This window comes from Telopea speciosissima, chromosome 8, assembly GCF_018873765.1.
Source record: "Telopea speciosissima isolate NSW1024214 ecotype Mountain lineage chromosome 8, Tspe_v1, whole genome shotgun sequence".
Lineage (NCBI taxonomy): Eukaryota > Viridiplantae > Streptophyta > Magnoliopsida > Proteales > Proteaceae > Telopea > Telopea speciosissima.
The window spans coordinates 54,990,719-55,043,548 of NC_057923.1; the positions used below are offsets into that span (position 1 = coordinate 54,990,719).

Genomic DNA, 52,830 nt, shown 5'->3' on the forward strand with positions numbered 1-52,830 from the left:
TAACTTATAAGTATCTTGTTATCTGTATATAGGACCGAGTTTCCCTCTAGCCACGGTGAATGAGATCCCATTCAAGCATTCACCGAGGGGTGGGGAGAGAGCGGGAATGGGTATCGAAAGGATATTTTGGAACATATTAAAATCCTAGGAGGGGTTTGTGAACCCTAGGATGATGGGTGAACCGTCCTTTATGGATAGATGAAATTTTGTCTATATATATGATACGGATTTAAGGTGTTATACTTCTAATTTGTAGATCCAAGCAGACTCATTGCAACATATTTTGTAGTTTGTGACATTTGCAATGTATTTTATTTTATAGTTTATGGTATTGGCTTATCATATGTATTTGGAAAGGCTTATGCAATTCATATATTTTTTTTTCTGTAAAAATATAATTCGTGCCAAGATCCACTATTTAAAGAAAAGAGTCCTCTAGCAAGGTTTTGGTGGGGATGATCAATTTAGATGGAAGAAATCAATCTCAAGGCTTCCTTTAATAAGCTTAAGAAATCAGCTCATCCTTATTGTGACACATGGAACAATAATTGTGGCAATTTTAATTGATGGATTGATAGTAAATGGTATGGATTAGTTACAAAGTTTTTTTTATTTTTTTTTGGTAAGAACAAAGTTTTTCTTATTGACGCCTCTTAAGGTGTTAAATAATTCATAATCTTATTTTTTACTCATTTAGTATAATATATTTCTTTTCCTCCAATGAGGAAAAATAAATATTGTTATTTCACATGTGCATTCGAAAAATGTGCAAAGCAATGACAATTTCTGATAATGACATAATGACAAGTCACTTTCAAATAAATTTTGAAAACCATTTTATACTCTTTGCTTAAAGAGCTTTTGGAATATGACAAGGGGCAATTAAAAGAAGGTGCCATGTTCTGAAAAGCCATTTTGACAATCCAAAGACATATATATATATACCTTATCTGCTTCTTGTGGGTGGAGGGTCATAGTAGACCGAAAAGCGTGAGCATCGTTCAGTCAGATCTTAAGTTTGATACAAAATCAGGTAATGAGCTAAAGGTACCTTGTCTCGCTCTCCTCACTAAAAAATGCCTGACCAAGATAGTCATCGAGTCTAGCCAAAGAAATAGCCTTATGGGTTGGGACACAGACTTCCATTGTTGAAGAGAATAGTTTCATCTGTGTAAAGTAGGTGGCTGATTGATTGACAAGCACGAGGGCTTCTTTGGAAGGGTTTCATTTTGCCTTTAAGCATAAGTTTAGACCTAGACTAAGAACCATATATATATATATAAAACTATTTGCTCAGTTGGTTGGTGCCTTGTTAGTAGAGTGCAAGCTCCCATAAGGCTATGGGTTCAACTATCATGTTTTCACATTGTGTCATAAGGCACTCCCTTTCCCCACCCCCATCCCCCCTCCCCCCGTGGTAAAAAAAAAATGTAGTTGTACTTAAGAGTCCCATTGGGCAGTTAGATAAGACAAACCCAAAAAAAATAGACAGTCCTTAAGCTATATATTAAATTTCAGATCTTAATTCAATCAACGTCCCTCCTGTGTATTGCCATATATTCCCATGTATGTTCATGTATGCTTAAAGTACTCTAATCACTATTGTGCACTCTCCTATTGTTTTGAATTTTCAGGGCTCTATATAGACTGTAAATTTATGTGAGCAAGAGACTTGGGATCCACCTATCCACAAAGTTTAGGTCCCATGCTATTTCCCACTTAACCAATATTTCGGCTGATTTATTATGTATCGAGGTGACCTATTTTGAAAAGTTTTAGACAATTTAGATATTTAAAATAAATTAATTTTTTAATGACAAACAACTTCACTTAGCGAAGATACTTAAAAAATGTAACCATTATTAGTTCATCGAATGGTGGCGCTAAAAAAGGAAAAAACAAAAAAGTATGGATCAATCAAGTGGGTGATTTCCCTAAGTCGCACTTCACAGAAAATACCCATAATTCTAAGATGATGTGGCGATTCCAACAATTGGATTGACAAGTCAAGGTTCTGACTTCTGACTCACCATATGTTAAGTTCATAGCCTCCCATGTATGTCCATACACCCCCTCAAAAGTCCTGTGCACCCATTTGGTAGTCCCAAATTTTCAGTTGTTTGTTTGCCACTAGCTGTTGTGGATTCAACTGAAACTTAATGTGTACGTGGGCAAGAGATCTTGGGATGAATCTATCCATAAAATTTAGAACCTATGTAACTCCTTATAGAAGATTTTTTTTAAAAAAAAATTATGATAAAAGAAATACAAAGTTAAAATCTATATACGAATTTTAGTAGCCAAATTTCCTAAATCTCATTATTCATCTATTATGAGTGGATAATTGGATGCAATGTACCTAATTATCACTTAAGTCTGAAAAGTTGTTTTGACACTGCATAGAAAAGATGAAGGGCCTCCATTAGATTGGGTCCCAGCCAAAGATTCTCTATATATGCAAAACCTTAGAAGCCAGAGATTAATTTACTAGGCTAAAAAACCAGCCTTGCATAAGATAATAGCCCAGTTCCAATTAGGGGTGTAAATGAATAGCCGAAATTCATTTCTGTATCTGTGTCCGTATCCGTTTAGCACTATCTGAATCCGTCTGAAAGCTAAACGGATGCGGATACGGATAGGCTATAGCTATCTGAAAAGCTATATTAATTTACATGTAAACGGATAAAATATTCGATCTGTATCCATGTCCATATCCGTTTAACACTATCCGAATCTGTCCAATAACTAATCGGATGCAGATGCGGATATAGCACTATTCGAGCCGAATCCGATCCATTTACAGTCCTAGTTCCAATTGGTTCAGGGAACTTCCCTTGTTGGTATTTTGATCGATATTACATTAATAAGCCCATGCTGTATAATTATACCATGCCCAAGCCAGCCCAAGGTGGTACAGATCAACCCTAATATCTTCAAATTTTGCCTCACGGCTTGTGGGCAAGATTTGAGGATATTAGGGTTGGCCCCACTGCTCAGGCTAACTCACTCTACTGAAAAGTCCCCTTTTGTGCTGTTATGGAGCAAAAATGAGGTGCCAGATAAAAAATAAGAGGGAAATAATAAGAACCACAAAACAAGAATCCCTCCCCCTATAATTATAATGCACTCAATCTTGAAGGATATATATTGTTAATTAAGAATTAATAATGCAGCAGAACAACGACAGCAAAAGAAAAACGAAAGAGAATCACACACATACAAAACACAATTATTTATGTGGTTTATCTAAAATGGGTTATGTCTATGGTCGAGAGATAAACCACAATTTCGACTATTTTGATGAAGAAATTACAAAACATGTATACCTTCCTCCTTGTGAGTTGTGAGATCACCTATATATATTGACACATTATAATATAGAGAAACCTGAATCCCCAATAGTACAAAATTGCCCCTAATATAAACGATTCTCAAAAAATTGGCTCGGGAACAATGAACAATATATACCTCATGAATTTGACTCTAATTGTTGAGAGTTTAGTTTCACGTCAGCTACTAATTAGCCTACAGCCCCTTTATACACCTGAGGGTCCTTCCACCTACTTCACATGATATTAGAGCAAATTTTCACCGTATCCACGTGTACACATGTGGAGGAGTGTTGGGAGTTTAGTCCCACATCGGCTATTAATTAGCCTACCGTCCTTAGATACCTGGGAGTCCAATGAAATTTTCAAAATCCCCTAGATATCACATGATTTCTCTCAATATATATAGTTTACATAAAGGGGTGTACTCTCTCTCTCTCTCTCTCTCTCTCTCTCTATTTTCTCCCTTTTAGGGAACTAATTTAATGTATTCAATACTGTGGATGCTTATTGTTGCATCGAGAAATCGCTCAGTGGTCCTTCGAGTGTCGTAACCTACAAAAGACCCTGGATGACAAAGGAGAATCGGTGTGGTTCCTGGCTAGGACTCTCCGATGCCTAAGTTAGATCTCTCTGAGCAAACAGATGAGTGAATAGAATTCAAGCTGGCTGATGAGATAGAATACCTTCCCTTTTATAACAGGGGGTGGCGATGTGGAGAGTCCCAGTTGATGTGAGATGTCTTTGATAGCTGATAGAGTCCCTGAATAGTAGGGTTTGCTCTTGGTAGGTCATCTTCCGATTAGACGTTGTATCCTGATAGACTTGGTGTCTTGGATGGATAGACTGTGGATAGGTTCTGGGTGTTTAAGTTCATTGTGGGTATGTTGACTGATAGGCGGTGGCCTAGAGTCCTGGAGGTAGTGCACGTCTTGCAGTTGGAAGCGGTGGTGCTCTGATCTTGTCCACGGTGCTTCAGCGCAAGTCTGTCCATGTGCACACATGTCCGCGCCAAAGGGGGAGTTTGCCCAAGGGGGAGCTCGCCCAAGGGAGAGCTCGCTCAAGGGGGTGTTCACCCTGCCATGTTTGGTCTCACCACGTGGCGGTCTCCGATTAGTCAGCTTTATTTGGGGTTCATCAACGCCCATAGAGGGTCGAGTGGTTGGTCTTTCGCTGGCCCGGCATTGGTCCACCTCCTTGGGCCGGGGACATGTGGCAACCTCTGATTGGTAGGTGTGATTTCAGGTTTATCATTTGCCCCCACTCTCTTGGGTCAGATTGTCCAAGAGAGTAAAGTTTGCATTTCTTGCTTCGAAGCTTTGTCTCCCTTCTGGGTGTTGTCGTTCCTCGTCCTTCGTATGTGGCAGATAAGCCTTAGTAGTCGTTCAACCTTAGTGGTCAACGGGCCTTGGGTGGTCTACGGACCTTGGTGGTCTACGAACCTTAGTGGTCGACGGACCTTGGATGGTCTACAGACCTTGGATGATCTACGAACCTCAGGTGGTCTACGGACCTTGGGTGGTCTACGGACCTTGGTGGTCTACGGACCTTAGGTGGTCGACGGACCTTGAATGGTCTACGGACCTTGGGTGGTCTTCGGACCTTGGTGGCCAACGGGCCTTGGTGGTCGACGGACCTTGGTTGGTCTACGGACCTCGGGTGGTCTTCGGACCTTGGTGGCCAATGGGCCTTGGTTGTCTATGGACCTTGGGTGGTCTTCGGATCTTGGTGGTCGACGGACCTTAGTGGTCTTTGAACCTTGATGGCCAGTGGGCCTTGGTGGTCTACGGACCTTGGTGGCCAACGAGCCTTGGTGGTCTTCGAGCCTTGGTGGCCAATGGGCCTTGGTGTTCGAACCATCTCGAACTCCATGAACTTCTCGAACCCAAACTCGCGACAAATATGACGTCTCGTACTTCCCTTTTATTTTTTCTTTTTCTTTTCTTTCTTTTTTTTCTTTGTTGATATTGACTCGAATTGGTCTTTGGCCATAGACACACTTTTGTTCGAACCTCGACCTCAAACCTTCGATCCTCGACCTCGGACCTCATCCTCGTACTTCGACTTCGGACCTCGAACCTTCACAAACTCCGACCTCAGACCTCGAACCTCCTTGAACCTCGTGCATGGCCTGTCGCCTGCAGTCCTTGGCTGTGGATTTTTTTTTTTTTAATTTGATTTGATTTTTGGCCATGAACACATCTTTGCTCAAAACTTGACTTCGAACCTCGATCCTCGACCTCGGATCTTATCCTCATTCCTCGACTTTGGACCTCGATCTGTGTCTGGTGACGCTCATTCGACTCGATCTGCATCTGTTTGCAAATTCTTCCTGTTGGAGGTTGTGTTCGCAGATTTCTTGGTGTAGGGGGAGAGGTTGTGGGTTCAAACCTCTCCTCTCACTTCTTTTTGCCTTCTCTCTCTTGTCCTTTAGTTTTGGGCGGCGATCAATAATGGGACTTTTTTTTTATCACTCCCTTTCTTCAATCGGTGTCCCTTTCTTCATTCCACGATCGGGTGCCCCTGCTTGATTCAGTTGATGTTCCTTGGTCCGACGGTCAACGTCCTTGCTTGCTTCGGTGGACGATCTCCCTCCATCAGGTGTCCCTGCTTGATCGATAGATGCCCCTCTTGATAAGGTACCCCTGCTCGATCCGATCGATGCCTTTCTCGAGCGGGTGCCCCTGCTCGATCTGGTTGATGCCTCTCTCGATCGGGTGTCCGTGCTCGACCTGGCTGATGCCTCTCTCAATCGGGTGTCCGTGTTTGTCTTCTCTGGTATGTCTTTGGCCATAGACACATCTTTACTCGAACCTTGATCTCGACCCCTCGCGAACTTCGACCTCGGACCTCGGACCTTGAACCTCGCCTTCGGACCTCGATCTCGATCCAAGCTTCACCCATGTCCATGGCCTGTCGTCTACGGCCCTTGTCCATGCACTTTGGATTGTGCATATTGTGACTTCTTTCCCTTGCTATTTAAGGTTAAATTTTCATCTTCTTCGAGTACTGTTCCTTGTGGTTGATGTGTATGGTCTATCCTCAGTAGTCATTTAATCTTTATTACTTTAATGGTTCCCAAACCTCGGTACTCCAGGTGGTCTACCGACCTCGGTGGCCCACGGGCCTTGGTGGTCTACGGACCTTGGTGGCCAACGGGCCTTGGTGGCATTGATGAGTAGTAGGAGTAGACGAATATATCCAAAATTAACTATTTACTTCAAATAAAATTTCAAATTATCCTTGAAAACTATAATGCGATCTACTGTGTACCATGGCCGACGTCTGACTACACTACTACCACTGCTGCTACTGCTATTGCTACTACTGTTACTACTGGTGACTTTGCTGCTACTACTGGCGGTACTACTGCTGCCATTCTTACTGGTTGTGTTCAGAGGTGTAAACTCTGGGCTACTTGCTCGTTCACTCCTTTCGGGGCGACGGTCTCCCCTTCTTAAGGTGCGGTCACCCTTGTCTTGCCGATGCTCGATCTTCGACCTCTTGCTCTCCTTGCGGTCGTCCGTCGTTGACCTCTTGTTGTCTTGGGGCTTGGCTTCAATCGCCTTCTTCCGTGCTTGCGCTATCTCTGCCATATTGGTGAATTGGTTGCATCGCTCTAGGAGTTCCTTCATGGTCTTAGTTTCATGGAGTGCCAAGTCTTTGATCAGTTCAAGGTCCCTAATAGCCCCAGCCAAGGCTGCATGCTAGGTTTGATCATCTAGGTCCCGAACCTCCAAGGATTCCTTGGTGAACTTGCTGACATACTCCCTGAGGGATTCTCCAGGGTTTTGGATCACGTTTAGCAGGTTGACTGTAGTCTTCTTCTGCTTGACGCTGCTTTGGAAGCGGGTCACGAACTGCTCGCATAGCTCTGCGAAGGACCCTATCGACCTAGGTCGCAGTCTGGAGAACCATGAAGTGGCTGCACCTTTGAGGGATGTAGGGAATGCTCAACAGGAGACCACGTCTGACCCACCATTTAGGGTCATCATCCCATTGAAGTAGTTGATATGGTCATTGGGGTCTGTGGTTCCACTGTAAAGTTTGAAGGCGGGTAACCTGAACCTGGATGGGAGCGTGGTTGACATGATCTCCTCTGTGAATGGATGTTATCCAGGGATCGAGTGTGTCTCGCCCTTGGTCTGCTTCTTCAGCCCTTCCAGCTTCTCATTAAACTCCCGGAGTCTCTTATCCAGCTCCTCGTCTCGCGATGGTCTCTCCCGCCTGGGTGGTCGCTCACTGTTAAGGGTGTCAATATCTAACCGAAATCGAAAATCAAATTCAAAATAGAGCCGAATTAACCGAGCCGAGCCGAACCAAATTAATTTGGTCTGGTTTCTGTTCAAATATTGGATATATTAATTCGGTTCGGTTCGGTTTTGGTTCCATGTCCAAAACCGTCGGTTTGAACCGAAACCGAACCGAATACCCATTTAATCCCCAAACCCTATTTCTTTTAATTGGGTAAAAGATATTTAATAAGATAATTAAGTAATTAAAGATTTAAAGTAAGTAAGTAATCAAAACCGTATTTGTTTTTTGGTAATTGTTTATCACTATAACTCTAATTCTCTAACCGATTGGCTTTTCATATTCCCTTTCCTATTTTATTGCTTTTATTTTAGTCTTACTCTTTTACTTCAAGTTAATCTTATAATTCTTTCAAATTTAAACGTTTCATTTTCTCCTAAGTCCGAACGATCCAAATATCTAATCGACAAGGCATTTTGAAACTTACTAAAAACAAAGTAGTATTGTCAATTTGAAGGTTTGATGGTGTTGTCATTCCATAAAAAAAAAAGGAACCATATACAAGAACAGAATTATATTGCAGTAAAAACCAAATGAGACCCGAATGAAAACTATTTTATCTAATCGGATTCGGTTGCAAGTACAAAACCGAGTTGGGTATCGGTTCGGTTTCAGGTCACACCTACAATGTATGGAACCGAACCGAAACCGGACGAATACCCGAAATCGAACCGATTGACACCCTTACTCACTGTGACCTTGTTCTCTTCCTCTCCTTGAAGTCTCCTCCCGCCTTGAGTGTTGGTGGGATGGTGAAGGATCACGTCGTGACGAGCCTTGACGTGAACCTTGAGGGGCTATCATCCCCATCGGAGTGGCTCTTCCTTGGTGCGTAACTCCCCCCTAGCCGACCTTGGAATACTGATCTCCTAATCGAGCCCTCTGGACTTGGTGCCACAGTTCGGTGTGAAGGTGTTCTCCCACGATCTGACTGCACTGGGAGGTCTGTTGTCCTCCTTGGAAGTTGGGATGGCTCTCCCTGCTATCTAGTGTGCCTTTAGGACCTATCACCCCTGGGAGGTGACCTCCCGGGGTTCTCCTCCCGTCTACGACGGTGGTTCACCGCTCTCTACCTTTGGTACTCGCGGAAGAGTCGTTGGTCGTCGAGGATCTGATGCTGCAGGTCATTGATCTGACCCACAGTTGCTGGTGCATTAGGGTCAGGTACTACCTCCACCACCACTTCGTTGTTGGGTTCGACTGCTACAACTTGATCGTCGACTGGGATCTCCCTCTCCAGAGAGACATGGTCTATGGCCCTACGACGTGAACTCTCTGGAGGAGGCGATCCATTCCCCTCCCTCGCAGTGTTGGCGGAGGGAGCGGCCTTCTTGCCTCGCGGTGCCACGATTGAACACGTATGGAAATAAGCTAGTAGAGGTGATGGCTAGCGTCGTTCCCACAGACGGCGCCAATCTGTTGCTTCGAGAAATCACTCAGCGGTCCTTCGAGTGTCGTAACCTGCAAAAGACCCTACATGACAAAGGAGAACCGGTGTGGTTCCGACCTAGGACTCTCCGATGCCTAAGTTAGATCTCTCTAAGCAAACAGATGAGTGAATAGAATTCAAGTTGGTTGATGAGATAAAATACCTTCCCTTTTATAGCAGGGGGTGGCGATGTGGAGAGTCCCAGTTGATGTGAGATGTCTTTGATAGCTGATAGAGTCCCTGAATTGCAGGGTTTGCTCTTGGTAGGTCATCTTCCAGTTAGACGTTGTATCCTGATAGACTTGGTGTCTTGGATGGATAGACTGTGGATAGGTTCTGCCAGTTCTGGGTTTTTGAGTCCGTTGTGGGTACGTTGACTGATAGGTTGATAGGCGGTGGCCTAGAGTCCTGGAGGTAGTGCACGTCTTGCAGTTGGAGGCGGCGGTGCTCTGATCTTGTCCACGGTGCTTCAGTGCACGTCTGTCCACGTGCACAGGGGTCCGCGCCAAAGGGGGAGTTCGCCCAAGGGAGAGCTCGCTCAAGGGGGTGTTCACCCTGCCATGTCTGATCTCACCATGTGGCGGTCTCCGATTGGTCAGCTTTATTTGGGGTTCATCAGCGCCCATAGAGGGCCGTGTGGTTGGTCTTTCGCTAGCCCGGTCTTGGTCCACCTCCTTGGGCCAGGGACACGTGGCGACCTCTGATTGGTTGGTGTGATTTCGGGTCTATCACTTATGCAATATTACAGACCTATCTTACATGTTAAAGGCAACTCATTGGACCTAAAAAACTCCACATGAGGAACACAACAAAGATAGGGAATCGATTGGGTGTCCATCTATCAGCTACCAAATGGCCATAATAATTTACTTAATTAAGGGTTTAATTTTTATTTTAAAAAGAAATTAAGTTCTTCTGTGGCATCATAATGATCAAACCATGTGATTATACAACATCATTATGTCAGTAATCATATTTTTAACTCTTTTAAAGTACAATCCAAACCGTACTTAAAGCTCATTTCTTACATTTCTCTTCATTTCTATTAGTGTTAATTAATTAATTAAAAGCTTGAAAACCCTTACATGTGTGAACCAATAATATAGTATTTGCATCTAACTTTATCGAACTTAGGCTCTAATTATGCTGTCCCCTTTTGTAACTTTTAATGTGTTTAACCATTATAATGACCATTGGCATTAGCCGCAATTGGTTTTATAGCTATATATGTCAATAATGGCTCAGCTTACTGTAACTATAAAAGGAAACCTCAAAGGTTTCTGGATTCATTGAAGCATTAGTTTAATTAAGTTTAGTGCTTAGATAATGGCTGTTTGTGGTGCTTTTGTATTGCTTTACCATCTTCTTTAATTTATGTTTTCACTTACTTTTTTTGTATCCTAATTAGCATCAATTCCTTCCACCTATCAAGGGTGTGTGTGCCTTTTGAAGCCATTTAAGGAACAACAAAGAACAAGTTAGAAATGATAACAAAGTATATGTTAAGAAATAACAATGCAACAGAATGACGATTTGTAAAAAAAGAAGAGAAAGAGAAAGAACACACACAAGATAACGATTTACGTGGTTTACCTTCAAGAAGGTAGGCTACATCCATGGCAGAGCAATAGATCTAGATCCACTATTTCTGTGGAGACAATACAAAGTTTCTCTCACACCCTCACGTTTCTCAAAGAGATAACAACTATATATAGTTACAATATAGAGAAAACCCTAACCCATGAACCAGAAGCCCACCCGATCTGGTCCGGGTTCGGAACCAACATAGGGCAAATAATATATCAAATCAAAGATCTCGACGAGCTATTCAAGGGTGAATGTCTTTGACGCTGATGTATGCGTTTTTTAGCCTTTCTGGAGCGTTTCGAAGGCGAAATAGCCCGCAGAAGAATCACAATACTTTCTGGATTAAAACTGAGATCAAGCTTCACCAATAACAATATACCTGTCTCCATGACAGTTATATGTTAGGTACTTGACTAATACATCAAAAGCTCCAAAACTGATGGAACATGTTAAATTAATCCCTTTAAACGATACCATACTAGACTAATCCAATCTAGCGCAGATACACAAAAGTTGGCCCCATTAGACACATAACATTGCACGTGGTAGTCACAATTGAAGAACGTGGGACTTAGCAGATTGGAAGTTGAAAAACTGATCATGTTGGAACTTAACTAGCTCCAGAGGTCAAGAAAGCAGGTTTAGGGTTTTCAGGAAGAAATCGTTGTTTGCTTATTATATTTGTTATCTAATGTGGACTGCAATATAAAAGCTTCTTTTTTAAAGGCATAACAGCTGCAAAGTCAGCAATGATTGATTTCCTCCTATTTTGTTTGAATTTCCAAAGTGTTGGAGAATCTATTTGGTTTTGTCCATTCTTGAGTGGAATGAGGGAGGGACCAACATAGCAAAAGCTGATTCAGTGAACTCAGAGAGACAGAGAGCATACATGGATGGAAAAAGCTCAACACTTAAAAGGAAAGGTTTTATTGCATTCCATAATGCACCACCACCAACATCAATGTTTCATGTGGGCCGGCCCACAGGCAGCTGATCGATCTACGGCTTTTTGTTTGCTAAAACGTGTAATGAGAAGACCACAAGACAAGAGCCAAACCAGTAGAACCTCTCTAAAGTAAAAGGGATCGATGCAGCGCCCGACATGGCATTAAGTCGAACAGATGGTGGCCTATCACTCGGACGAGAAGATCGATGGGCTCACTTCTGTGGATATAAGATGGAGTTCCCCTTTCTTACTTTTCTCATAAAAAAAACAAAAGATGGAGTTCCCCTTCGTAATGCATGTCATTGAGAAAAGGAAAGATCAGTACACAGCATCCAATGGGTAGTTGGTCTTTGGAATATGTGTTTATAAATGTGTCACTAACTCAGACAGACCCTGATCCTCTACGGCCTGCTGCCCGTAGCGGTCATAGCAGCGCACTAATGAGGCGCAGTGCAATGACTGTCTTACCTTCAATCGAGCAAGGTGTCGGGCAGGGGTAAGACGGTCATTGTGCTGTGCCTCATCAGGGCACTGCTCTGGCCGCTACGGGCAGGCAGGCTGTAAACGATCTGGATTGAACTCAGACTCTTATTGGCTTTAATTAGGGTATTAAAACCTAACTCGGCCCGAATCAAACCAATCTTATTGGATCGGATTTGGGCTGGGCCGCTGGGGTATTGCACAGCTGAAACCAAACCAAACCAAACCAACACCAGCTTAATTGGAATCCTAAATCGAAACCAAGTGAAAAACCAAATCAAATCGAAACCAAACTTTTTTTGGAGGGGTAGTGAACCAAACTGATATAAAGCAGCCCGAAATTCGTTAAAAAACAATTTGTTTGTAATTTTACATACATATATATGCCAATCGAACTTAAATCAAATCGAAACTTAACAATAAGAGAAACCAATAAGAATTCAAAATCGATCAAAATCAAAGCTTTCTTTTTTGGTTTGGTTTTAGATTCTCTTTTACTGTACCAAAATCCACCCGAATCAACCCATTGACACCCCTCCAGGGCTTTTCTAGTTTCTTGACCTAACTCATAACCAGAGGAGGGGCTATATCTATAGGCTATGGCTCCATAGGTCTCCTAATGGGAGACAATGCTATTGACCTAAACTAATTATTCTTCCATGAAGAAATTATTTGTCTCCCCCGTCCCCTCTACCCCCAACATGAGCACTTCACTTTCCATGTTATATTGTGAAGTACATCATATGCTGCAGTCAGTACCACTCTTTTATATCCCTGAAAAATTCCCCCAGGGTAATGGAGTCATGGATAATAATTGCAATCCCTCTGGGGTGGTTGGCCCACATTGGAGCATGGTTCTAAGTATTAGTATCGTATCGTTTGTATCGGACAATATGTATTGATTTTGTTAGTTGTCGATATCGTATTGATAATACGATACGGATAAGGGATAAAATGGTCAAAAAACTTATTTTTTAAGAAAATTCAGGGATATTTTTGTTCGATACAATCGATCCAAGCCGATACCATATCCATATCATATCTATTTTACAAATCGATACCCATTCCAATCCCGTGCACTAAAACCATGCATTGGAGCCAGAGAGAGACTCATGAGAGGCCACATAAGAGACCCTCTCCCACTACATTTGGTAGATATAATTAGGTGTTATTCTAAGGTTGTTGATGTGACCATTCATTGGTTCCAAAAAAAAAAGGATTAATTAATTTCTTAGTTAATTATTAAGTACTAAAAAAGGGGAAGAAAATTAATGATTCAAAGTTCAATAGCATCACATGTTTCTTTTCCATATATTCTCTTCCTCTTTTATTTTCAATTTAAAAAATAAGAACCCCACTTGGCCCCAAGTAGGGCTGTCAATGGAGCGGATTATAAAATACATTCAATCATTTTCCGGTCTGTTAAAGCAAATATGAATCTTGTCCTTTTAAAATCCAATCCATTTGGACTAATAATAGGACAGATATGGATTTAGCTATATATATCTGGTCTGATTAAGATCCATTCAATTATTATTTTTCATTTATATAAAAATATATGTATAGTATGTATATTATATATGAGTTACCTATGACATATGATACATCAAGTAGTCCTCTATATATGTTTGTATTGGGGATTAACAACCAGGGAAATGGTTGATGGATTGATTATGGAAGTTGTATCTTAGAACTTGTTTTTGTGATGTTAATGTTAGATTCTATAAATCAGTCCCTTGGGATTTCACATTGGAATACCCTGAAATCATGTTGCTCATATGAACCTTAGAACACAATTTTCATTGGAAATAAAAGGAAAAAGAGATCGTAGTACCTTGCATCTTAGTATGCTGGTGAAGAACACTAAAACTCTTGTTAGCTCTACCCTTGGCTAAACACACTTTGAAGAGATCTTTTGCAATCTCTCGTTTTTCATCGTGAGCACCCTTTTCTTATGGGAGAAATAGAGAAGTGAAACTAATGTGATTGCAGGGAGGGGACCCTCTTAATTAGCATTTATAATAATACTGTCTCAAAACCTTAACCCACTTCCACAATGGGTTTGGACTAATCCACCTCAATTAGAACCCAATGACATGCTTGAACAAGCTCCAGTACTAGGATCCCCACCAATTGAACCGGGCCAAGTAATTAATCAAACCCATTAAATTTACTTTGGAAATTTCTTATAGTTAAAATAAGCTTTAACTTCTAATATAGTTGGTATCATGGTTAATCTTATTCTACCAAAGAAAAAACATCTCCTGGGATGAGATCTTATTCTACCATAAAAATTTTCTACTAGTAACTAGGTTAGCTGAAGTCTAATGTATTTTGTGATGTTGGGTTAGACAGGTTAGCTAAAGTCTCTTCAATTTTGAGGGATAGTCTTTGGGATCATGGGCCTTGTACATCCCCTGTCCTTTCTAAAGCTTGGGTTGACTTTCACCTTATTCCCCGAAGATCCTGAGGTGGGGAGCTACTAACTAAGTGGACTGTTTGCTCCTTGGTAGATTTAGTATGGTCTTTGCCTAGGATTTGATTAGATCTAGGCAACCCAAGGTTCTATAGTACAGCCTAATTTAGGGAAGGGTTTCATTCCTAGACATAGTTTCATTGCTTGGAGTGCCCACAACTCTACTTTCCAAACGCAAAGCTTCCTTCTTCATAAGCCCATTAGAATCCCCAATTGTTATTTCTGTTGGAGTGCCAAAGAAGACACCAACCTCCTCTTCTTCATTTGCCCTTTTTCGAAAGCCATCTAGGAGAATATTCTTGCCAATTGCTTGCCTTCCTCTTAGCTGATATAGTCGTTCTCCAGAGAGTTGGTATGTGTGCTTTCTCATTTTAGAGGGAAGTTCGTTTGCAATATTATTGGCAAAATGACGTTTTGTGTTGTCATTTATTATCATATTTGGTGGGAAAGGAACTCGAGGAATTGTCAAATTCTTTGCATTCCTATCAGCAAATTTGGTCCTCTATCAGCTTCAAATTTTGGCAGAAGGCTTTCACGACTGTTTCCCCTTGCAAAGAGAGAGAGAAACATACTAATTGCTTCCGCTTGGGATGTCCCCTACAATTTATTCCCCTGCCCCTAACCATCCTTTTTCTTTGGCGGTTCTTCCATTCGCATAATTTTGTTGCTTCTTAGGTCGTCCTTGTTTTGTTTTGGGCCCTTGTAGTTTGCTTGGTCCCTTTTTGTTGCTGATTTTTCAATTGGGTTGTAGTTCCTTTTTTTCATTTGAGTTTAATAAATTTTTTTATCCACCCCGGCCACCCCTCCCCAAAAAAACAAAAATCTCTTTCCTTTCTTGTTTTTGCTAGCTTAAAAGGCGGTTTACATAAACTTGTTACATTAATATATATGAAACCTTAAGTGTGTAATTTGCGAATTTTTCTCCTCTCAGGTTCCTTGACCGGTCAGGTTTGTAGGTTCCTCTCATAGGGGGGTAGAAATGACGACTTCACCCCATCCGGGCAGTGTGTTTGGCAGGGGGTGAGGTCATCATTTTCGCCCCCCTTTTAGAGAAACCTGCGAACGTGACCGGACAGAAAACCTGAGAGGAGCACGATCCGTAATTTGCTAGACAAAGAAGAGGAGATATTCTTTGTTTTATTTCAATGATTTGGTTTCTTTGAGTAGGTTCGTTCAACAAGGACTTATACTCCATACACAATAGAAGAAAACACTCAACTAAAGCACTTCTATGAAACTCTTAGCGGCGGTTTCGTTTTCCCGTCGCTAAAGGAGATCTTTAGAGGTGGTAAAATATTATTGTCACTAATTATATAAGTACGTGTAAAATCTTTCAATAGCAATTAAAAAACAAGTATCTAAAAATAAACTTTTAGTAACGGGAAAAAAATAATTGCCTTTGTAACTAAACTTTTAGCTTCATTTTTTTTAATTACTGTCACCATAAGTTTACAATATTTTATTAAATCAACTCTAAATCTGTTTTTTTTTATTAAAACAGAGAAGGCATTACATATACTTTAGTGTTAGTACAAATTACCACCGCTAAAGGTAATATACATTGGTGTTTCATTAACACCGCCCCCGGCCACTATATATGTTGTTTTTTTCCCCCTTTTGGTGGTGTATAGTATGGTTCCATAGGGTTGCAGTTTGGGGGAGTGAAGGATCTAGCGGCGGTGTTGGAGGTGAACTTGGTGGTGGTAGTGTTGTAATGAAATTCGAAAGAGTACTCATCTGATGATGATGATGACTACCATTGTTAAACAAAGTTGATGAAGCACTGTCTTGTCCTTGTCCTTCACTATTGTAAATATCACGTTGGCCACTATACTCACATGATTTATTTTTTACACTGTTAGGAGATCGGTGGGGCTAAATAGTGCCACCAGTCACTTTCCTTAAGACCATAGTTCCCCCGTACTAGTGCAACCAGCTTGGGTGAACTGGTTAATTTCCCAGGATAAAACAGCCCATGTTGGCTCTCTAGTCCATGTGCATTTGTTGACTAGGCCCTGTCAATAAGCCCTTAGGTTATGTTGCGTCAAGAAATCGTCGAGCGGTCCTGCGAGTGCCGTCACCTGCAAGTGGACCAAAGGGGTCAATCAGAGAGAACCGGTGTGGTCCCGGCCTAGGGCTCTCCGATGCCAAAGTTAGATCTCCTGGCGCAAACAGATGAATAGTGAGTATTCAGTATGAGTTTTGATGTCCCCTATGGGGTTGTGTACCTTTGCCTTTTATAGTAGCATATGGCGGTATGGAGAGTCCCCGTTTGATTGACGATTGTGCCGTTGAGTGGATAGAGGCCCTGGGTAGCGGGCTCTATCCTCGATTGGCCATCTCCCGCGGGAGGGAGTGTCTGGTGGCATCGAGGATCCTTGGTGGATAGATATCCGCGTGTGGTGATAACGTCCTTGGTGCTTGAATCCGCCTGGATGACGTGACCTCTAAGGGTCTAGAGTCTGGCAGTGACATGAGTCTTAGCGATACGATTGGGGTTGTAGATGGGTGGCCCCCACCTCGGTGCCCATGATCTGCGCCCGGGTGAGGCCGCGCCTTGGTGAGGAGGCCGCGCCTAGGTGAGGCCGCGCCGGTGAGGAGGCCGCGCTGGGTGAGGCCGCGCTGTGAGGAGGCGCGCTGGTGAGGCCGCGCCTAGGTGAGGCCGTGAGGAGGGCGCGCTGGGTGAGGCCGCGCCCGGATGTGTGGCCGCGCCGAGTAGTGGCCGCCCGAATGGTGCTGGGACTCGGTTCGTTCCCCTTGGCTATGGGGCGGGTCGTCTATGACACGTGGCGGTCGTTGATTGGCCCTGTGAATATTGGATGTATCAGGTTATGCTCAACTTCCGATAATAAAAAGCAACTTCAAAGCAATGCAATACGGTATGTGCATTCTAGGCACTCCTATTTATAGAGGTAACGGTGCCCTTTGAAGGGGTATGCCCCTTGAAGGGATGGACATCAATAGTGTGGATTAAATCATATGGAATCTTAGAAAAGATTTCAAATCAATCCCTTAGAGCACTCCTGTATATATATATATGTTCATGTCTCTATGTAAAGATATCTCCATACCAAAAAGATACATGTGTCTCTTTTAATTAACTTATCATTTAAATAAGCCCAAGCCCACGAAACAATTAAGTCACATAAGGTAGCCCAAGTCCAGCCTGCAACAAAAATGTCAACAAAAAAACAGCCCCAACCCATATAACCCTCTCATCCACAGTTGGCTTGGCGCACGAACATGAAAAAGCACCGTGGACCTCCAACACATGGTTGAAGGGAGAGTCTCTACTCTAAGGGGTTTACACCCCTACAGAATCTCATTCTATATATACCTCTTCTCTTGCCCATCTCCTTGCAATATGGGACTAAACTCCCAAAGCAAGGAGAAAAAACAATGCATTTTTGAAACTTGATTTTTATGAAACTTTCCAACAGGTAGTTATGATGGTGGAGGTTTTATGAAACAATTGCGGCTAAATGATTAGTGGCGTTAATAAACCGCTGCTAAAATGAAACGGATTGTACCAAACAGAAACCGAATCCTACATAGCAAAAGGGGTAGGGACATGGTTTAAAAAAAACAAAGAAGGCAATTCACAGCAAACACAAACATCTCTCGAACTCCAAAATGGACAACAGAAACTGGAAGGAATAGGACGAAGAAACAAGAACAAAAGTGCTCACAGGAAATAGAAAGAGTATAGAAAATAATTGGGATTAGAGAGTATACCTGAGGTCTTCTTGGAGCTCCCTAGTGCAGCCAGCAGTGTGCTCGAAAGATGTAGAAATTATTACAAATGGGGAATCAAAATGGGGAAAGGATTTAATTACAAACCGGGAGCTAAATTGGGGGAAGGATCGAATTGCAATCCATCTCAAAGAGAATTAGACATGATAAGAAGCATAGAAGTGAAATCTAAAAAGAAAAAGAAGAAGAAGGGAGATGATCAAACGATTTCCCTAAGGCTCAGAGGAGTTCCACAAGCTCTGTCTCTGCTATTGCTCTCCTTCCCTCTCTGTTCGCCCTGTTCTATCCTCCGCTTTTCCCTCATTTCTCTCTTGGTCTCTGCTCCATTTCTCCCTTTGTCTCTTTTGCTCTCAGTTTTTCACTCCCTCTTTTCTCTCCCTTGAATGACGAAGAGTCCTCCCCTGGCCCTCTCTGTCTTTTTCCTTTCTTTCCTCGTTTTGCTCCTTTTGGAAAAAATTCCCTCCTCCTCCTCCTCTCCTCTCTCTTTTCTCCCTCTCCTCACTTAGAGAGTGACGGCTGTCCCTTTCTTTTTTAATCTTTTTCTTTTTATATCTATCTCACCACCACCTTTATTTTAGGGTTTTTATGTTTTTTTCCCATTTTACCCCTTCCCTCTTTAGATTTAAGTATCTTTTTTAAAGAGTATTCTTTTCCATTTTACCCCTTTCCTCTTTAGGGTTCTAGACATTTTTCCTATTTTATCCTCTCAAACAATATCTCATTCTTTTTTAATCCTCCCCCATCCTCTTTAGGGTTTAGAACTTTACTATTTTACTCATTCCCTTTAGGGTTTACTTCTTCTTTTCTATTCTGCTTTTGTGGTTTCCTATTTTGCCCCTGCCAGGCCACAACCTCAATGGGCCTGAACCAATAAACCTTCATGGGCCGGGGCATTCAATTTTTATTTTCTTATTACCATTATTATTATTTATATTTTTTGGTATCCGAGACAAAGATTGCCGACACTCCGTGTATCGTCATCGCCAGGAAGGGTGACAAAAATTAGGTGTCTACAAAATGCCTCTCTTTGACCGAGACCTGTGTACCAGTCGAGAGGCAAAGACAAGAATCACCATATTTGTCACCCAGAGCATGTATTGTCGACATCTTGCTCAGGGATGGCGGAGGTGCAAATGCAAACGCAAATCCAGCGATAAAACCAAAATCGAAAAAAATCGATCGACAATTCATGCAAAATCAAGTAGTACGTGTGTGCTACTGTGATTGGCAATCTGCCATGGCCAGCCAATACTCACTAATATTGACTGAACAAAGAATGCGCATGCAAAATGAATTGCTAAAAAATGAGATGCTTCCGAAAATCTGAGGGAGTACTCTGGCTTTAAGGGACTTACAGGAGGAATTCCTGTTCTGACTTAGAATTTCAAGAATAAATAACTAAATTCCAAGAAACAAAAATAAATAACTAATTTCTTCTGAGACTTTCTGAAAATCCTTTGAAGTTTTACGGGCTCCCAAGAATTTCCAAGGGACAAAAATAAATAACTTTTCTTTCTGAGATTTTCTGAAAATCCGTGAAAGTTTTACCGGCTTCCAAGAATTTCCAAGAGACAAAAATAAATAACTTTTCTTTCTGAGATTTTTTGAAAATCCGTGAAAGTTTTACCGGCTTCCAAAAATTTCCAAGGGACAAAAATATATAATTTTTCTTTCTGAGACTTTCTGAAAATTCATGGAAGTTTTACCAGCTTTCAAGAATTTCCAAGGGGCAAAAATAAATAACTTTTCTTTCTGAGACTTTCTGAAAATTCATGGAAGTTTTACCGGCTTCCAAGAATTTTCAAAGGACAAATTCTAGGTGCTAATTTCGACTCTGGTGCTGATTTTGATGCTAATGGATCACTATATGTACTGAATTTAAGACACTGCATCCTATGCCTAACTGAAACTCTTCTAGGATCACTACCTATTGTGAACCTAAGACACTATTTTTCATGCCTAACTAAAACTCTTCTCCATGAGGATCATTCTAAAAGACATGAGGATACACGATCACTCGGAAAGGTTCTACGAGAGCTAAACAGATTCACACTCAAGGTGATTTCAATTTGGCACCATTCTAATCAAATATCATAAAGGATGGGTTCATGGCTCTCTAGGTGAGTTGGTGATGAACAAAAGGCTCATGATAATGAACTTTGAACGTTTTGATGATTGGATGCTATGCATGAATGGGTTTGATGGTGAGGTAAGGCGAGTCTTCACTCTATTCAACAGAATCATCCCAATCCGGATAAAAAACACAAGCATATTCTTACACTCTCTTGTTGTTCCATCTCCGTAAACAAGGATGTCATTCTTCTGCTATCAATGGGTATCTGGATTCAAACATGATATTGAACTTTTCATGAGAGCTCTGCCCCTTGCAACCTTGTTTTTTTTTCCGTTCTTTTTCTTTCTTTTTCTTTCCCTTTCTTTGCTTGTTTTCATTCTTTTCCTTTCTTTTTCTTTCTTTTTCCCTTTATTTTCTTCTCTTTTTTTCTTTTCTTTTCTTTTCTTTCTTTCTTTTTGCTTCTTCCTTTTCTTTTCTTTCTTTCTTTTCTCTCTTTTTTCTTTTTCTTCTTCTCTTTTGTGTTCTCTCTTTCATCATAATAGATAGTATTGGAATCATGAGGGAAATGGCCAAAGGTCATGCCTGGACTTGAATTCCGGACGACATGAAAACAAATGACCTGGAAAGAAGACAAAACTATTATTTGAGAATGGCAAGCTCACAAGAGAAATCACGCCAATGAAGGATTAGCATAGAAAAAAAGGACTAAGAGGTAAAACTCTAGGGAATCCGCCGGAATGATAGACGGTAGAAAGAGTTTTTAGTCTGAGCAGACCATCTTCTGATGATAAAAGTAGCGACATTCTGAATCCTTTCGAGAAGGAAAGCTCAAACAATGGTTGACCGAGCCTGAAGTTGACTTCTCAGACTGCCTACGTATCCTGAATAAATCAAGAATTAGGTCGGACGTAGTTCCTACCATCGATGATATGCTAATGTCAAAATCTTGATAGTTAAGTTCCATCATAGCCGAGTGAACTCGAAGCTACCGAAGAAAATCTCACTGCATCTAGCCTAGGAAGACTTTCTTAGGTTGTAATGGGGCTTAGGAATTGGCTTCAAAGGAAGGTAAAAGGCTCAAAGTACGCTCCCAAAGTCTACTTGGAATTGTGACGCCTTTGCCACTAAAGCTTCCCCCTCTCTTTTTTCATTTTTTGTGAGGACTTCCTCTTTCTTGCCCCTGTTTTGGGCTCATAAATTATCTTTTTCTTCTTTTTCTCTCTTCTTCTTTTTTTTTCTTTGGTTTTTTTTTTTTTTTTTCTTCTGTAGACACCTAATTTTTGTCACCCTTCCTGGCGACGACGATACACGGAGTGCCGGCAATCTCTGTCTCGGATACTAAAAAATATAAATAATAATAATGGTAATAAGAAAATAAAAAATAGAATGCCCCAGCCCATGAAGGTTTATTGGATCAGGCCCATTGAGGTTGTGGCCTGACAGGGGCAAAATAGAAAACCACAAAAGCAAAATAGAAAAGAAGTAAACCCTAAAGGGAATGGGTAAAATAGTAAATTTTTAAACCCTAAAGAGGATAGGGGAGGATTAAAAAAGAATGCGATATTGTTTGAGAGGGTAAAGTAGGAAAAATGTCTAGAACCCTAAAGAGGAAAGGGGTTAAATGGAAAAGAATACTCTTTAAAAAAGATACCTAAATCTAAAGAGGAAAGGGGTAAAATGGGAAAAAAACACAAAAACCCTAAAATAAAGGAAAAAGAAAAAGATTAAAAAAGGTAAGGGGCAGCCGTCACTCTCTAAGTGAGGAGAGAGGAGGAGGGAATTTTTTCCAAAAGGAGCAAAACGAGGAAAGAAAGGAAAAAAGACAGAGAGGGACAGGGGAGGACTCTTCGTCATTCAGGGGAGAGAAAAGAGGGAGTGAAAAACGGAGAGCAAAAGAGAGAAAGGGAGAAATGGAGCAGAGAGCAAGAGAGAAAAGAGGGAAAAGAAGAGGATAGAACAGGGCGAGAGGGAAGGAGACCAATAGCAGAGACAGAGCTTGCGGAACTCCTCTGAGCCTTAGGGAAATCGTTTGATCATCTCCCTTCTTCTTCTCTTTCTTTTTAGATTTCACTTCTATGCTTATTATCATATCTATTTCTCTTTGAGATGGATTGTAATTCGATCCCTCCCCCAATTTAGCTCCCGGTTTGTCAGTAAATCCCTTTCCCCATTTTGATTCCCCATTTGTAATAATTTCTACATCTTTCGAGCACATTGCTGGCTGCACTAGGGAGCTCCAAGAAGACCTCAGGTATACTCTCTAATCCCAATTATTTTCTTTACTTTTTCTGTTTCCTGTGAGCAATTTTGTTCCTGTTTCTTTGTCCTATTCCTTCCAGTTTCTGTTGTCCATTTTGGAGTTCGCGAGATGTTTGTGTTTGCTGTGAATTGCCTTATTTTTTTTTGAACCATGTCCCTACCCCTTTTGCTATGTAGGATTCGGTTCCTGTTTGGTACAATCCGTTTCATTTTTTTTACTTCATTTCTATTACTATTCTGTTATGGCTTAGTTCTGTCTATGGTTTATTTTTTCTTACCTAAATGCATGAGTCATCTTCACTTTTTGATGGTTGGATTTATTATTAAAAGCCATGCCTTCATTTCTGTGCCTGATCTCGATAAGTTCTATTGCTGTTACATGGTTCCCTCGGTTTTAAATATTGGTCCGTTTTGCTCTGTTTTTGTGTGATTAATGTCTGTTGCATGCTCCCGTTCCCCTAGCTTGGAATAACCCAGTTTATCTTTAATGTGAATACTGTGTTTCCGTAATGTCATCTTTGCATTTTTATGTTGAATTTCCTCCCCTCTATTTCTATTTTTTCTTGTGTATTTGTGTTTTCGGTATGCCCGAAATAGCATGAATTTTGGAGTGTTGAAGATTCTAAAATCCTGCCAGTCATTTCCTCATATTTGAATCGGGCTTGAATGATATATGATATGGGCCTTTGGGCTAGGCCAATTGGGCCTTAGGTCCTGTTAGAGAATGTGGAATTTCAGATTTCAAATTGACATGTTGTGGGTTTGTTTGAATCATAGGGTCAATTTTTATCCCCACCTTTTAAAGAGATTAATTTTAGATTTGAACCGACCCATTGGAAACGGGCATGGGCTTTTTTGGGTTTTGGCCCATTTCTAGGTCAATATGAATGTGAATGAGATCTTGGGTTTAGGTTCAGGCATGGGCCTCCAACAATAATTTTTCTTTAAATTGGGAAATGGGCTTAAATCTGAAATCGTAAAACATGGATTTGGCCCATCTGATGTCCATGTGGATTTCTTTTGGGTTGAGCTCGAGTCATTACCCGGATCCATGAATTGTAAGAGAATTTAGATGGTTTTTGTTGGACTTGGGCCCATTAAGCCTGCCCAATGACTGCTTACCTGAGGACAGAACCGGCAGACCATTTGTCATCGGGACTCAGACTAAGTAAAGGAAGGTCACCAATCTGAGCCCATAAAGGGCTCCGGATATCCTTTGCCCTTTCTTATGTCGAATCAAAAGTCTTTCCATAAATCAGATCGGCCTATTATAGGTGGGCGTGGGTGTTTTGAGCAATAAAGCAGTGTGAGGTCGATTTGGATTTTACCTTGGGCTTAGGCCTCATCGACCGGGGATGAGTCACGTGTGTAGAGGTTTGGGCCCATGAGCGCATTCAGTTCACCATTTAGGATTAAATAAGTCCTCCCCAATTTCTTTCAATTTTGATTCGAGGTTATGGGATTCCAAATGAATTTCAAGAAAAGGATTTGGGTAGAATGTAGGGTTTAACGTGATCTCAACATCATGCCTTGAAAACCAATGAGGCTATGACTTGTGTCGGGATTTTATATTCCGATCTATCGGCATAGTTCTCATGTTGGTTCCGTACCCCGTTTCGGATCACTTGAGACCCTACTTAAGTGTCGCCTGGGTCGTGGGTATCTATGCACTGGCCCAATGACCAGTCATGGATTTAGAGTATGTGAGAGAGAAGGTGCCCACCAGTGGCCTGAGCCAAAATGCGTTTGAGTTGGGATTCCGTGGGACATAGATGTATGCTCTTTGACATGGGAGTTGGGCTGGCCAGTCATCTAGCCCATGGACATTTGGATTGTCTTAACTTCAGTGGATGCATGCGTAAAACTTGTTTCTTGTTCCATCTTTCATTGTAAGTCTCTCCATCCCATGCTTGATTAGATTAATCTTCTCAGTACTTCATACTTCATACCTTGCCTAGAATAATTTAGGAATTTGGTTTAGGATGCAACTCTGTGTATATGGATTCCTAGTTTTAGGATAAACTAGATTTAGAATAACTAGCCTTAGGGATTGTAAGCTAGCTTTTGCAAACATGTGGTCAAAAGAAGGATGACCGGCTCTGGGCCGGGCGAACTGGGTGCCTAACACCTTCCCATTCTATAACCTGACACTTACCCAAAGATCTGGGTGGACCTCAGCCTTTACCCAATGAGTCATTAGTCTCTCCCCATCCGTGGGAGAAATCTGTGGGCCCTAGACCCTTTCTAGGTGACGGCTTCCTATTGACCCGTTTACCCTCTTAGGAGGAATTAGGGTCATTGCCTTAGGGTTCACCGGCGAGATCCGATTCGGATTAATAAGAACCTAACCCCTTGTCGGGGGAATTTTGGATTTTTTGGAATCCATAGTTCTTACAGTGGCAACTTCACTGGGGATTTATGTCAGACTCCTGGTTGAGCATTGTTTGCTTACCTTACTTGTAATTATAGGTGATGTAGTTTTCGTTGTTAATTTTTGTTTGCATGCATTCGCACTCACATCATTGCATTGTACACTGCACGGCCCGCTTATACCCTCGTGGTGTCATTGGTAAGGCCCCACATGCAGTTGTGGGATTCCCCCGGTGGCATCACAACCCTTGATCCTGTATTGCTTTAAGTTGTAACTGATCATATCAATCAATGTATTACCTAGTGATCTCCAGGCCATACATTTAGGTGTGCCTTAGAAGGCACTATGGGACAGTACTTGGATTGATTTATCGAGTTTGTTTCCTCAAAGCGGTATAAAAAGGATGTGCCAACGTATCCACGAACACAACTGTGACGGGTACAATATGGTGCTCCTTGACAAGGGGACCTTGTCCTAAGCTAAGCCAATTTTGTGCATGCATCATGTAGGAACATAGATCTGATACATAGGTTTGCCACAACCAATGTAATTATTGCTTGAGGTTCAAGTTCGAACCCTTATTGTAGACAGTATTATCCGTTTTGATTGGTCACCCACCAATGGGGGTTTTGAGTTTCTACCTTCTTTTCATTGAGATAGGAGTGTTTGTTGTCTCTACCAGTGATTCATTCCACTGTAGGGGTGGTATCATAGGGTGATTCCTATGTCCAATCCAAGATTGTTGTGATTTGAGTGATGCCTACACGACCAATCTAGAAACAGTGTGTGTCTCAACTGACAGGGAACCACATATTTGTACCTTGATGTTGAGGATGAACTTGATTTCCTCCATCACACGGTGCTTGGCGATTGATTCGATGTAATGTCATCTATACGGGTGTTCTTGTTTGAACCACCTTGTTTGATCCGTCAGTTGAGAGTTCCCTCAACTTTGGCATTGAGTTGATACTACTCTCAACTGAACTAACTTGTTTGGTATAGTCGTCCTCTGTTCTTTCTTTATCATGCGGGAACTGCCTTAGCCTGATTCTATCTGATCCAAGATGTTTTAGGTCAGCCTAATCTAGGCTGCCTCATTAGTCCTCGTCCTTCAAAAGTCTTGAGCATAGGAGTAGCTCCGTGTGAGTTTGGATTAGCATCAAAAGAGATCCATTTAGAATGACCTAGTGCATAGGTTGAGTTTTGATTTGGCATCGTTTTAGTCATTGAATTTTTCCATCTGTGAACCAGACCTTTCACCAGCATCCAACCCTAATCCAGTTTCTCATTAGGACCATTCCAAGCATTGCCCCAATATTCTAAGTAGCCATGAGTCAGAACAATGATCCTCCACCATTTCCACCTATGGATCCTTTGGAAGCCCGAGTCGTCAGAATAGAAGCAATGATGGAACAAACTATGGATTTGGTCTGAAACCATTTGGATGCAGCTCGCCCTGTCGAGCATCAATACTAGCAGAGCATGCCTTCAACCCCTAGGGTTGTACTCCCTAGTAGGATTGGTGAGAATGACACGATTGTGATAAACAACCTCCCGGCTGTGAAGGTCAGTAGCCCAGAGAACAAGGAACTGAATGATAAGGTTGTCTACCTGGAACATTTGATTAGAAATTTGAAAGGAGTTGAGGATCAGATACTTGATACTGAAGGCCTATGCCTCTTCCCCCATGTCAAACTGCCTGACGGTTTCAAGTGGAAGTCTGGGAAATTTGATGGCACAGGGGATCCTCGTACTCATCTGAGGTCTTATATTGGGCAGTTGAGATCCAGAGGCTTTTCTGATGAAATGTTGGGTCAAGCTTTTCAATTTTCGTTGATCGACGCTGCACACCGTTGGCTGATGTCCTTGGACCCATCACATACCCGCACCTGGACGGATATAATGAAGGCATTTTCCCAACAGTACAGTTATAACACTGAGATTAAGATGACTAGGAGAGAATTGGAAACCATAAGACAGAGGCCAGATGAAGAGTTCACTGATTATTTGGCGAGCTTTTGAAATAAAGCGGGGCAGATGTGGGACAGACCCAATGAAAGAGAACAAGTCGGGTTCATGATGAGAGGATTGAGAGCTCCCTATAAGGATATTTTGCTTGGTCAAGGCATTTTGACTTTTGAATGCCTCATGGCTGCAGGTCAGTAGGTTGAGGATGCCATTGTTCGCGGTGAGCCGCTTCCCAATGCAAATCAATACACGTCCGAGGATAGTAGCAGCACGAGGCCTCCACAGCAGAAGAACGCAGGGTATAATGTTGCGAATACTACCCTTTCCGCTGCGACACCAGTCATGGTCACCATGGAAGCCCCTTATGTGCTAGAGCCTGCAAATGTCTCACGTCCTCGTTCTTTGCCAAGAGAGTTTGCTGATTTAGGAATGCCCCGCGGTGTTGTCTATGATTGACTGTTGAAGGCCGGGTTAATTGGAAAAGTTGAACCAATGCCTGTTCCTGAGCCCAAGCCGCATTGGTATGATCCAAATTTGTATTGTCGCTTCCATGGACAGATAGGACGTGACACAGACAGGTGCCCTAGACTGCAACATGAAATACAGGATTTACTTGATGCAAAGAAGTTTGAGCTCAGGTCTAAGCCCAATGTGCCCGCTAAGAACCCCACAATCAATGCCATTGAAGGGCAATTGAAAGAGCCCGACCCTACTTCTTTGATTACAAGCCTGTCTACTCCAAAACCAGTCAATTGTGATGCGAGCAGTGTACCTCCAACGGTGTCTACTATCCGAGGTCTCGGGACACCAAGTAAGCTAACAGCAAGAGAAAATGAGACTGATGAATTACCTAATCAATTTGGCTTTGAGGTTAGTATTCCCGGCCCCAATCCTGGTCAGGGGCAAGCATCTGGTAATAGTGCAGAATGATGTTGAGTTAAGGAGCGCAGTGGTAGCCGAAGCTTGAGGTAACCAAGTTTAGAGCTGGGATTTAGAGCTGATATGGTCATGTTTGGACTTGAGCTTGTTAGAGTTATGGGTAGTCCGGTTGTCAAGTTTTTCTTCTGTTTCTCCTCCTTTTGGAGATGTTCTGTTTTGTGTTGAGTCGGTCCCAGTTTGGACCAAGTTTGATGTGATTACAATTTTGAGTCAGTCTAGTCATCAAGTTCTTTTTTTAAAGTTTCTCCCCTTGTGGGAAATGTTTTGCTTTATGTTGAGTCGGTCCCAATCTGGACTAAGTCTGGTGTAAATACTCCTTTTATCAATGAAATGAATGTTTCTGAGTACATTGATTCTTCTTCCCTCTTCCCATCTTCTGATGGTGAATCTTGCGATGTTCTGTGGCCTAGTTTGTTCCCAAAAAAAATGAAAGGAAAGAAACGGAAGGAAAAGTTCAATAGTGATCATCTATTCATTGTTGGTGTCAATCTCTTGATAGTAAAAGACCTTAAGCTTTCCATACATCTGATCCCCTTCAAACGAGCAAGGAGCTTAAAAGAGAATCTTACCTCATCAAGCCTATTAAGGGAAGCTATCGTTGGCCGCTTGTTACTTTGAATGAATCCCAGAAGCATATGAATTCCAATAGTCACCTTCTTTGGGCGTTAGCCTTTTCTTTGGAAAGCCTTGTTATGGCCCACCCATAGCTCACCACCAAGGTACCCTTCAACCGCTTAATCCTATCCACTCCCAGGGTTTGATTCGGAAATGTCATGCCATAAGTCCAAAGTTGCCTGGCAAGGAAAAGGAAAAGTGCACTTGAAAAAGCAAAAAAGAAGAAAGGAAGGAAAAAATAAAAAGAAAAAGAAAATTTCAATCTGAGCCCAAACAGGAGCAAAAGAAAAAGAAAGAGAAGCAAAAAAAGCAAAAAAAGCAAAAAAGAAGAAAGAAAGAAAAAAGAAAAAGAAAAAAGCGAAAGAAAATTTCAATCCGAACCCAAACAGGGGCAAAAGAAAAAGAAAGAATATGCATGCATCATGGCTTAAGCATGCATGAACAGAGCGGCTTCCTGATATCCACCTGGACCCATGCCCTCATGTACTCAACCTTCCGGCCAAATTGAATACCCTTGATGATCATTACTTCAAGCACTACCCCCAGTTTTCGAGCTAGTCGAATGACAATCTCCTTATCTTGAAGTTCCAGGGGAACTCTATGAAACTCAGTCCAGAAGAGAACCTTAGTAAACTCCCAGTCCTGAGACGCTTTCCATTGTTCCAGTACCAATAACTTACCGGCCACAGCCCATGGTCCTTCACATATAACATTCACCATGTCCATAGTATGGTGAAAGTGGAAGTAGAACTTCCTATCAGCCAGGGGAGTAACCTCAACCAGGTGGCGCGGGTTCCATGCCGAGATTAGAGCTTCCGAGACTGCTTGTCGACGAAACGGTCGACCCTCCATAACCAGGCCAACAAGAGTGTTGTGCCACATCTCTTGGGCTCTCTTTTCCGTTTCCTCATCAATTTCAATATCATCGTCTGAGTCATCAACGTCGGTATCAGGGGAGGAGGGGGTAGTACCAAGCGGGGAAGTAGAGTATTGGTGTGAGGGGTGGTACAGAAGCTGGTTCGAGGTCATAATAGGTGTTGGAATGGGAGATATGGGTAAGGTTGACAGTGGTGCGGGGTTATCCGGTTCAAGGGGTGGTTGCACAGGGTGGGTTGTGATGGTAGAGTGCGCAGGTCGAAAGGTAAATTTCATGCTAGACAGAAAAGAAAACATGGAGGGTTGAGCTATAGTTTCAGACGAAGGCGGTTAAGGGTGGAATGAGGTGAAGGGGACTTTGTGGAAGGCGGTTAAGGATGAGAAGACGAAGAAAGGACACGCATTCCGGCGGATAGTGAAAAGAAACAGCTCACGTACTTCGGCAGAAAATAGACCCTCCTATCTTTGGGGAAGAGGCCGAGAGGGAGGGACACTCAATCAGAGTAGGTACTCTAGCAGAAAGACGAGAGCACCAAAGATTTCGAGGCAATAATGGGCAAAAAAGAGGAGAGTAGGAAGGAGGTGTCTGAGCAGCGGTAAGAGAAAGTCCAGTAGGAACTCATCGTCAAAATTCGCCATGAGAAGTAGGTTGTACCAAAGTGAAACTCACGCTCCCAAGGGAAAAAAAAAACTCATGCTCTCAGCGGAAAAAACTCACGCTCACGGCGGAAAAAAAAAAGCAGGAATTCTGAATAAGATTGGTATCATAGTTGAAAAATCAAGTTTGTTGAAAACTTTATTTTTTTCGAGGAATCCAAATAGGGACTTTAAATAGAGAATGTTGAATAAATATAAGGTTAGGTTAGTGGCAAACAATCGCTAGCTCGGTTGGTTGGAGGCATTGCAAGTTGAGTGCATGCCCCCCTCCCCTACATGCCTTGCAGTTCGGGGTTGACAGATCGACATGTGGTCCTATGGTGCAAGCTCAACTGAACTAGTTTTTTCTTTTAATTTCTTTTGAAGCTTGACACCGTTGGATGTTGTATCTTCCACGTGTTGAGCTCTCACGCCCGAATTGCAAAGCACCACAAAATTGCGGCCCAACATAGGATTGAGGATTTTTTTTTCCCGTCTTATAAGTCCTTATTGATGGCGCGTCCCTTTCATAAAATGATTCGTTAGATCATAGAAGATGCCTATTCAACCGCAGGTAGGTGTTATAATCATCTCACCATTTGTCAATTAAAAAAAAAAAAAGGCTAAGCATTGCGCCACGTGTCGGCTAGACGTGTTATTCACCACTGTCCTCTAATATGCCCTCTTCTCTTCCAAAACCCTCACTTGCTTTTCTCCTTGGTTTGTTAACGAAAGAGATCGGAAGCCTCCTTTAGTGTGCACACAGAGACAGCAATGGCATTTCGATCTATCATCTGCAGAAAAACCCTAGCATCAGTTTCAGGTTTTCAGAAAGAGGCAAGAAATATTGGTTTAGGGTTTCGCCATGCTCGTGAGTTGCAGACGTTTACCCTTCCTGACCTTGCTTACGATTATGGTGCTCTTGAACCCTTCGTTAGTGCGGAGATTATGAAACTACATCACCAGAAGCATCATCAGACCTACATAACTAACTATAATAAGTCTCTCGAACAGCTTGAGGAAGCGATGGCCAAAGGCGATTCGTCAACTGTGGTTAAGTTGCAGAGCGCCATCAAATTCAATGGCGGAGGTTTGATTTCATGCCTTTTGGTCTTTTCGGTTTGGGATTTTAGATAATTTTTATGGTTTCTCTTGATATACGGTTTGAAATTTTCTTGCTTCTTTTTAATTGTACTGAATTGATAGCATACTTAATACATGGTGTTTGTCTTTGTGTGTCTGTGTGTGAGAGGGGTGCGGGAGGATAATCGTGTTGAGCGATATTAGATCCGGTCGACAGAAGCAATTTTCTCAGCCATACAGCTTAGCTAGTTGAAAAGCTTTAGATTTTTGTAACAGGGTGGACCTCCTTGGGAAACTGGGAGTAACTTGTTTGCAATACGAATGCTACTTGAGTCGGCAGTCAGTAATAGGTATTATACATTGCAGAATCAGGGAAGTAGAACGCCATGGGCTTTCTTCCTTTAGAGAATTGATACAAATGAGCATTTGTTGGGACCCCAATTGAAAGAGAGAACCTTTCCCAGATGGAGCTCCCTTGCTAATTGGAAACCTTTAACGAGGCTTTTTCCGTTTAATCTCGTTGAATTTAATACACTGTTGTCTCTGGAGGTTGGGGTGCATCTCATGGTTTGGTTAGAATAATGAAGGGTTAGTTGTAAGGATTTCTATTGCACTCATGAGTCCAATTAGCTCAGTTATCTGGACTGAGGGAGTAGCAGCTTCCAGTATTGAGGATGTGTCTAGGATGAAGGCTCTCCTAACATGTAAAGGATGTACAATTTAGAATAGGAGCCACTTCGTGATTCTTACAACTGAGCCTGGGGTCGATGAGCATAGATTTTGTTAGAGAGAGAGAGGATAACTCTCGTGTAACAGAAACGTTACCAAACGGTGCCCTGTGGTCGTAAATTCTAATTGGTTTGGGCTGCTCAGGGGCTATTTTAGAATTCTAGCGCAACTCTTGGAATTCCATAATAGCATTTGGAAATTATAATTGATCCTTGCATCTGCCACAAATTCTAGGAATGCCAGAATAGCGTTTGGAAAGCATAATTGATGCTGTGTGATTCTCATGGCCAGATTCAGGGAAGCATGTTTGGTGGCATTATTATTCTGGATCACAACCCTTTATCGCAAACTCAAATTAGTCAGCAGACATCCCCCCCCCCCCCCAAAAAAAAAAAAAAAAAAAAGAAGCCTGCAAATTGCAAAAAGTTACGGAGCCATCGATGAGCAAATTGGGGGGAAGGGACAGAAAGAATTAGCTGAAAAAATGGCAATAAAAAAAAGAAGCAAACCTGCAGATCCATCCTTGTGCAATCGGGAGGGGGAGGGTAGAGAGAGATGAAATAGAACTCCCTGTTGCTGGGGATGGCGGTATGACATGGGAGAGATCCGAAACTTCCACTCAAACCCCCTTTTACAGTTCGCATAGTGAAAACCGTTCAACCTCTTGATTTTTGTGTATTTTGAGCTTCGTATGGCCAAATGAGCTCTTTACTCTCACTGCATCCATGTGCCTTTTAACTTACTACCACAAATTGGCTTGCAATTAGATTCTGGCTTCCTTCAGGAAAATGGCCAAAATCCGAGAGTTGGCCTCATTCTGGATTCTAGGCCTAATTCAAGAATCTGACCCTTAGAATTCGGTCAATGTGTAGCCTTCCAAACATGATTCTGATTCTAAATTCAGACTTCAGAATCAGAATCCAAACCAAACATAACGTGGGCTCGCCTATGTCATTGTGAACTTTTTGGCTTATCAGTGTCATGTCAGGCCTTTGTTGATGGGCATATATTAAGTTTAATGTAACTTATTTTCTTTTACTCTCTTCTTATTATGGGTGGCCGTAGCATCTTGCTCCATTATTTTAGTTTTCTGGGTGTTGCCTGAATCTAGGGTCTAGAATGACCCCAAATTCAGATCATTTGAATGTAAGAAGCAGTAATTTAGTCCCCCCCCCCCCCCACCAAAAAAAAAAAAAATGAAGTTCCCACAGTTGGATCTCAAGTTATTAGCAAAGAAATAAAATAGAAACTATTTTTCAAATTTAGAAACAACGCTATACCTCAGCATCCACATGGCAGAATAACATGAAAACACGATTATAATCCACACAACATGATTAGTTCACCATATGTAGAAGGTAGACCAATCTAATGGCTTGGCACTTCAGATCAACAGTTCACAAAATTAGCTACTGAGGTGCAGTTTGAGACTAACAATAGCCATCAATCCACAAGACAGAAAGCCTCCATACCACAGTCAAGTTCATCTTTTAGAGCAGTGAACAATCTTCCAATTTAAGAACCAGATCTGAAGGTCAGAAGATACAGCAAAATATCCCTAAACAGGGTGGAAATAACAAGCATTAGAGGAGCTGCAGATCTGGTTTAACTACTTAAATCAGAGACTCTTCAATAGTTGTTAAGTCTCATCATCAACAGTGGAATATTTGATGAAAGCCAACAGAGCAGCAAGGTAACAACAATAAGGGAAATACAATAAAGTTTGGAAGGGCTTACGGGATACCATAGGCAACAATGAAACAAAAGGATAGAAGAAAGAAGAGCCAACTTGGATTTCCCACCCAAGCTTCAACTAGCTTCCCACCAGCCTGTTCACTGTCTCCTACAACACTGCTTCACACAGACAATGTAGTCATAGCAACACAAATTGGATTGTTAAAGTCGTGGCTTCTATTCTGCCCTCTTTTCTTATTAACAAGTGTAATCTCAATTATAGAAATAAAAGTCTCCAAAAATAGCAACCTAATATATGGTGATATAACAGCAACAACTACTACTAAACAAGTAGTAGAAACAAAACTTAAAAGAATCTACTAAAAGACTTCCTATGCAAGGCATAAGAAGGGCTCTTAGGCCCAGACCTATAAGCCGCAAGAGGGCTTTAAGGTGCTGGGCTCTATGGGACTTTATGGCTGGCTGCTGTTGGATGTTTCTTCGTCTTGCAAATGTATTGTTGTTGGAATCTTGGATCTACATAGAATCTGGTTTGATTTGGCAGAGTATTTATTCAGTGGAATTGTAATTGTTTTTATTGTCTTCTTTAGCTGTGCACAACTGCTTTTCATACCTTTGCTTGTCTAACTCTTGGCTTTACTTATTTAGGACCAATACTGTTATCTTTTTTTTCTTCTCATATGCGTCCTTAATGTAGAATTCATCTTCATTTGCACCAATGTTATTGATAGGGCATTTTTTTTTAAATTTTATAATTGTTATTTTTTCATTCATCCTTGCCTAGTCTTGATTAATTCCACTTGCAGGTCACATCAACCATTCAATCTTCTGGAAAAATCTTGCTCCTGCAAATGTGAGTATATTGTTTGTTTTGTCTGTTTGTTTATGCTTTTTTGACGTCCTGAAGCATCGAAATATTTTTGCAGGAAGGTGGTGGTGAGCCTCCAAAAGGTGCCCTTGGTTGGGCTATTGACGAAGATTTTGGTTCCCTGGAATTTCTGGTGAAAAAGATGAATGCAGAGGGTGCTGCTTTGCAGGGCTCTGGGTGGGTGGTATGTATTGCTGGTTGTCCGAGTTCTGATATTCGATATGTTCTGTTTCATTTGTTGTCTTTAATTGAATCTGTCAATGTCTAGATAATGTTTTCTGATTTAAAACTCCCACCCCCCTCTTCCATTTGTCTTCCCTTTGCAGTGGTTAGGTCTAGATAAGGAGTCGAAGAAGCTTGTGGTTAAAACCACCCCAAATCAGGTAAACATTACCAGATTCTATTTTTCTAAATGGCCTTGCCCTTAAGGGGTTGGGCTGTCTTCACCCTTAACTAACAGGTGAGGTAAGGCTTTGCAAAAATCTCTTTACCCGGCAGGTAAACAGGTTAGGTAAAGCCTCAAAGATGCTCTGGTAACCATTTGGATTGGGGATCTTTGTTGCTTACAAGTACATGGGCTGGGCATTGGGTAAAGATATAAATATATATAAATAAATAAATATATATATATATATATATATATATATTTGGTATATGTGAATTTTTGTGAGCATTCCTTGTCTAAATGGGTAAATGGGGATGGCAAGATTATCTTATCCTCGTAACTGAAGATAGGTAAGGTGGATAAATTGTTGCTAGCACCATTTGGCCATATGATCGAAATATATATTCTTATTTGCTGAAGTTTTAGCCATTGCTTCTGGACCTATTTAGTTGTCTGTTTAGGTGTGCAAAACATAAAACATTTTACATGGGTATCATAATTTGAGTGTTTCCAAGCCTTTAGGGTTTTAGAGTCGATATAGCTCCAGGGAAAAAGAAAAACGTAAAAAATAAAAAATAAAAAGGTGAGGGCTATCTTGGTTTATATTATTTAAATTTGGGTGATCTACTTGGAGAAAATGTAATTGATGAAAATGTGTTAATGGAGTATATTATTATATTCCATTTTTCAATAAACCATGGTGACCAACCCAGTCTTTTTTCAGGATCCGCTGGTAACGCAAGGGCCAAGTTTGGTTCCTTTGCTGGGAATAGACGTTTGGGAGCATGCTTACTACTTACAGGTAAATTTTCTGCCTTCGGAACTCTTCTTACCCATGATAACTTGAATCAGGTGGCTGAAGCAATTCAGATCATCCCAGGCAGTATTTCCATTTACCCAAAGAATCACACTTAACAGATTTGGAGTTGGATAACAAGAATTTGTACATCATGTATAACCTGTGTATGAATTCTGTTTGGCACTTTTACACTATTGTCCCTATGTAGGTCCAGAATCCTAATCTAGAGTTTTATACCCGGCCATTTTTGTCTCCAGCATTGACTCAAATATTTATCCAAATGTTCGTCTCCATCAAACTTTATTCAGATTGACCTTTGATGTTAGTACTGCTCCGTGGAAGTTAGACTTTATCCTTTATGGATGGATAAAAATAGTCTAATTGAATGGATTCTGATCACAACAACTATGTAGCTGGCTCTGACTGCCTAGAATATCCATTATCCTCTTCTAGGTGACAAACTGCAATGATTCTCTTGATAAGTTGATATTGCTCAAGCTCCTTCTACCTTGATGGATTAGGAGTGTGATCGTGTCTTTCATAAACACTAAATCAATGTGCTCCTCCTCTGCATGCATTTCAATTTGTCATATCTATTATTTTATACATTTTGCTGCTGGATCTCAATTCCACCTTCCCCCTTAAAAAAAAAAAAATTTTTAGAAGTCTGGCTTTGCCCTTGCTCACTTCTTGATTCTCATTTACTCCCCATAATTTATGTAGATTCACACTTGGATCCTGAACTGCATCTAATCTTTTACTTGCTTTTATTATGCCATTATCTCTCTCTCTCTCTTTCCTGTGCTTCTATAAATGAAGGCAGGTTGGCTTCTTGGACTGCAGTGGTGGACATTAAAAATCTCCTGAACTCTTCTCTACTTGAATCACCATATGTAGCAGTTGACTCGAGTTAGACACGTTTTAATACTTGGTAGTTCCAAAGTCCCCATTATAAACACTTCCAACATTATTGTGAATTGTGAGGGTTCAGGCAAAAGCTAAATCTGCTAGTCAAGAAAATTTCTTTGTAAATGGTTGTTCCAAAAATAGTATGGAAATTGTTGTTTCTGTTTAAATGGCATGGAGTAGTATGTAGCAAAAACTTTGCGGTCTCTATCAAACGTATGATCTTGTGGATTTGGGGAATTAGATGTGCATTATAAAGATGGCTGCATCCATGTTGCAGACCCCATCTAGCTGAGATTTTCCTGACTTGCTGGGCAGTGCCTCTTTCCTCACACTTTCATCTTTCATTTTCCTTTTATTTTCAATCCTTCAGTTGTCATTTTCGATTTTTTATTTCCGTTCTCCTTTCCCATCCCTCTCTTCTCATCCTTTTTTTTTTTTGCGTTTAGACCTCAGTTTTACCTACTTTGTTTTGTTTGGATCCATGTAGCCGACCCCATAAAGTTAGGATAAGGTTGAGTTTGTTGTTGTTTGTTGTATAAAGATGGCGGCAATTTTGATTTTATTTTGAATGATTTAAACTTGGAAAACTACCACAAGGATAAGGAGAGATCATTCTGGAACCTACTGCTTTTCTTGTATGCATTTGGTGTTCATTTGCCAAGGCAGCACCTTTCTTCCTTTGATCAAAACTTATGTAGTTTAAATTAGGGTTTTTTACGATTACCACCCCAAAATCTTTACTATCTACTATAATCCCCCAAAAACTTTCAAACAACTGTTACCCCCCTCTTATACATACTAATTACTAACTGACCCCCACCGTTACATTTTCGTAACGGTGGGGGTTAGTTCTGACAGTATGCCATTGTCACGAATTTTCTAGGACCAAAATGCCCTTTTAGGGTGGTAATTGTAAAAAAAAAAAAAAAAAACCCATCACCGTCCTTCTCCTCCTCCTTCTTCCTCCTCTGCAACCCCAAAATGTGGCTGCCATCAAACCAAAATCAAAAACCTTGGATGGAATGAAACCACGCCGCGAAGTCTCTCCACCTTGCATCCACATTTGCTTCTCTCTCTCTCTATCCCTGTAACTCGCTCCTCACTCGGTCTCTGCTTCAATAACCCATAGAGCAAACAAGCAACATCACAATGTAACCCTTCGTCTCTCGAGATCAACTCGTTCGAGAAGGTCAAACCAGGCATCAACCCTCGCTTCTTGAGCCAAAAGATCGAACAGAAACTCCCCGAGAAGAAGATCCCTTCAACACAAGCAAAGGCTATTATACGTTCTGCAAACGATTCTAAGCCGTCGATCCACCGAAGAGCCCATTCGACTTTCTTCTTCACGCAAGGAACTGTTTCGATTGCACGAAACAAACGATCTTTCTCTGAAGAATCCTTGATGTAGGTTTCAAGTAAAAGACTGTACATTTCAAAGTGGAAGTTCTCGATTGCGATCTGAAAACCATAGAAAGCACGAGCTTCAACTACTTGAACTTCCTTTATAAACCGACCAGCAAGGTTTTCGAGGACGATTCCATCTGAGGCAGCAAAGAAGGCGAGAACGTGAGTGATGAAATGTTTCTCGTCGAGGGTTAGGGTTTCATTCCAGTGACGGAGCTCTTGGGACAGATCAACCTCTCTGGTAGTTTTCTTGATTCTCCATGTGTATTTAGTTCCATTACTGAATTTGGCATTTTAAATTTATCCGGGTCATTTGTTCACTCTGTAGCACTGAACAAGAGGTGAGTTCTAAATATGGTTTCAATTACAGTACCACCAATAATGGCCCCAAAAAAAATAAAGAAAGAATGTTAATTTTTAGTATTATAATCTATTTTTGCGGTCCAGAAGGAGGCTTCAACTTTCTTGAACATTTCCCAGATTTGAGGGTAATGGATTGGGAACATACAGAATCGATCTGGGTTTGGGGCCAGAAGGGGTTCTTCAGGTATTGAAGGCATTTTTGGTTGCAGAGAGGATGGAGAGAGGGTAATGGAGACTAAAATTTTCTGGGGTTTGGATTTGAGTTGCAGAGATGGAGGGGTTGTGATGAGATTTTTGAAGCAGAGACCGAGTGAGGTGCGAGTTACAGGGATAGAGAGAGAGAGAGAAGCAAATGTGGACGCAAGGTGGAGAGACTTCGTGGCGTGGTTTCATTCCATCCAAGGTTTTTGATTTTGGTTTGATGGCAGCCACATTTTGGGGTCGCAGAGGAGGAAGAAGGAGAAGAAGGAGGAGAAGGACGATGATGGGTTTTTTTTTGTTTTTTTTTTTTTTTACAATTACCACCCTAAAAGGGCATTTTGGTCCTAGAAAATTCATGACAATGGCATACCGTCACGACTAACCCCCACCGTTACGAAAATGTAACGGTGGGGGTCAGTTAGTAATTAGTATGTATAAGAGGAGGGTAACAGTTGTTTGAAAGTTTTTAGGGGGGTAATAGTAGATAGTAAAGATTTTGGGGTGGTAATTGTAAAAAACCCTTTAAATTATAATTGTTGCACTCTTGATCAAATTTCTGAGCTGGGTATTGTGCCAATGCTTGGAAAATCATATGAATTTATTACCTATTTCCTTTCTATTTGTTCATTCTTCTTATTCTGTGTTCCTATCACCTTTTTTAAGCCAATTTCAGTTCTCCTGTTCTCTTGTTGATTTTGAAGTTCATTTTCCTTATTAATTTCAATTACCTGTTGTTTCAGTTGTGCATAGGCATGCTTTCATCACTTCCTCTTAAAAGAAGTTGCCTAAAGCTTCATTGTTCCATTTCTCGAGAACCTTCATTCTGAACATTGGGAGGCAAAACTAACATTTCCTTTATATTCCTTGTCATCTGTAGATTAGCCCTGTTGAAACCATGACTATATTGGGCAATGCACATTGTATTGATGAATATGAATTTATAATAGCCTATTTTAGGTGTTTCTCTGTATATTTTTGTTGATTTCTGTTTTGATATAGATATTATCTGTGTCTAACTAGCAATCTTTGGCTTCTCATGGTGCAGTACAAAAATGTGAGGCCCGACTATTTGAACAGCATATGGAATGTTATGAACTGGAAATATGCCGACCAAGTGTTCGTCCATGAGAAAGAGTCCTGTTGAGGTCAGGAATTTTCTACGCCCCATTCACTTTTTAAGCGATAGCAGCTTACGTCTATCTGTGTGCAATGCGGAATAAGTTTTACGTTTTGTGAGGTTGGAGGAAGGGGTGTTCTTTTGACATTTGTGTTTCTTGTTGCTGTGGAGACATGATATTTTCAAAGTTTCAATGGTGTAATCCTTTCCATCATGGTAGGCTAAATAGTTGTAGGAAGGTTATGAACAGTTCTTATGTGTTTTCCTTGCTTTTCCAGATTTTAATAAAAGTTTTATTTTACCTAAAAAAAAGGAATTTAGCTCGTCTCCAGGGAGGCGTGCCCCTAGGGTGCTGCCAGGGGGCATCTAACGGTTGAGCTGTGCCACACACATCTCGGTGCATGCACACAGAGCCCAACGGCTGGCAGCATCTTGACCGTTCCCTGCACCCTGGAGACGATCCTGATCCCTAGCTGGTCATTATCCTCTCTCTTTTAGCTTCTTTTGTAGCTAACGATAGATTGAAGGGCAATAGAATAGTGTCTATATTAACTTGGGTAGAAGCATGGATGCGCCACACTTTTCCTGATAAATATGTGGAGAGAGATAGACTCATGGGAGCGATGGCATAGGTCACACTCCCGGACAGAGAACTTTCTCCCATAAAGGGAAGAGTGTTCTCTATGGGGGAGCACAGGGGTTATGCGTGTGTGGCAGCCAATGAGAGTGTGCATTGGCATCTCGGGGTGGAATTTCTGATTTTCATGGGAGCAGGGCGATCATTTGCACCCCACTGTGTCTGGGCGGGGCCTGCTCTCCCCACTAAGAACATTTTCCCTTTTAATTACGGTATTGTTCATATTCAAATCCCTCTTGTGGTAATAATAATCTTATAAATTAAAATATTAATAACAGGGACAGATTTTAGTTCACTTTTTATGCTCATTTTTCGTTGAAATTTAATGTGTCACCGTCCTCTGCAAATGTCACCGTCCTCTGCAAATGGATGCACCCTTGTACCACATAGAAAGATCATAAAGTGTAATGTTACCAGGCATGACAACAAATAGAAGCTCCAAAATGGAAAATAGGGTCTTGGTTTCATCTCTGACCCTAGTATCTACTACATGGCATGTTAGGAGAAGCTCAGGGTCAATAGGGCCCAAAATCTCTGGTTCCCATTGGTTTCATGTATAACAAAGTTGGTTATGGGGTGAAATAAAGTTCTCTCTCTCTCTCTCTCTCATGGAAATGATCCCCAATCCCACCCTCTTCGTTGGACACAGCCACTAGCTCCAGGAAAGTTAGTGGTGTGCCAAATCCTCTTCCGAAAATATATTATAATTTTTAAGGAGACAGTTTTCCTTCACTGTGTGGTGAAGGAAAATCATACAATCTTAGGGTTCACAAACCTCTATAGGGTTTTAATATGTTTCCCAAACTACACTCCGCATGCATCTGAAGCCCCACACATTCACTCTGGTTTAAAGAAAATTCGTTCCAATTTTTAATATTTTGAGGAAAAGCTCTAGTTCCGTTATAACCCAAATAGGAAGGCCGTCGTAAATGGCCCTGATATTTGCGACATGGGAGATTAAGAGACCTAAATTTCATGGAGAAATAGGTCCATAGTCCCTTACTCAAATGGTTCGCTTAAGGCTTAGTAAGATTAGTTGTGGCCTAACATTAGGTGATGGATTCATAATTTTATATCTTTCTGGATTTTGATCCTCTGCTGCCCACCCCACCCACTGCCTGCGTGAGGCCGCACGTCAGCCGCATGGTTGCTTGGTAGCAGAGGATCCAAATTTTATTTTTCTGATAGATTTGGGATACTATTTCCTTTGACATTAGAAGCAAGCTATCTGGTGTCTCTTTTTTATGCATTGATTCGTTAAGGAACAAGCTTATTGTTGGTTCATGGGTCTTCTTTTTGTTTTCTTTTGGTACAATGCCTAGAGGCCCTCCTAGCTGAGGCCAAGTTGTGTGCTGTTTCTTTTCTTTCTCCCATTCCTCTGAGGGAGAGATCATGTATTTTTTTTCCGTTTTCTCGTAATATTATTTCTTATTCACCCCCTTCCCCCACACCCCAACCCCCCCCCCCCCCCCCCAAAAAAAAGAAGAAGGATTGGCTATATGGCAAAATAAAGTTTTGACAATCCATTGATAAATTCATACTTAAGAAAAAAAAATGATTGAAAACAAGTGGATGCTTGACTGAAAATGCCTTTATGCATAAAGCGTATAAAGTTGAATTTGACTGGTAAATTAAAACGTGTTAAGTCTAAACTATGCCTTATACATAGTTATTTTTTCTCTAGAAAAAGAATGGCGAAAATCCCCCCAGTCTAGTACATTTTTTACGCTACGTAGATATTCTAACTATTGGATAAAGAGAACATGGGTTAGATTAGTCACATGTCAAATTCCATTAACCTAATTTAATAATAAAAAAGATTTTTACAAATGCCCCCCTCAAAATGCCCATTTGTCCAAATGCATTCTTACAACTTTACAATTTACACGCGCTCCTTTACTTTCAAAACATTGTAACATTTTAGTCCAATCCGTCAGTTTTAGGGAATCTAATGGCCAAAATGCCCTTGTGACAAAAAGCCACCAAAATTAAAGAGTAAAGTGATCAAATTACCCTCATCTTCCCCAAATTGTTTAGGGTTTAAAACTAAAAATCAAACCCTAAACCATTTGGGAAAGATTACTATAGCACCCCTCTTAAGATGTCATAAATACTCCCTACTATGTGGGAAAACATCCGAAACTGCATATGAGCGTCGGAGGGAACCCTCTCCCAAAGAGAAAATACCAATACACTTAGGGGGTACATGGTTGAATTTGATTTTAAGATTCACAAGTGGTTCAAATCACAAAAGCCATATACCCAACAAAATCTGATTTTTATTTTGAAACTTTTTTATTTAAATTCATTTAATAGAACAAATTGAGATGAGGATGTTGAGATAGATCTACCGCAAATTATGAAGGATCAAATAAAAACTGATTTGGGAATAACTCCAATACATGATAAAGTACGAGAAAACCATTTGAGGTGGCATGACCATATTTAACTCAAACATATAGATGTTTTACTATGGAGAATTGATTTGATTCAAATGAAAATGAGCTATAAGAGCCTGTTAGAAAAACCAAAATGCCTTTGGAGAATTGGTAAAGAAAGAGGTACATAACATTATTTCGTCTATGGTTTCTTGATCGGTGCGATTCCCCAGTGCCTCTCATAAGAGGGGGGTGGGATCCACCTGGGGCACCTGACTGAACACTTTGCCTAGGTGGGATCCACCCTCCTTTTGTGAGAGGCACTAGAGAACCGCACCGATCAAGAACCACACACGATCAAATTTGTAGGACTTATATCAAGTATGACATCGAATAGAATTGATTGAAAAGTAACTATTCATGTAGGCGATCCCATTTTCTTGGATTTAATGGCAAACCATCCAATGGTCAGAATTGTGGCATCACTATAGTGTAACACTTTTACCTGGTTTTACAAGGAGTAATTTTAAGACGCATAACCATTGTTTGGCAAGTCTAACATCATATTCCAATCTGACGGTATATCATCTAGGAAACGATCCGAATGGTATAAGGCGATCAGATCGTCCGGTCAAAAAGTCCTTGAATACACTCGGAAGAGATGTCAGGGTTACACTCGATATATTTGATGTTTCCGTATAAAAGCTTCTGAGACCTAAAAAACCAGAGAACCCTAAGAGAGTAGAGTTGAGGAGGCGAAGAACTACAGAGCTAGGGTTAGGGCTTATAGAAAATGGTAAGCTGATTGAGACAAATCCAAACCTTTTAGATGTTCCTTCAATTTTACTTGTCTTACACTAGTTCTTTCTCTTTTCAAATCTGCAGACGTTCAAGCGCAGGAACGGTGGCCGCAACAAGCATGGCCGTGGCCATGTGAACTTCATCCGCTGCTCCAACTGCGGCAAGTGCTGCCCTAAGGTATGCAATCATATTTTGATCTTTGATGTTTTTTATTTTTTTGGATTGATTCATGTTCTTTCAGTCTCTGGTGCCTTTTGAAAACTCTGAGAATCTTAGATTTTTCTTTTATATTGATATTTGCCAAAAGGATAAGGCTATCAAGAGGTTTCTTGTGAGGAACATTGTTGAACAAGCAGCGGTTAGGGATGTTCAAGAAGCCTGTGTTTATGACGGTATTCTTGCTTGATTTTTTTTTCTTCTTTCTGTCTTTCACTCCGATCTGTTGTTGTTTTTCTTGTTTGTTCTTTTTCCTGATAGTGGCTATTGGTTTTGTTAAGGTTATACGCTTCCCAAGCTGTACGCCAAGATGCAATACTGCGTCTCCTGTGCGATCCATTCGCACGTTGTAAGGGTTCGTTCTCGCACTGACAGAAGAAAGAGGGAGCCACCTCAGCGATTTAGGCGCCGGGTATATTTCACAATTCTCAATTTCATTTATCTTTTGGTTTATTAGGTCTATTAGAATATCAGATATTCTCCTTGTTTATGATACATTTTACCCTTTTTTTGTTTGGTACATGATATTCGTTATACATCTCACTCCTATTGTTGTTATGTTCACATAATAACAATTTGTCACCATTCTAAAGGGGGGTGTGCCTTTTTAATCCATTGGTGCTGTAAGAGTGCTCAGTAATTTAATATCAGATAGTGGAGATAGGGATGCATATTTGATTTGTGTTCCTATCTGTTTAGGGGAATCCGTATTCGAAAAATCAGTTTCTAGAATTTATCCAAATCCGTTTAAAACCTAATTGGATGTGTTTAGGTCTGATTATAAAAAGATGATTAAATGATATTTTTAAAACATTTATAATACCAAAATACTCATCAAATTCACAGTATAGTGCAAGTAATTAAACAAGAATTTTAAGGAAAGAAAAAAAATTCATGATGTCATCTATGTTATGTCAGATATGACACTTTAACTTCAACCCTAGTGGGGTAGTGGATTCACCCCTTAATTTTCTTGTCTGCTCGAATTTTTGTCAATTGATTCAACCCTTCACCTTGTCTTCTCGAAATTTCATCTTCTTCAATTCTCCACTGCTCAACTCAAACATTGTGATTGTAATTCTGCTCTCTTCAGTCCAATGACTCCACTCTCCAGTCTACACTGGGAATGTAAATCGATAGTCTAAAATTGTATTCGATTCCGGTTCATATCTGTTGAGGGAATCCATATTTGAAAAATCGCTTTTTGGAAACTATATGAATACATTCAAAGCTTAGCGGGTGTGGATGTAGATATGGATAGTGTTATATTTGGTTTGATCTCGATCTGATTACATCCCTAATATCAGACTCCTAGAAACTCAATTCACCTTAACTTAACCCAACTCTGCCTTACCCAACTAAATGAGGTTGGCTACACAGATTTTTTTTTCTCCAATGAATTCCATACATCAATATTTGTTTTGTACCTGTCCTATAAAACTACTCTAATTCTTTGCGCACCGTCATCCTGCATTTCTCCCCTTTTTTTTTAATTTATTTATAATTGCATTAGATAATTGGCTTAAATCCATATTTTGTGTTGACCAATAATAATCTCTACTAGAATCAAAGAGAAATCTAGTATAGGACAATCCAGCATGGGAATGTGTTAGTACAACATATAGAACCATATCATATAAACAAGAATACAAGCAATGTGATTTATCAGACCCAGTTATGTATGATCTGTATGAGTCTCTTCTCTTGATGCAGACTTATGTGCTATGGTACATTTATCAGTTTAAAAATCTTAGAGTTTCACTTATGTGTATTATTCCTAGAATAGACTAATATAGGGTTCTTAAAGCAAGTTTTGGATTTACAATGTTATCAGACCCTTTAGGGTTTGATTTACAAAGTTATATTTTCCCAGACCTAGTGACACCTTGTCCCCTCCCCTTTCATGTGTGCAGGAAGACATGCCAAAGCCTGGGCAAGCCCCACGCCCAGCTGGAGCTGCAAATCCTGGGCGCGTTTGAAAGCTTGTCAGAATCTCAGTTCATCCATCTGGGCAATTGGATATTTTATGAAATGTTTTTTGTGTCGTCATGGTTTTGCTTAGATTAGGGGAGTAAAAGTTTTGCTCAAGACTGAAATTTCCCATTATTGAATCATTCGCATATTAATTATTAGGTGTTTTTTAATGTTATGGTTGCCAAACAACATGGTAAAATTGGGAACTATTTTTCTTGTCTTATTGACTTATCATTTTTATCGTGGTGTTTGAGAAATGATGGTACTCCATGAAATCTGGTTTTACTACCAAAATTTCAAAAACGAAATAAACGAAAGCCCAAAGGAGTCGTAACAAAATTACGTTCTTCCAGCCCAATGGATATTTCTGGGCGATCCAGTTCAAGGATTCAAAATTTTGGAATAATGGATTCGGTTTGGATTGAATCTAGCCTGTTTTTATCATTACGCTCTGAATAGACTTGGAATTGAAGGATTCTAAACTTTGGAATAATGGATTCGGTTTGGATTGAATCTAGCCTGTTTATATCATTACGCTCTGAATAAACTTGGAATTGGCCATAATCCTAAAATCTGTACATGGATTGGAATTCCGGTTTTTGAATCCCTTGGTGGCAACCTTTTCTATCCTTTTCATCTTTGAACAAACTGAGCTTTGACATTTAGCGGCTGTTGATTGAGAAACTAGAGCAGTGGTTAGAGAGTCCACGACTTTTTCCACGAATGAATAATGCTGTTAAGGATGGGGGTTGCTGGTGGAGTTTTTTGGGAGTTGAGAGATGGCGTTCAATGGGTTTGTGACTGCAATGGACTCTGGAGCTGGAGAGTGCGGGACTTCAGGGCATAGCGTGATTTTAGGTTGGGGTTGGGAGGGTGGGGTTTTGGTTTGGGAAAGAAGATTTGCGTGCCAACGCAATTGTGGGAATTTAGACAGCATTTTTGTTCTGAACTTCTGATCGTTAAAGAGAATTTACGGTTAGGGTTTGGTCTTCTTGGGGGAGAGGGGGGAGAGATTCTTAGATAGGAGTTTGAGTACTATCTGAATTTCGCGAGTTTTTGGGGAATTTGTCTTTCATAATCATTATTATCCACCTTATTCATCGGCAACCACTAAGACCCTTAGATGGGTGGCAACTCATTGATAAAAACTATGAAATGAGAAGAGGTTTCAGAAGTTGGAACTGGCAACCTATTGATAATGAACGGACTTTCCGTTTGGGTCCATTTTAATCGAAACTGAATCGATTGACATCCTTACCAAGAAGGTTTGATGGAAACCAAAAAAAAACAATGAAATGAGAAGAGGTTTCAGAAGTTGAGTTTGATGCACCTAGTGGATTGGATTAATGGTGCAGAACTCAAAGGGTGGCCAGGCGAATATTTTAATAAACTCTTGGAAATTAAATATTTGTGGGAGAAAGAACTCTAACCGGTGCCGCAGTATGGCGTGTACCTACAGGTCCTGCACTTAGGCACAGCCATGCACAAATTGACTGATGCAACCCGCTGGAAAGGAGTAAAAGGATCAGGTGTGCACTGATAATTTTGCATGCGGCTGTGCCTGGGCACAAGTACACGCCACACTGCAGCACCGATTAGCATTCCTTTTCCCGGTATTTATATCTACTTTCTGATTGCTTGTAGAATGCCTAGTTGTTTAGAAGATGTACAAGATAATTTGGCTTTTATAAATGAGAATTTATTACAACAAAAGAAAAGAAAGTCAATCTATATCATTTTCATTTTGGCCCAAAAAGGAACTTCTAAATTCTAATGGCCCATTCCATCGATTGGATGTCTAGGGAATAATTTGGATAAGCCACATTTCAAACTTTGTACACAATTTAATCATATACCTGTCATGTTTTGCATCTTCCTTCTTATGTCTCAACCAGCCATGTGCATGCAACCTCTATAGTCTTGGATTTTCAAAGTTTTATTTTGCCAAGTAAGATACATTCCATCAAGCTGAAACTAAGCTGGTGAATAGGGTACGTTGGGCTGTATCTATCCACAAATTTCAACCTGATCTAATATACCATGAGGCAAATATTTGTGTGGTCCAACTCTCAACCTGCTGGATAAACCTACCTTTTATTTTCTTCCTCTGCCCCCCTCCCTCCCCCTTTCCCATCTTAATAGCCATAGTAGAAGGCACCCACCACCATCACCACCCTTAATATGATTCAATTATTCAGCTGCAGAAAGTGATCCATTTGATTTGCTTATCATAAATCCTCTTTTGATGATAAGGCATTTACATGCTTCAAACCAAGAATCAATAACTCACTTCTAGCAGCCACCACTTATGCTGCAATTTGTTGTGATGAAGCATTTGAATATGTAGGGCCAGTAGGGGGGAAAAGGCAGCTTATGGCTGGAAATCTTATCAAATAATGGTATTTTTAACAGGAAGTGGCAGCAGACACGCCTAAAATGCTCAGACAATGGAGTCTGCAGAAGTGAAAGGGCTTCCCAAGCCAAGAAACTTGGACATAACAGTCTTGAAGTGAGATCAGACGCACATCAAGTAAGATCAATGGGTTGTGGCCATGGAATTTGGTTGATGTCCTATCAAAGATTACAAAATAAGTAAAAGCTTTCGGCGTTTGATACTAACCATGTAGCTCCCTCTATTGGACACCATGCTATGCAGATGTTTGTTCTGAATGGTTGGGTCAGTAGGAGGTGGCGATGAACATTTAATGTTGAATGGTTCTATAACCCTGTCTCTGAATTAGTTACTACAAATTGTATATGTTTATCAGAAAAGTGTTCAAATAATACTGCTCAAAAGAACTAAACAGTGATGAATTCCTTTTACATTTTTTTTTTGTTGGGGGGTGGGGTTGGAATTGTAAATTTTAATCACCATTTCAGTTTGTTTTTGAAAACAGAAACTTCAACATTTCAGAAATCTCTGTGATCAAAATATTTGAAAAATAGCAAAGTTTTCACTCAGCTAGGGGATTCAAGGTTACCGAACCAGCAAAATTTTCCCTCTTCAATAAGATAGAAAAGAAAGGAACACTTTGGTCTTCTTCCTTTCCTTTCGGTAATTGAATTGGTTTTCTTTCAGAATCCTAGTCCTGTAGCAAAATATTCAAACAATTGAAAATCACCAGAAGATCAAATGCCACTTCTTAATAGTACAGCTCAAAAATCAGATTCCTCCAGTGACTTGCCTTCTATAATACAAGAACTTCTAACCTGATGAGAGGCATTTGAAGACTTCGGACAGCTCTATCACTTGACATTTGCCACCCCTCCAACAGGCATGCTGCTTTCAGCAACATTCTCCCTTACAAACCTGAAAATTACTTGAAATCATTCCTATCATGTTGAGGCCAATCCACAGAATCATACTCATGCACCTAAATCTTCTGTCTAGTACTTGTCCTTGGTGTGATTTACACCCATACTGGTACATTTTAGAATGTAAACTGCTGACTACAAGAGAATGAGCAACTAACCTAGCTAATTTGTCATGTTTGGCATACACAAAAGACACACTTAGGAGCTCACCATACACACAGTTATCAGTATGCCACTCACTAGCCATGGTTCATAGAAGAAAAAAAAAATATTATATAAAATTATTAGTATGCCACTCACTAGCCTAGTTAGTTTTCTCATACTAGGCCATTTACTAGCATAATTGTATCATATTACACTGATAAAGCTTCTATTTTGAATATAAACATAATTATATAAAATTATTATTGCTATATTACATATAGTCACTAATGCACACCTAGGGTGCCTAGGCAACGCCTAGCGGGCGCCTTGTCATCTAAGCACCCTCAAACGCCTTGGGTTGCCTAGTCGCCTTGACAACTATGCCTATAAGCCTATTTCTCCTTATCAGATGAGACAGCATCCCTGAAACTGGACCCTCTTTTTAAATCCATTTGATAAATAGAGCTGAATCTCCCTCAATGATTAGATGTGCCCAAGATTGGAAGGAGAAAATCTTAAGGCCTGGAATATTGCTAGAATTTTAACCAAGTTTGAATCTGCCCAAACAATGGGACCTCAAAAATCCATGAGAATGTTTTTTTGGGCGAATAGAAAAAGTCATTATCAAAAAGGAAAAAAAATACAGCAGCTCCCTTAGGGAGCAAAGACGAACAAGGAGAGAAGCCGAATCCTCAAGAGGAGGAGGATTGGAGGGAGGTTGAGGAGAGACCCCAGGAGACAACAATAAGCCTGTTCCTTGGGGTGTCATTACAAAAAGAGGGGGGAACTGAAGAAAGCCTAGCATTAATCTCAAAGGAAATGGCGTCCCAAATCTGCTGATGAGTTCGCGATTTGGAGGTCCATTTCCTTAGATTACGCTCCATCCAGAGGTGATTGATCGTAGCATAAAAAACTAACTTTCCAACAGTGTCACAAATAGAGGAACCCGCAAAAGTCATGTCAATCCAGAGCCACTCTCTACTGAAGTGAAGAATTCTTCGAGGTGAAGGCCAGCATTTTGCAAGAGCTCCCTTCCAAATAGCTAAAGAGAAAGGACACACGAAGAAAAGATGCTCTATGTCTTCAGTATTGTTTCAGCAAAGGCAGCATGATGGAGGCGCATTTATCTGATGATGACGGAGGAAGGACTGTGTTGGAAGACAGTTTGAGAGCCATCTCCAGGCCGTGAAGCAGTGACAGGGGATGTGGTACTTGAACTAAAGCAGATTTCTCCAAGGAGCCCAAACACTTTTGAAGCGGATATGGTCCCATGCAGCTTTTGCACTAAAGCAGCGGGAGGAAGAATGAACCCAAACAACATAATCTCCTCTCCCTGGGTGACTTCTGGGGATGGAGGGGAGGGCTGCCCAAATTTTGTTAAGCGACTGATGAGAAGAAGGCGGCGGAGTCCATCCATTGTTGCTAAGGATATTTGCAACCTTGGATTGTCTAGAGAGGCCCGATCTGTAAAAGTCTTTTGTGGTCACTTGCTGGAGTAGGATGCCCATAGGATGCCAATAATCTAGCCAGAAGGAGGTAGATGAGCCATCGCTAATACGGGAGCAGATAGAACCTTGAACTAGGGAGCAAGCAGCTAAGATCTTACGCCAGACCTAAGAGGCATCAGAGGACAAGGAAACAGTCCAGAAGGAATCATGCTGCAGGTGTCTCGAGTAGATCCAGTCAACCCAGATACTTCTCTTTTTAAAGACAATCTTCCAGATCAACATGATGGTACCAGCTAAATTTACTTCTTTAATCCTTCTAATACCCAATCCACCCTCTTTTTTTGGCCGACACACTGTAGCCCAACTTATGGGATGAAGAAACCTGGGTGAATCACCCTTCCAAAGAAAAGAGGCCATTTGGGATTCCAAGACTTTGACAGTAGAGTGAGGTAGACCATAAATGCCTGACCAGAAGATATAAGAACAAGGCGACCTGCATAAAAGAGAAGCTTTCCTTTCTAGAGCTGAAGGCGCTTCTTGATGAGGTCCAACATAGGGGTGCAGTGATGCGCAGATAGCCTACCAAGAATCAGAGGAAGGCCCCAGTATTTGACAGGAAGCTGGCCAACAGTGAAGCCCACTTTTTCAATAAGAGCATTTCTTTCCAAACCAGAAACCCCCGCAAGGAAAAGAAGAGACTTTGAAGGGTTTGTGCACAGACCCGAGGCCAGCTGGAAGCGCTGCTGACAAGATATGATGGCTTCAAAGGAGCTAATGGAGGCTTTGGAGAAGATCATTAGGTCATTCGCAAAAGCTAGATGGGAGAGCTTGAGAATGTTGCCAACATTATCTCTAAAAGCACCCCTTATTCCTGCTGGACTTGGGTTTCCAAAGCCACTACTATCAGAAATCAGGTTCATCGAAGAGGTGGAAGGGGTTGTCCATTTAACAACTACCTTTCTTTGGCCGGCTGGGATCTCACCACATTATCCCATTCCCTAGTAATGTAGTTGAAAGGAATGTTCCTGAAGCTCCCTTGACTAGTGGCCTAATGAGTTGCCCTAATCATGAGAATCTCATGAATATGTTTAAGCAATCTCTCTTCCTCTCTTAATATCCCACGTTTCCTCTCTTGCCAAATGTTCCACAAAGAACTCCATAAATGTATAGCTTCATAATGTCTTCCCTCTAACTCCGAAATGAATGGAATTCTAAAGACAGGCTAGATCCAGTACATCTATAGGAGACATCCAGCAAACTCCCAAGAAATCCAGGAAGCAATGACATATCTCCTTGCAAACGAAGCGATTGTGAATGAACAAGTGATTTGCAGATTCCACATTTACCTTACAAAGGTTACAGATTTGAGGTTGGATAGGCCTTATTAGCTCTCCTTCTCTATAACATGTCATGCATATTCACTTTCTCATGATAAATCTCCCAAGTAAAAATCTTATCGGTGAAGCTAAAGATGTCCAAATCAAATTGTACGGAAAGGGTGGTTTAAGGAGTGGTCTATTATACTGTGTGCTATCCTCCTCTGGTAAAGAAGGGAAGCTCTAAAAAAAAAGAACTGACTTCAAATTTTCCACAGGGGTTTAAGTCCCAAATCCCTTCATCTTTACCATTTTCATTAATGACAACCTCCTGTAAGAAATCAAGAAGGTTTACCACTTCTACAAGTTCAATCAACACCTCAACTCTCTTTTAAGTTCAAAGTCCTACTCGATCCCTCCCACTTTAAGATGCACACTCCTTAATAGTCCCCTGTTTCTCTCTCCCCCAACCATAAATCATCCCACCACCTATCTTATTTTCTGTGACGATGTATTTGATATTCTCGCAATGCTCTTCCAAGGACATGCCAATGTAACCTTCTCTCAATATCCCAACCATTCTCCACAATTCCATATTTTTAAATCTAAGGAGAGTCCTATTTATTTTCATATTATTTTATCTCGTGTCATATTTAGTGGTGCCAGGCAATAGCATAAACAGATCTCGTTAATTTGTCTTCAAATAAATCTAGTTCTATGGGATATTATCCAGTCTGTTAGTCTGAAGAGTCCGCTTTCCTCCTTTATTTTCACATCTTCGACCAAGTTTCGTTTTAAGTTGTCTAGTTCATTAAGATACTAAAAGTCTAAAGCTAATATATAAGGGTGTAAACACCAGTTCTATGGATTTTGGTATGGAACAAAGTTTTTTGTTGAAAAGACTGTTGCCAGTATTCGGGCGGGTAGTATCCCTTTTTTCTTGCTATCTGTTGTTGCTAAATCCCTCTTACTTCCTTAAGTCCTTAACATCTTTTT

General features: G+C 40.9%; 4 protein-coding genes across 4 annotated transcripts; 2 read left to right on the top strand and 2 right to left on the bottom strand.

Annotated features, from left to right (window-relative positions):
• Positions 1 to 6,544: 6,544 nt before the first annotated feature.
• On the bottom strand, positions 6,545 to 6,925 carry LOC122672456 (RNA-binding protein with serine-rich domain 1-like). The gene has a single exon (XM_043869926.1). It carries the CDS (start codon positions 6,923 to 6,925, stop codon positions 6,545 to 6,547), a length of 381 nt encoding a protein of 126 aa, XP_043725861.1.
• A 23,825-nt stretch (positions 6,926 to 30,750) lies between these two features.
• LOC122671685 (superoxide dismutase [Mn], mitochondrial-like) lies at positions 30,751 to 39,870 on the top strand. The gene is made up of 6 exons (XM_043869055.1): positions 30,751 to 31,142; positions 34,366 to 34,412; positions 34,486 to 34,611; positions 34,754 to 34,810; positions 35,537 to 35,614; positions 39,534 to 39,870. The coding sequence occupies exons 1-6, from the start codon at positions 30,827 to 30,829 to the stop codon at positions 39,630 to 39,632; spliced, it is 723 nt and encodes a 240-aa protein (XP_043724990.1). The 5' UTR covers positions 30,751 to 30,826; the 3' UTR covers positions 39,633 to 39,870.
• On the bottom strand, positions 37,514 to 39,407 carry LOC122671065 (ribonucleoside-diphosphate reductase small chain-like). The gene is made up of 2 exons (XM_043868156.1): positions 39,337 to 39,407; positions 37,514 to 38,204 (listed from the first exon to the last, which is right to left on the bottom strand). Exons 1-2 carry the CDS (start codon positions 39,405 to 39,407, stop codon positions 37,514 to 37,516), a joined length of 762 nt encoding a protein of 253 aa, XP_043724091.1.
• Positions 39,871 to 43,345: 3,475 nt separating the features above from the next.
• Positions 43,346 to 45,622, top strand: LOC122671686 (40S ribosomal protein S26-1). The gene is made up of 5 exons (XM_043869056.1): positions 43,346 to 43,416; positions 43,506 to 43,598; positions 43,729 to 43,813; positions 43,919 to 44,049; positions 45,551 to 45,622. The coding sequence occupies exons 1-5, from the start codon at positions 43,414 to 43,416 to the stop codon at positions 45,614 to 45,616; spliced, it is 378 nt and encodes a 125-aa protein (XP_043724991.1). The 5' UTR covers positions 43,346 to 43,413; the 3' UTR covers positions 45,617 to 45,622.
• Positions 45,623 to 52,830: the final 7,208 nt, after the last annotated feature.

Coding starts and splice junctions, on each gene's coding strand:
- LOC122672456 (XM_043869926.1), bottom strand. CDS start 6,925: ATGGCAGAGATAGCGCAAGCACGGAAGAAGGCGATTGAAGCCAAGCCC.
- LOC122671685 (XM_043869055.1), top strand. CDS start 30,827: ATGGCATTTCGATCTATCATCTGCAGAAAAACCCTAGCATCAGTTTCA. Junction 34,612..34,753: donor TGCAGGGCTCTGGGTGGGTG/GTATGTATTGCT, acceptor TTCCCTTTGCAG/TGGTTAGGTCTAGATAAGGA. Junction 34,811..35,536: donor TTAAAACCACCCCAAATCAG/GTAAACATTACC, acceptor GTCTTTTTTCAG/GATCCGCTGGTAACGCAAGG.
- LOC122671065 (XM_043868156.1), bottom strand. CDS start 39,407: ATGTGCATTGCCCAATATAGTCATGGTTTCAACAGGGCTAATCTACAG. Junction 38,205..39,336: donor ACAAGGAATATAAAGGAAAT/GTTAGTTTTGCC, acceptor TGCCAAATTCAG/TAATGGAACTAAATACACAT.
- LOC122671686 (XM_043869056.1), top strand. Junction 43,814..43,918: donor AGAAGCCTGTGTTTATGACG/GTATTCTTGCTT, acceptor GGTTTTGTTAAG/GTTATACGCTTCCCAAGCTG. Junction 44,050..45,550: donor CTCAGCGATTTAGGCGCCGG/GTATATTTCACA, acceptor TCATGTGTGCAG/GAAGACATGCCAAAGCCTGG.